Source organism: Meleagris gallopavo, chromosome 3 (genome assembly GCF_905368555.1).
Source record: "Meleagris gallopavo chromosome 3, MGAL_WU_HG_1.1, whole genome shotgun sequence".
Taxonomy (NCBI): domain Eukaryota; kingdom Metazoa; phylum Chordata; class Aves; order Galliformes; family Phasianidae; genus Meleagris; species Meleagris gallopavo.
The window spans coordinates 82306190-82378278 of record NC_139406.1 but is presented as its reverse complement, the minus strand read 5'-3'; the positions used below and the strand labels follow the sequence as shown (position 1 = coordinate 82378278).

The 72089-nt window shown below is 40.4% G+C and overlaps 1 protein-coding gene across 1 annotated transcript; it reads right to left on the bottom strand.

Annotated features, from left to right (window-relative positions):
* Window positions 1-22924: 22924 nt before the first annotated feature.
* Window positions 22925-61470, bottom strand: LOC146544794 (uncharacterized). The gene is given in 4 exon segments (XM_085219981.1): window positions 22925-23249; window positions 23251-23708; window positions 23855-24349; window positions 61297-61470. Coding segments are annotated over 4 exon segments (1452 nt in total).
* Between the last annotated feature and the right edge of the window lie 10619 nt (window positions 61471-72089).

The window sequence follows — 72089 nt, the reverse complement described above, 5'->3', positions numbered from 1 at the left end:
CAGAGAGGTTGTGGAGGCCCCATCCCTGGAGGTGTTCAAGGCCAGACTGGATGGGGCCCTGGGCAGCCTTATCTAGTATTAAACGTGCAGTTTGGCAGCCCTGCTTGTGGTGGGAGGGTTGGAGCTTGATGATCCTTGAGGTCCCTTCCAACCCAAGTAATTCTATGATTCTATGATATGATTCTGTGAAGAGCCCCAGCTCTCTCGACTAGTCTCTGTAGGGGAGGTGCTCCAGCCCTCTGATTGTCTTTGTGGCCCTCCTCTGGACCTTCTCCGACAGCTCCATGTCCTTCTTATGTTGAGGGCCCCAGAACTGAACAAAATACTCCAGGTGAGTTCTCACGAGAGCAGAGGAGCGGAATCACCTCCCTTGACCTGCTAGGTGCACTTCTCTTGATGCAACTCAGTTGGCACTCTGGGCTGCAAATGCACATTGCCAGCTCATGCTGAATCCTTCATCAACCGACACTCCCAAATCCTTCTCCTCAGGGCTGCTCTCAAGCCAGTCTCTGTCCAGCCTGTCTTTGTGCTTGAGATTGCCCCGACTTTGGTGCAGGACCTTGTTGAACTTCATGAGGTTGGCATGGGCCCACCTTTCAAGCCCATCCAGGTATCTTTGGATGGCATCCCTTCCCTCTAGCATGTCAACTGCACCACTCAGCTTGGTGTCATCTGCAAACTTGCTGAGGGTGCATTTGTTCCCACTGTCCATGTCAGCTACAAAGATGTCAAATAGCACTTGTCCCAGCACTGACCCCTGAGGAATGCCACTTACTACTGGTCTCCTCTTGGACATTGAGCCATTGACCAGAACTCTCTGTGTGTGACAATCCAGCCAATTCCTTTTTCAGTGAGTGGTCCACCCCCAAATATGTTTTTCTCCAATTTTGTGATCAAGATGTTATGTGGGACAGTGTTAAATGCTTTGCACAAGTCCAGGTAGATGATGTCAGTTACTCTTACTGATGCTGTAACTCCATCATAAAAAAGTCCACCAAGTTTGTCAGGCATGACTTGCCTTGGTGAAGGTGTGTTGGTTACCATCAATCACCTCAACTTTATTTTCCACGTGCATAAGTAGGCCTTCAAGAGGATCTGTTCCATGAATGGGGATGAGGTGATGGTGGTGAGGTGATGGAATAGATTGCCCAGAAAGGTTGTGGATGCCCCATCCCTGGAAGCAATCAAGTCCAGGCTCAGTGGGGTCCTGAGCAGCCTGATTTGTTAGGTGATAGCCCTGCCCGTGGCAGAGGATTGGAACTAGATGATCTTTAAGGTTCACTCCAACCTAATCATTCTTTGATTCTATGATTCTGAATCTGAAATAACCTAGACCATGAAGAGCATACAGCCAAACACTACCTGAAGGTGCTTCAGTGCAGCTGGGTAGCTCCTGATGTTACCAAACAACAAATTATCAGTGAAATGACAAGCTGAAGAGATGATTAATTCACCTACCTTGAAACATAAGAAGCAAAAAAACTCGATGATCTTTGAAGTCCTTTCTAATCCAGGCCATTCTATGATTCTATGATTCTAAGTCACCTGTACTACTTGCTTAGATGTGCTTTAGAGTCGGTGGTAGAAATATGTACTTAGGGGTTCACTTCATCCAAGGTACTTCATATTTTCATGCTGAGCTAAGGCTTACTGAGATGCTGATGTCCATTTCAGAGGTACTTGTGATGTGGCCAGGAAAATACCAATGTCAATGACTAAAACCACCAGTGTGGGCTGGATATGGCAAAAGAAGGTAGAAGGAAGAGGAAAATGTACATTGAAAATGGCAATACATTTTCTTTCCATGTTTTGAAAATACAGTTTTCAAACTTGCCATTTTCAGGTAGCATTCCCATTTCAAAATAAACATTTATAAAAATGTGTTAATAAAATGAGTGAAATAACCTTATAGTGAAACAGTACTTTGTTTTGGACTGGATAATACTTTTCATTTCGATCCAAATCACACTTCTAATTTCATTTCTGCTAATAATTATAAAAAAGTATTTGGGCTGATCAACACACATAGTTGTGTGGGCTTAATCGCTCAACTAAAGAGAGAAAAAAAGACCTACTCAAACTATTAATTGCCTATTATTTGAAATAGTTGTGGTCACAATGCTAATATTATATTTTGCTTTAGCTTCTTGTGTTATAGGTTGCTGTGTTTGGTACCAGAGATTACCTCCAAGACTCATCTATGGTTGATGAGCTTGATTTCTCCATTTCACCTCACTTTGCATGTGAATGCTGTATGTGTCACACAGGAATCTGTATCAATGGATGCTGTCAGAGACAAGGTGAAGTTCTGAAAGGATTGAGATCAGCTGGTGATAGTAAGTTTTCCTTGGGTTTTCTGATTCTGTCTGCGACTTGGAAACAGAGCTGTACTTTAGCAGAAGTCCCTGGTAGGTTTGAATTCTGCTGACTTTCAACACAGAAAGTAACATTTTGCTAATGTAACTTATATATATCCAGTTGCCAAAAACTAGTTTTGCTGATGTCTTAAAAAATTGCACAGAAGAATCCTTCCTCTAGAATTTTTAGAGTAAATACTTTTTACTCTGAAGGGAATATGAGGTTTATGGTGAATTTTTGGCAGCTAAACATCTTCAGGTTCAACTCAGAAAACATTTTCTGGACAACATCTTTGGGATGGGAATATTTTTTAACACATTTTTAAAAACCTGCGTTCTCTGAAAAGCAACACTTCTTTCTTTTTCATAAATTCCAATTCCTGAAAAAACCCCGTCATAAAATAGTGTATTTTGTATTTTTGCCAAAACCAGAAATATTTTGATTTGGAAACACTGCTTTCATGCCTTGTCAGATTTGTATTGAATCCATCATTTTTTCTTTCTTTGTAACTGGGCTCCCCTAGTAGATTCTCTTCTTCCTCATCTCTTAATGCAGCATTGCAGTCCGATAAGGTATTGTCTCCCTGCACTGGAAGAGAAGGAGAGGAAGGGAATCACTATGATGAGGCCTTCTACGCATGCAGGAAAATGTGGTATTAAAAGAAATTCTGGCCAGATTGCAGCTCAACATGGAAAAGCCCAAAGAGCATTTCAGTTCCTGATCTTGATTCCTCTGAAACATCAGATGATGTGTAATTGACATAGAATACATATTATGATGTGGCTCAGAGAGCCCACTTTTTAAAATCTAAGTTTCTTTGTGAATTAGGTGAAAACATTAATTTACCATTCGTGAATTCAGGCCTCACTGCAAACTTTTTGTTGATTTTGGAAGTCTTTGGGAGGGAGAGATACTTTCCTTAACATTAATCCAACTTCTTATTCTAGATGGAGACAGTGAAGGATCAGCTCCTTAACATTCCAGTTGTTCTGAAGTTAATAAATGGCCGTAGGAGCCAGTACCATTCCTTCACTGGAAAACCAGTGGTATTTGTGGATAACCGAGAGAGGTCTGCCAAGTACTTCTACTTTTTACACTTTGTCAATTAAGAAAATTAAGGTATGCTGTTTCTACATGACTAAAGTCAAGAAACTATTTAATATTTTTTGTACAATCTTGCCTGGTTCTTACTATTGTTGATTCTTGTGGATGCTTTTGACTGTATTATATGCTATCTACAAGTTGTCTTTTCAGCATTTTTATTACAGTTTGACAGAATAAGCAGCTGTTTAAGTACAAGTATATATTTTCCTTGGTCTTTGTTCAGAGTTGCTTTAGCTCTTGTGAAACACTGATTTCCAGCTGGGAGCCAAAGCAGTTTGAAATGTCTGCAGTAGACAGCTAAAGATACAGTTTAATTAGCCTACTTTGATCTTTTGTATGGTGGCTGATGATTTACTACAGCTTGCAGCATGGTGAGGCAATTATATTCATGGTCATTATGACAGCAACCTTTGAGCCAGAGTTATCGTAGAAGTAAGATTAATTATAATGGGATTTTGTGGGGCCCAGAAGACAACATAAGGTAATGTTATATCCAGAAGAGTGCAATAAAAGAGAGCTTCCTAATCAAAATATTGGGTGAGACCTTGGTCCGGCTGAGGTTAATAGCAAAACTTGGTAATTTTAGAGAGAGGCATTCACTTGTGAGATATCTCAGACTTACTGTAACTTGGATGATTTTCTGGAAGATTTAAGCTATGTCCTCTTGTTTGGATTGACTTCCTTGTCAGCTGAGGCTATGGAAACATTTCTAAGCATCATTCCCTTCAGCATTTTATTTTCTTTCTTCATTAAGAAACACGGAAAGTTAGAGAATGCAGTTAAACACAGCGATAGCTTTGGGCTTTTCTTTCTTTACTCCCTGCTTTTTTACTGGAAACTTGTCTCATTGCGTTCAGATCCCATGCATCTGTTCTGTCATGATATGCAGATGTTTTTGGGCCAATCTCTGCAGCATAATGTAATACAGCAGTGTTGCACTTGTATTTGGTCAAAGGAGACTATTTCTATAAATATTATGGCTTTGGTAGCAGTTGTACGTCAGCAGAGCTAGTAGAACTAGCCAGCAGACAGCCCCTTCCAGCTACTACCTTTATCCCTCTTTTCTTGTATCTGCTCTGACACAGCACTGTGTAGAGATATCTTCACTACTTCTAAACCTACTAACTGGTTTGTGTACCAGGAGAACTGGGCACGTGGAGGCAAGCACCATCCAGCAGGCAGCTCTGCTCCTTATAGGAAGGCAAGACTTCTCCTTTGCCTCCCTATGGAGTCAAATACATAACTTAGCATAACTCCTTCTTTGGCTTTTGTTTCACCTGGCTTTCTACAGTTTTCTCCACTAAAGCAGGTTTTTCTCCTCTCTCCTTGCCTGCTGTGCATCAGCTGTCAGCTCCCAAAGGTGAGCCACCACCTCTTGAATCAAGCCTCAAAAAACTTGCTGTTTTCCCAGGAGCTGCTGAGTTTTGTGTGGTTTCTCATCAGCTTCATACTCTGGTAGTTGGTCCTCTTTCGGTCACTGATAATTAATGGTGCTGGGAGATGGAAGGCCAAAGATTAATGGCCATAAGGAGTGAAATGCTCTGACACCCTTGTGCTTTTTCCTGCCAGGTGGGAGTCCCACCGCTTGGCCAGCAGCGTGAGCAAGTCCTGCTCTGCCACTGCTGGTGGTGAAACGACAATATTGAAACTTTTTGGCTCCACTCATTTGCAGAGCTTCATTCATAAGAAGCAAAAATCTCAAAGCCTCTGCCTTCAACTGCTTTCAATTAAATGTCTGAGAGGAATCCTTTGTCTCCAGCATTTCAGCCCACGTGAGCAGTCATGGGTTAAATCCTCCCTAGGTAGTCGGGAGCTGTTGGAGCCGCCGAGCCAGTGACCCTTGGATAATGAGGTCAGGGGGAGATTTCAGAGCCATATGCTTGTCCCTGTCCAGGTGCTGGAGGATGTGTAGACATGTGTCAAGGATATGTCAAAGCTCACGGACACTTCCACAAAGCTCAGACCTTCCCCAACAGCCCTCTTACTTCCTTCAGCACGCCTCAGCTGGGTTCAGCCTGGCAGCTCTGATCAGCTTTAATTAAATGAAAATCTTATCTGATCTGTTCTAAACGCAAATTCTCACACACTCCTGCTGTGTCTCTTAAAAGATATTATTTTTATTATTGCTATCATCATCATCATCATCATTAACATTTAATGATTACTATTGTTGCACTTTTAATGTGGCTTTTGGAATCTTTAGATGTTTTTAGCTAACATTATCTTTTTCCTGTCAGCTATTGACACAGATGAGGGCTTTCTCATTGGGGTTGCTTTGTCTCTTTGTGCAGTTATACTGCATTGCATTGTATGGTTAGCCTCTTTTTTCTTTGGATATCATTTTTTGTCGGAGACATCAGGAGCCCTCTGCACAAAGGCAACTATTCCTATTCCAAATTAAATCAGCACTGTGATAGGGGCAGGAGAGCTCTGTGTGCTCTGTAGGTGCACTGGGTGCAAGTGTTGGACTCACCAATATGTCTCAGTCACTTGGGGCTGCATTTGTAAAAACAAAAACTCAGACAAGATATCTATATTTATCCCACCATTGACTTCTGCTCCTTATAACACAGCTTTGAAATCAGGCCTCGGGGTCTCTGAAAGTACTCCAGTCCCAAACTGCTCCTGCACTGGAGTGGGAAGGAGAGAGAGTGGGAAGGAGATTCAGCCATTGCCCTTAACCTGATATTGCTATCAGCTAACTTCAGGCAGCTCTCCACACTGCTAAGTGTTCAACCTTTTCAAGTTACCATCTGACATGTTTAAATATCCTCAAGAACTGCAGGAGCTACTTGGGATGGGTTTATACCTTCAGTCTAGGTACTGTCATCAAATCATGTGGCTTTGCCTAGGATGGATGGCGGTGTCTTGTAAGATCTTGCTTGTTCAGGGTCCAGGATCCCTCACAACAGTGGTGTGTAGCAGGTTTTGAAGATAGAGAAGCAGAGGCACATTTGGCAGGAGGAGGCTACAGGTTTTGGAATTTTGCTGTGATCTCACCTGAAGGCAGGATATGGTCTCCATAACCTCACTCTGAACTGTGTCTCATATCCTGCCCCTCTTCAGTGACAGCTCTCATTTTCAGGCTGAGAACTCCTTGGAGACAGGGTGGTCTCAGCACCCTCTGAATACTATTTGAAGCCCCAACCCCACCACTCTGTATCTTTTGCTACAGATAACATTTGCAAGATCCCTGTCTTCTGAGCCTGACTGCCAAATGTCAGTTGGAGACTGGAACTTCTTATGTAGGTCCCAGTGAGGGAATGTGGTCTTGCAATATAATGATAATAATTATTCTTTAAATTAGACTTTGCACTCTGCAGTTTTGCTCTTTGCTTCGCCTCCCTGTTGGCTGAATGCCTGAGAAAACAAAGCCAGAGATTGTCTGCAAAGCAGTACTACATCTTATTTTAATAACCATAACTCATTGCTTTGTATTTATTTTTTTTTCAGAGAAAATATCTGAAGAACCCCCTGGCTTTGACCATATTTTATAGATCTATTGGTTTGCAGAAGGGCAAATAAAAAACATTTGTAGGAAGGTGTCATGAGAATGGGTAACTATTACATGCCTACAAGGTGACAAATTTTGGCTACTGTGCACATAGGAAAGAAGCAGTGAAAGAGAGCCTGGAGACCTGTCCAAGAGAGGGAATTGGAAAGGGGCCAGGTGGCTTTGCTTGCTGCTTGGGTAACTCTGCAAAGGGAAGAAAATTGTTACTGCTGGTTCTTTGTTGATGATTTTGAGTTATTGTGGACGTTTCACGTGGCAAACTCTGCTGGAGGGGGCATAGCTGCAAATGTGGGAGGGATGGAGAGAAAGATTCACTCACTCATCATACCTGATGTTATAGGGAGAAGGCACCATCCATTAGAACAGTGCTGCCAGTAGCTTCCCATGTTGTCATAATGGTATGGAATATTGCCTTGGCCAGCTTAGGTCAGCTGTCATGTTTCTGGCCCTTTCTGGCTCATTGTGCTCTATGAGTCCCCTCGCTGGCAGGATGGTATAAGTAGCTGAGAAACTGAAATGTGCTGTACCACGCTCCTCAGCAACAACTAGAAACATTGATGTGTTATGAACACTGTTTTTCTCCTCTAACCAAAACAGCATTATGTCAGAAACTATGAAGTGTAAAAAAATCTGTCCCAGCTGAAACCAGGACATCTTCACAAGGGTTACTATGATGGCTGGAACAAAAGCAGCCTTTTGTGTACAGCATCCCCTAAATCCTTCACCCCTCACCTTCCCCCCTTCCCCCCCTCCCCCCATATTGGTAGGTCCAGTATGCAGTCATCCTTCTGTCAGACCCTTGCATCTTCTTTAATGCTCTGCTTGGAAGCAAGCTACAAGCCGTCTGATTATCCCAGAAGCTTTTTAGAAATCCTACATGGTTATTATTATTATTACTATTAAATCTTCCATGCAAGTTGTAAACTTGTTTTTCAAAGGGGAAAAGACTTTGTAATTGCCCCTCTTTACTCTGTACTCTTGAGGTTCCATCTGGATTATTGAGTCCAGGTCTGGGGTCTCCATTACAAGAAAGACAGGGAGCTGTTGGAGAGAGTCCATACAAGGACTGCAAAGATGATCGGGGGCTGGATCACCTCCCCCACAAAGACAGGCTGAGGGAGCTGGGCTTGTTCAGCCTGGAGGAGAGAAGGCTGTGGGGTGACCTCATTGCAGCCTTTCAGTACCTAAAGGGAGCCTACAAACAGCAGGGGAGTAAACTTTACAAGGGTAGATAAATAGCAGGACAAGGGGAAATGGTTTTAAGTTGAAAGAGGGAAGATTTAGGTTGGATGTCAGAGGGAAGTTCTTTACTATGAGAGTAGTGAGGTGCTGGAACAGGCTGCCCAGAGGGGTTGTGGATACCCCATCCCTGGAGATGTTGAAGGCCAGATTGGATGGGCCCTTGGCAGCCTGGACTAGTATTAGATATGAAGGTTGGTGGCCCTTCCTGCGGCAGGGGGTTGGAGCTTGATGATCCTTGAGGTCCCTTTGAACCTAAGCTATGATTGTATGATTCCATGAATTGCACAGTCTGTCTCTGTCATTCCTGATCCCGTGAGCCATTTAAGCTAGATTTTATCTTCTTGTCCTGCAATGGGAAAGGAAAGGAGAGCTCAGTCATGGTCCTCTCTGCTTGGCAGCACCTTGTTACTGAAGAAGCAGATGTGGACCAGAGGGCTCCAGAGCAGCAGCAGTAATTGCTACTTCTGCTTGAAGAGGGCTTGGAGGAGAAAACGGTGTCAAGCTGAGGTTTAGGATGAGAATGCAGATAGCAAGCACCTTAATGCATCAATGTCTATGGTAGGTTAAATCACTAAAAAAAAAGGTGCAGAAATTCCACAAAGGATATGAATGTGCGAAGATAAAATAAGGGGAATAACTCTCTTTTTATTTTCTCCTTATGTTACATTCTCCTTTCTCTTCTATAATAGCACAAATATCTTCCTGTGTCTGGTACAAAGCTTTTGATTTTTCCAAGAAGATATTAAAAAACCATCATCATCTAATGGCTTCTGCAGTCTGGGTCATTCCAGACAATAACTTCTTGGCAGCTCAGTTCATTTGCACTGGAGATGTGGGACCATCATGATCAGTGAATGAATTCCAGCAATGTTCTGGATGGATTTCTGCTTCCAGTGGGCGTTTGGTCTCCGATCTGCTTCTCTGCTTGAGCTCTGCTGTGTATGAGCAAGGCATCAAGCTGTTACTGATTTTTAAAACTGGTTCCTTTTGGCACCAGTTGTACTTCAGCTGACTCCTGCAAACAAACAAAACATTCTTCAAGCTTTTGTGGAAGTTTGGAAGAAGTCTCACGTTTCTCACTGCCTGCTCTTTGAAAGTAGCAAATGTGCTGTATTTCTCCTACCTAAACACAAACAGAATTCACCTCTTCTGGAGCTGACAGGAGCTTCCTACATCTGATCCCATGTGTGGGTTGCCTTTCAAACCATTTTTCCTTGTAACTGGATAGTCTCCCAGTTCTGAAATATTCACAAAGAGTTGAATGATTGGACAGATTTATTTCTTTGTTGGGACAAAAATGAAACAAAACAGGCTCAAGCCAAGAGTTTCAAAAAGCAGGAGATTAATATTAGGCTTTGACATTTTTATTTGGGCTAATAAATACATAAGTATGAAAAAAATACTGGATCCCAGCAGCTGTGTTTGGTGTTGATGGCTTTGAGTGCTCCGTTCTTAAAAAAAGCTGTTTTACCTACATGCATGGATCTGAATGCAGAGGTCTGAGCTGAGTTTCTACTTTTAAAACTCCTGGCCATGCTGCTATTTTGTTTCATGCGGTCTAGTATGTAGGCATACTTCAGGTGGAGGGTTTGACACCGGTGTCCCAAGTCTGATGCTGAGCTTCTGCTAAAGTCTTGGCCAGGAATTGTTTCATTTTAGTTTTGGTCCAACAAGGAAGTTGGGAAATTTCTGATGCTCCCAGACCTTTTAGCTTTTGCTCAATTTTCCATATATCTTTCTTTTAGCTGCCCGAGGGCTGTACAATTTTCTGTGATTATTATCATAACAGCTTTTTACTGGGGTGGAAATAACTCAGTGGTGTGGGCTGTGGTGCAAACTAGAAGTTTGTTTCACACAGCTCAGCTGGCAACCCTAATCTACCTAAAGCTACAGGAGCTGCTGCTTTTTCTTCAGGAGCTAGTGATGTGCTGGCATAGCTAGAAAAAATTCTGCTGCACCTTGAGTTTTCCATGGAAGGTTTCCAGAATCTGTGGTCCAACCAGGCAGGAGGAAGGCAGTAACACGTGACTGCCTACTGCTTGGGGGTAGAAATTATTGATTCTTGGTCCAGCTTTTCTTCCTCCTTTCCAATAACTCAGACAGTAGTGCAGGCCAAACATTCAAGGGCTTGTGGAGATATTTTAACCAGGATTACAAGCGTGAAAATGAGCCAACACAGGGATTCTTGAAAGTCATATGTCAGATGGGAATGCACACATTCTGAAGAATAGTGACTATAAATATGCGGTGGCCTTGGGAGAGATAGGCTGCCTAAAGATATTGTGGGTTTTTTTATCTTTTGGAGATATGCAGAACTTGATTGGAGAGAACTGAATCCAAATTTGAAGCTAGCCCCACTTTCAGCAGGTGATTGATCTGGATGATCAGATGTTCTTCTGATCATTTCTGACCTAACTTACTCCACCAAACTCTTTGTTTTTGTGTTTTGAATGTCTTAATTTGCCTAAGATAAAGTCCTTTGGTCAGCAGTTAAATGGCAGCACAGAGTCACTCATATAAACTATTAACAAAATATTGCTCTATAGTAGATCCTTGATAAAAAGGATATGTTGAAATGGGAAATTGTAGAAGTTCTTGTGGGCAGACAGTATGGAAGCAGAGAAAAGGCAGTATAAGGAGATTGCTTTTGGAGCAATCTCAGCAATTTAATTCCCTCATCTTTTCCCTGCCACATCTTTAATGGAGTCACCTTGATTCAGTGCAGCCAAGATGTAAGCTAACCGGTGCCTTGAGTGAATATATGAGCTCAGTGTCTTTCCTATTACATTTTGTCTGGCATTGGGAAGAGAGGAACATTCCTACAGCTGAAATCTCTACTGCAACAAAATGGAACAACTTAATGCTTTAGGTCACTGGAGCTAATCACTACACAAACAAATAACAGCTTTATGAGCTTGTCCAGGACAGAATAGAACGGAACAACTGGCTCTGTTTGTTTGAAAACATTGATAATTATGCTCATCAGAAAGTCAGAATGATTGTTAGGGGTTATTTTTTTCTTTGAGATTCATAAATAATCAACCATGTTAGTTTAGATCTTTTTGCTGTCTCCTTTACTTTGTAGCTTTCAGTAAACAAAAGACACACTTAAGAAATCACAGCTGGCCTGTGAAATCAGCATCCTGAAGAACTGAAGAGAAGTGGAAGAAGGCGGGGTTTATCCAGGGAATATCGTTAAGATTATTGTTGTCTTGTCTTGGGCTATGCTTGCAGCCCAGTAGGCCAACTGTATTCTGAGTTGCATCAAGAGAATCATGACCAGCAGGTTAAGGGAGGTGATTCTGCCCCTCTACTCTGCCCTTGTGAGACCCCACCTGGAGCACTGCATCCAGTTCTGGGGCCTCCAACACAAGAAGGACATGGAGCTGTTGGAGAGGGTTTAGAGGAGGGTCACGAAGATGATCAGAGGGGTGGAGCACCCCTACGGGGACAGCCTGGGAGAGCTGGGACTCTCCAGCTTAGAGAAGAGAAGGCTCCAGGGGACTTCATAGCCGCCTTCCAGTACCTGAAGGAGGGACTACAGGAAGGCTGGGGAGGGACTTTTTATAAGGGCAGGTAGCAACAGAACAAGGGGAAATGTTTTTAAACTGGAAGAGGGTAGATCTAGATTAGATATTAGGAATAAATTCTTGACTGTGAGGGTGGTGAGACACTGGAACCGGTTGCCCAGCAAGGCGTCGATGCTCCCTCCCTGGAAGCATTCAAAGCCAGGCTGGATGGGGCTGTGAGCAACCTGGTCTAGAGGGAGGTATCCCTGCCAATAGCAGGGGATTGGAACTAGATGATCTTAAAGGTCCCTTCCAACCCAAACCATTCAGATTCTATGATTGTTAAAAGTATAATGTAATTCTAAAAGCTTTCCTATTTTATTTATTTATTTATTTATTTATTTATTTATTTATTTATTTATTTATTTATATTCTTCATTTGGCTTGTGGCAGCTGTGGGAAAATTGAAAGGCTAAACTATTCTGCTAAAGTGCCATGATAGCCATCAGGTTTCCATGAATCAGCAATGTGCCCTTGAGACAAAGAAGGCTGATAGTATCCTGGGGTGCCTTAGGAAGAGCATAGCCAGCAGGCTGAGGGAGGTGATCCTCCTCTCTTCTCTGCCTTAATGAATCTGCACTTGAAGTGCTGTGCCCAGCGCCGAAATCTCCAGTACAAGAGAAACATGGAATTCCTTGAGAGAGGCCAGTGGAGGGCTATAAAGTTGATTAGGGGCTTAGAGTATCTCCCTTATGAGGAAAGACAGGGTGCTGGGACTGTACAATCTGGAGAAGAAAAGAATGAGACAGAATTTTATCTATGTATACAAATATCTTAAGGGGAAGTGTCAAGCAAATGGGACCAGACTGTCTTTTTAGTGCTGCCCAGTGACAGGATAAGAGGCAATGGGCATGAACTGAAACATGTGAGGTTCCGTCTGAAAATGAAGAAACACTTCTTTACTATGTGGGTGATGGAGCACTGGAGCAGGTAGTGCAGGGAGCTTGTGGAATCTCCTTCATTGAAGACATCCAAAATTAACCCAGCTGCAGAAAAGTTAAATGTTATTAAGTTTCAAGAATAGAGTAGCACATAAAATGCTACGATGGAGACAAAGTTTGTACTGCTTTAAATGCTCCATGGACTTAGATGAAGATAAATATGAAACGGATTTTGAATAGTTTGATAGAATTCTGTAGGTACTTAATTCTTCAAGTCACTCTTGAGATTATTTAAAACCTCAGATTCTGAAAGATTCTTAAGCACTACTCATCTGTTGTGTACAGCTCTATATTCACAGCTGTGCATTGCAGAAGTGGAAGGTGATATGATGCAATTAAATAACCTACAACCTTCAACTTCATGCAGTCTAGAGTGACGGCTATTACCAGAAATGCAGCTTTGGTATGTGATATAGTGATGAAAGTGACAGTACATGTCCAGGAAGTACACACCTACATATTAGATAGTTTCACAGGTGTAGATACTAGAAGAAGGTATAAGCTGGAGTGAATATGAGATATCTATTTCTCATTAGTTAAGCCAACACAGATATCTTGTGAAACAAAAGAAATGACCAAAGTGGTAAGGTTAATCCATAGCAAAAATAAAAAACCTGGATTTGTTTCATGAGGTGCCTGCAAACAGTGCTAGAAAGTCAAGAACTTAGAAGGTCTGTTCATGTCTCTTTCCTGCAAGTATGTATGGGAGAAATGTCAAGGGGTGTGAGATGCTCCTGGAAAGTGTATAGGAACAGATAGCAAGGCAAAATGGAAGAGGGAAAGGAAGCCAAACAGCAAAGAAAGCAAAATAGAAAGTATGGACAACACAGAAATACAGACAACATAGGAAAAAGACGCATCAGATAAGGAATATACTGGAACAAGTGTGATCAAGCTGGAGTAAACACAATTGAAGAACAAACCCTGCCTTTGAAAGGAACTTTCATAAATGCCAGTTATGATTAACAGGTCTTTCTTAACCTGACCCCAAATAAGTATTTGGAAATCTATCTTATATATGAAATGTACATTGCAATCAAGTCTAGTTTCCTGAATATTAAATGATCAGTGCCCAAGACCCTTTCCTAACTTATAGAATGGTTCATAGAAACGCATTACCTTTGGCTGTTTATAAACACAAAGCAGATTTTTTCTTACCAAACCTCCGTTTAACTTGGAACAAAAGGAGTGCATGATCTCAGAGGAGACACAAGGAAGAAGGAAGATTAAGAAAATGAGAATTCCTCACTGCAAAAAAATTTATGACCTTGTCAGCAGAGGTGTATATGTACACAGAAGCTATGATATGGTTGCAAGTTTAAAAGGGATCCTATGGGGAACAGGAAAAAAAAAAAACAACCCACAAATCTATGAAACTACCTGAGTATCAAAGCCATGATGCTCCTCTACAAATGAGTCAGGCACCACTGCAAAATACTATTTACACGGGGGTACACTTGTGTAATTTTCCAGACTCTGAGAAGAATAGAAGAATATGGGAGGAAGGTAGTGAGATGAAACAAGGTTATGAAGTTGATAAAGGAATTGGTTGCAAAGGGATGACATTAATATTGAAGATGCTTGAGTAGTTGATGCAGTTTTTTCTTGCAAGACATATAAGTGGAATAGCATTCTTGGTTGGGTATTGAGGAAAACATTGTTCAACAGTGTTCAAGATAACCAGAAATAAAGGTAAGGACAGAATAAACCATAATTACTCCTGAACATAGTCATTTGGTAACAAAAGTTCTTCAGACAGTGATGTTGTGTTGGATCTCAAGGGTGAGAGAAGAGTATCAGGGAAAGCAACAGGTATGAGTAGATACCATAACAGTGTTAAGGAGATGCAGACTACTGGGGATTATGTTGATATGTGTTAAGCATTGAGAGAGTCTTAATTTGACTGGTGTAGACTAGAGAACAAGTGGTACTGATGACAGCTAGGGCCAGCTATTCCAGGGGGTGAGTGGTCACAAATTTCTTTGTTGAAGTGACAGAATTTTATATTCTGACCATGAGGAAAATCTTGCAGAGAAGCTCTCCAGGTTCAGTAAGATAAATAGCTGCCTTAAGAAGGAGATTAGAAGGGGAAGAGTTTTATAGAAGTGGAAAAAAGGCCCTGAGCAGTCAGAGATGTCAAACGTGGAGGAATGAACTGCAAACTGCCAAATGTCAAGCTGAGATAGACCTAGGAAAATATGATAAAATAAATAACAGAAAATTCTTGAGTCATATAGGAAAAGAAGTGCTATACAGTGATAAATTTGTAATGGTTAAGGATAATAAAATGTGTCAGTAAGATTAAATTAATGCTTGGATTCAGTTTTCAGTAGAAGTTATGGTACTGACTATGAAGTAGAGGCATAACACCAGTGGGAATGAGAATAAGAGAGGTTTTAAGATGAAATTTTGAAGGAAAGCATCATTGGAACAATTAATGTGCTACCGCTCTAATTAATTAATAAATGTGAAAATATGCTGCATGAGTTTGGCAAAGGCATGTGTTAACTGTGTGAACTGATAGACTCAAAAATCTGTAGAATAATTGAGGTTGGCAGGGACCTCAGGGTCCACCTGGCTCAACCCCTGCTCAAGCAGGGACACCCACAGCAGGAGACACAGGGCCATGTTCAGGTGGCATTTGAAGAGCACTAAGGAGGAGACTTCATAGCCTCTAGATAAGCTGTGCCACCTGCACAGGTGTTCTTCCTTACGTTCAGACAGAAACTCTTATCTTCCAGTTTGTGTATACTGCCTTTTGTCCAGGCACTGGGCGCTACCATAAAGATCCTGGCTCCATCCTCTTGACACCTTCCCATAAGGTATTGATAGATATTGATAAGGTCTCTCCGGAGCCATCTCTTCTCCAGGATGAACAGGACCAGCTCTCTCAGCCTTTACTCACAGGAGATTGTCTTTGTTGCAAAGGTTAGATTAAATTGTCCTGCTTGGTACATAAATTGAGGGCTTTAAAGAGGACACTCCATAAGCATATAAAAATGCTTAACTATTCAGCTAAGTTTTAGACCTCTGAAGCTGGGTGAGATGTTGAAAGTGCAATTAATTCTGTCAGTCATATCATCTTTGCAGCCAGTAACATGTACCCTGAAAGACTTTTTTCACGTAGTGAAACTGCAGAGGAGAAAATGGAGAACATCTCATGGGGAGTTAGGAAGAAAAAGAAAAAAAGTAGATGATAAAAAAAGGGGGGGGGGGGAAGAGGGGGAGGGAAGTGTTTCAAGGATAGAAAGAACAGCAGCCTCTGGCTCCTGAATGCTTGGGAGGCAGCTTGTTTGAGGAGGACGCAGAAGCAGGCCATTAGGAAGACAGATTTCCCAGAAATCATTCTGGCCAACAGCAGATGATGAAAAAACACAAATAGTCAGAAGAAGAGCCAGGTACAGTGTGATTTTGCTCAAGGGAAAGGAGGCGCTGATTTGAAGAAAGAGACTGAGTGACCATACAAAGGGAACAGGAGAGATCAAGGGCAACAGGGAAGAAAGGATACACAGTTCCCTTGAGTATGGGAGAAAAGGTACAGCAGAAAGCGTGTGACAAGGAGAAATGAATGGTAGACACAAGAGCATAATATAGTCCCAAAGGGGATAACAAGGGGTAACAATGAAATATTAAGAATTTATATTTTCACATACTGTTTGAAAACAGATTTTGTGTGTGTTTGTTGGAAACGAACGAAAAAGTAAAAGCTGACGTTCTAAAGTTGGAATAAAAAAGACGTCCAGGTATAACCCACATTTTTAAATGGACATTTCTCTGCATTGCTTTTTAAAGTTCATCTCCTAACTGGCATGCATTGATGTTTGCAGCTTAGCAATACAACCAGCTGTGTCTTCTCAGCTCAGAAGGCAGGAGTCCGTGTTAAACTGTGGGCAAATCATGTCACAGGAGGCAAAGAAGGGCTAAAAGCCCTCTCTTTTTCTCTAGCTTTAAAGGGCCCTGGACATTCTGAGCACTAAATTTTCAGGAAGCAGAATAAGACAGGGAAGAACAAATATACACAGAAAATGTTCCTCCTGGTAAGCCTATAGAAAGTAGATACAAGATGTGATGTGTCAAATTTTTTTGGCACTGAGGGAAGCCTTGCGATACTGCTCCTTCATTTAAGAAAATAACCAGATGTTTGCTGCTTGTCATTCAAGTGTATTTGATTTATCTTTGTGGTATAACCATTTTTCCTGATCTTTTCCTCCTAATAATCGATCCGCTACTCTTTGAAAACTCCTATTGGAACAGTGAACAACAGGAGATTATTTTAAGTTCACATAGAGAGCTATTTTAAATTCAGACACTTCGTATTCTACTTTTACTGTGAGTTTGGTTTCGCTGAGTCTCTCAGGTACACTGTCACTCTGAATTTGCAGTAATTATTTTTTTTATGTCAGGAAAGATTATTTATTTCTGCCCCTATTTTCTTGCAGGTAATACCATTCAATTAATACAACATCTAAGATTGGTGTGAATGGAGAATGAATGGGAACGCTTGTTTTTGCAGCAGGTCGTGGAGTGCAACACAAGGAGAGGGGCTCTCAGAGTGGCTGTGTTAATGGCATCCGCATTTGGAGTTCATCAGGACCCCATCAGTTCCACCTGCAGTTTCATGACATGCTTGGAAAATGCAGCTTGTTGAAAGGAGATCAGCGCTCCATGGCCCTGGGTTGATACATTTCACAATTGTTTCTTTTTTACTTTCTCCATCTGATGAGATAGTTTCGGGAGCTGTTCCAAAAACAAGGCTTTGCTGGGGTTCAGTAAGAACTGCTCTGTGTTTCACAGTGTGGTTTTGTTCCCTTGTAAAAACTGAAAAAACCCACACAATAAGAGCCCAAAATCATGCGGCACGCAGTGTGATTTTCTGCACTCCCTCTGGGGAGATGTTCGCATGGATTTGCTGTGGTAACCAGCTAATAGAGAGCAGCCCATGCTGCGACTGCTTCTGCAAACTGTTGATGCTGCTCACAACAATAGATCCATTTGCTCACTTGCAAAAGGAACAGCACTCTGCAGCTTAAAACCAGGAAAAGCTTCAAGCAGTACAGGGTGATGAGTCTTCCCAAGGAAAGGAAAGTATCAACAGTGAAAAGTATCACAGTAGAAAAGATTGCTTTTTGAAAACGCATAGTTTTAAAAAGTCTTGTTTCAACACTGACCTTTAAGGATAATTTATGACCCTCACAAATACCTGGAAGGAAAATTTAGGTGAGATTTAGACAGGTGTTAGACGAGATCTGGCTTTCTGCTCAGCCATCCAGAAATATGAGCAGTCCTCCTGGGTCCCCTCCACTGGGATTGGGTGAACTCACATACAGCTGACAAGAGCCAGGTGTCCATCTGAGGCAAATGTATGCAGAGTTTGGTCAACAATGTCAGAGGAAAAACATGAACAATTGGCCCTGGATCATCTTTTACATTTACTGTAGTAGATTTAATCCACACAATTGATCACATCATTTCCACCCAACAGCATGAGCCTAAAAATCGGTCTAACCTTTAGTCAGTATCACCACGGATAGTGATCTCGAGTGCCTCTTGTGTGAGATAATGAAAGGTTGTGGAAAGGCAGTTGGAGGGTGGTCACACATTAAAACACAGGTAATACAGATTGAAAGCTGGCTGCAAATAGCCCCGAGGCAGCAGCAATTGGATGTAGTATTCTCCATCTAATGCATTTGTAATTGCCACTTAAAGAGGAATGGTGCTGATTTTCTTTCTAGTGAATCTCATCGTGTTTTCTGAGTCAGTACTGATAAAAACAAAAAGAAGAAATGATTGCCGTTGGAGTTCTTCTGGAGGCCTAGTTCAGCTGTGATGAAGTGATACACAAACTTTTTTTTCGAACTAGCAAAATTTCTCGCACCTTCCTAATGACAATTGCCCTGACTGATGAGTTCCCAAGAGAAACAACAGGGAGCAACTGGGCCACTTCTTTTGCAGAGCTGTGTCATGCTGGCAGCAGGTGGGAAGGAGGTTGTTTCCTGCACAATGTGATCAGATTTGGTGCTGGATGACTGATGCCTAATTGTTTTCATTAAAAAAAAGAAAAAAATAATTTATCAGAGCAGTATCAGTCATCAGGAGGGCAGACTCTGCTCTTCATTTTGTGCTCCGAGTGCCAATTAAAACATCATCAGCTTTACGTTGTCCTCGTGGTGCTCTCCTCTTCAGTGCATTGTCCAAGCACAAGTCAATGGTGTGAGGAGAAAGGAAAGCTGATTTAAGTGATTATTTTTCTGGAGGGTTCCAAATCTTTGGAAAAATTAAATGATAATTGTGTCTCTGCTACAATTGCAGAAAGGCTTAAGGGCATTACAAGATTTAAGAAGACTGCAATATTTCAATTATTTTATTCTTATCACATTGTGAAATACTTTTTTCCATTAGGGTGGAAATAAGATCTTCTTGTTTCCATTTTAGTCCTAACTCTTGGCCGGGCTGTCAGTTCAAACAGCAAACAATAGCTCAGTCTCTGGGAGGTCCCTCATCTGAGAGAGATCTGAGGGATTACGAACCGTAACAGCCGATTTACAGAACAAGCCAAATTATTTACCTGAAAATTTCTGTCATAAATATTAAGGTCCCTTTGACACTGTGGAAGACCAGGCAGGACTGTAAGAATTGTATGTTCTGTCAGATTCAGCATCTCTTTTTAACACTAATTTCGATGTATGTTAAAAGAACTTTTCTTTGTGTGACTGATCTCAAAGTCAACAAAATCTGTGCTGCAAGCAGCTCCATGCTGCCATAAATCAACTGGTTATTGCACCTTAGGGATCTTAGGAGCTCAGTGCCCATGAAGACACATTTATATATGAAAAAACCACCATTTCAGCATGCAGTCTGACAGATAGATGCTGTCTCCCTAGATCTCATGTAACCACTCCATCACTTAATTGTTTATTATAACAATAATCACCATGAATATTTCCCAAAGGGAAGCTTTAATTTTTTACCTCTGAAGCCACAGCAAAAGAATTGAGTCTAATTTTAGTATTCATATCTTCTCCTGAACAGTACTTTGCATCTTTTTGCTCATAGATGGGAATGAATGAAAATGAAATGAATGACTGCTTACAGAAACACAGGCTGTAGTAACATACCAGAGGAAGAGGGGGAATTAAAAACTGTGCTTTTATGCTCTGTTTTGATGAAAACTTTCTGTCACTGTGGTAGCCTGAGAAGGCAGTGTAGGATCAGGCCCCTGCTGCATATCAGTTGAACCTGGATTATTTATTCCAAGACAAATCACGGAGAGAATGTTTCCTTAGTTTTGATACTTCAGTGATCTCCTACTGGTGGATACAGACATGAGCGCTGCAGTGCTGACTGATAGAAACAGCTTGGACTCAGTTTTAGTCTATAGATCACAGGATAGTGTTAGTGCCACTTACTGCTTTAGGTGTTGTTTTACAATGGGGTGAAGTATGTGGGTCTGGTGGATATCCAGCACTGTGTGAAAAGTGCATGGGAAGCTATGGGACTGCCTTCTAAGATGTCTCCAGGTATTCTATCATGGTTCTGAGTATCTCCACAGCCACTGCCCATAGCAGACCCATGTCAGCTCAGGGAAGGTTTAATCACTGATGGAAAGAGATGAAGGGTCCTCCCTTCCTGTAATCCTAGGTTGATGAAATCACTTACAGAATCCTCAGGTTCTGTAGGAAGTGGTGCTACCCCTGGGAAATTTCTCTTTTTCATATCAAAGATTAGCAGCCACACCCTTAAAAGAGTTTTTGTTTTTTCTGCTCATTTTTTTCTTTTAAAAATCTATGATCTCTCAAGGCCATCTTTGTTCTTCAGAGCACTGTTTCCAGCCACAGTATAGGGCCAATGTACCCTGTCATTATACTGGAGTTGCAGAGAAATTAAAATGTTCTGAATTCAATCAATTTGCTTTGAGAACCAATGTCTTCAGGGACTAACTGCTGTTTTGGGAATTTCTTTTTTGGAAGCTTGCTTATGTGAGCAGGTACAAATGCATGTACTAATGAAGTTGTGGATGCTCCATTCCTGGAGGTGTTCAAGGCCAGGGTGGGGCCCCGGGAGTCCAATCTGCTGAGTGACAAGTTTGCCAATGGCATAGGGGTTAGATGGTCTTTAAAGCCCCCTCCAGCCTGAGCCATTCTACGATGTGATTCTGTGATGATTCATTTGCCTTCACCTGGATGGTGGCTCTGGGACACACACTGTGCTGGTTCCTTGGTACTGTTCTCCATCTTACATCTCACAGGGGTTCACATGCCATCAGTTCACAATTGAACCAGGTTTGTACCTAGTCATTTCAATGTTAAAATAATTGCTTTCAGCAGGAGCACATTTTGACAATCTGTTTGTGAACAAATTAGGAAGATAATTTTCTCTTTCCCTTTGTTTCCTTTGTGTGTTGTCTGATTCATAAGTTGTCATCAAAACCCCGCACTCTACCTGCTCACGGAGTTCTCATTTCCTAACAATTTAAAAGCCACTAAAGAACAGTCACGCACTGTTATTTCATTTTTATGCTTAGTGCAGTAGAGACTGAAATACATGGCTTTCCCCCCAGAAATTTATTATCTCATTGTAAAAGTGAAGTTGAGTGAATGGAGCTATTGGTTAAAAATGAGGGGGAAGGATTTCAACAGCAAAATCAGAAAATTACTTAATTGAAGTGAGATGCTGCCAGGTCCCCCTGGAAGCCAGCTGGAAGCCAGCTCTGCTCTGTAAGAGTGGTGGGTCTCCAACAGGGTCCTGGTGCCTCCTCCTATGACCTCTTTCCAGAGGTCTGACTTCTGCGGAGCTGCGTATGGTGGTTTGTGCCTGATGGCTCCCAGCCACGCTAGGCTGCTGCTGCGTAGCTTGTGGGGCCAAGAGAATTGGCTCTTCTTAGTCTCTGAGTTGCCAGCTCCCTTGTTTATGTAAAATGTAAAAGATGTTTCACAGCTTTACTCAAAGCTTCCAAGACAACCTCAGTGGATGCAACTTAATGCGGTGACAAAAGTATCAATTTTCACCATGCCCTTATCTTTAAAATTCTTCAATTCTGGGATTCTGGAAACTAGTGAACTTGATTAAAATACAGAGCATCATATTTCTGTAAACCCTCTTTTACTCTGGCTGGAAGAAAAGCTTCAGAGAGAACGAGGCAAAGGTAAAGCACACTCTACCTTCTTCCACCTGGAAAAATAAACTATTAGGTGAGTTGAAAATTGTATAGAGCTCTAAGATCAAAGGGCCTGAAGTCCACTTAGCGAGTAAGAAGTGAAGCACCAATCCCAGAGGGGTGACAGTAATAGCTCAGGGATTCATATTGACATCAACATTGGTCTATTTTCAGCAATGCATGAGGAGGGAGAGCACATTCTTAGTGAATATGGAGGCATGAGGAGGGAAGCACATTCTTAGTGGATATGGAGAGAGAACTAAATTAAAAGGAGGAATCAATGCGCTAAATGGAAATATTCGATTCTGAAGGACTTTGAAGAATTTTGAAAATTGGCTTAACAGAAAACTTACAAAGTTCAACAAAGAAGGGAGTAAGTTCTGGGCTCCAGTAGAGATAACTTGACCAAGATGAAGAGCCTGTCTGTCTCTCTTTGTTTATCACCAGATACTCAGCTGTAAGGTCTTCTGTTCAAGAGGCTCTACTGCAGTGTAGAACACCCAGGGTAGTTTTGAGTGGCAGCTGCAACCCATGAGAATCCATGCTCTTGTGAAGAGGTGGCTTCAGGTGATCAGCCAAAAGCTGCTCAATGAGAATTACACAGATCATAGAATTACAGAATCATAGAATGTTCCCAGTTGGAAGGGACCCATAAGGATCATTGGTTCCAAATCTTGGCTCCATACAAGACTACTCAAAAGTCAGACCTTAAGGCTGTGAGAGCTGTTGCATCGGATACCGATGATGTGGCTCTTCTCAGCGAACCTGGCTTATCATGGCTCAGGTGCCAATAACAGCACAACCAAACTCAATGTGGCATGCTGGAAAATGGCGATTTTATTGCATCCTACACTTCTACTTATAGTGTCTCTACTTCGTTACCGCCTCTCTTGGGTGTCACCTACTCTTATCTACTACTGACGTGCCAGGAGAGGTTCTGTCCTGTAACATTCAGAAGTTTCTCGAATGCCTACATCTCCCCCTCCCCAGGGCAGGAAAGCCTTGCCCCGTTACATCCCGTATAGCTCACAACGCCTACAAGTTATAGTTTATCTGCAAACATCTCTGGTCTCTGGATACAATTTATAAAGCAGGGTACAGAAGCTACGATTATAAGTACAGCGACTAAGGCTAAACCAAGTCCTTTAACTATGGGAATCAGCCAGGAGCCCCAGTTCCTAAACAACCCCTGCAGCCATTCTGTGAATGGGTCTTCTTGTATTGATATCTTCTCGGCATGTGACTTCAACCATTGTAGTTTCTTGTTCACGGACTCCGAATGATCGCACAAGTTGAAACAGCACATTCCTTCGAATTCCTGGCATCCATGTCCCTGGGCTAGTAACAAAGGCCTATAGCAGCTCTGTATACAGCACTGCGTGTCGTATTCCATCCACACCCATCAGCAGTTCTGTCAGTAGCTGTGAAGTCACATTGGCTTGCTTTACCGACCAGCACGCTAATCGTTCGATCTCCTTTAATGCCTGTGCTGTTCCGATAGGGGCTATTATGGAGGCAAAAATACGCGCCATAGCGCCCCATAACCGGACCTTGTCCCCACAGTCCTCGGTCAGGTGCTGTATTGATATTTTGTGCCTACCCCCCACATTCGAATTCGATATTTTTAACCACTCTGAGAGATTCGGGGACAAGATGGTAAGTCTCCCCAGATAACACGGTCCCCCAACCGCTCTGCGGGGAATTCCTTGCCAAGCCCGATCTCCACATATCAGGAACACCCCTGGGGGTAATGCCTTATTGTCATTCATCCATAGTGTCTCCCCCCACCTACGAGACTCTCCCAATCGGTAGGGGTACCCCTGTCCCTATTGTTCCCATTGTCGGGTAATGTTACAACAGCATTCCCAGTTTGTCACTTTGCATACTCTACGGCGGGGGCCGCAGGCGGTGCACTTATACTAGATGTTGTTTATATAATTTGGGTGCAGTTGTTAGGGTTGGGGAAACCTACTTTTGTTTGATTCCAAGTGTACCCACAATATAGCCCTTGCCAAGAAAATGTTTTTGAATCCCTTGGGTTGACGAGGGTAAAACTTAACGACTGATAGGGGCTATCCTCCCCAAGGAAGTGCCACTTAATCATGGGGTCCGATAGTTGTCTGTCCACCCCAAACCCTGCGAATCCAACACATGTTTCCTGAGAATTGAACTGGGTACCATTGCTCACCCCTTCAGACCCCAACAGTTGCAACCCCGGAGGGGTCCAAGGGAGCGTCATGTTAAGGGACTGAATAAGGCACTGGGACATGTTAGCCTCTGAATAGTAAAATTTCTCGCAGTATGTAAGATTGGTAACATATTTCTCAAATATCTCGGAGTCCCGAGAATAATTGAGTGGGATTCCGATTAGGCAGGTTCTGAAGGGCGAGGCTGCAGACTGTAAGGCTAAACAGAAATCCTGCCTTCCTGTTTGGTTAGCCCAAGTTATACAAACATTCGTGGGTTGCTGAATCAGGTGGACCGCCTCTCTTTCCTACTCTTGTCTACTACTGACGTGCCAGGGGAGGTTCTGTCCCATAACATTCCAAAGTTTCCCGAACGCCTACAGAGAGCATTGTCCAAATGCTCCTTGAACTCCAGCAAGCTTGGTGCCATGACATTGCCCCAGGAATCCTCTTCCAGTGCCTGACCACCCTCCCAGTCATGATGGAGCCAAACCGCTCTCCAATATGGCAGAAGGAATAACAGCAGGCAATGCCAGTAATTGCTTTTGGGGAAGTTCAGATTGAGCATGAGCAAAAAGAAATGAGGTCAGTGCAACATTGGAATGAGTATATGGGGAGTCACTGTCTTTGGATGATTTGAAGCACTGATTAGACAAAGCCATAACACACCTGACCTGACATTGGTGACAACAGTGCTTTGAAAGGAGTGCTGGATTAAGGACCACCATAGGTTCCCTCAGGTCAGAATTTCTGTAATTCTAAGACAACAAGCTTTACAAGAATAATTTGTTCTTTTACACTGGAGAAATTACACATCACTTAAACTTGCTTCTTCTGCAGTATCCCAATATTTAGCTTTCTGAGGTCTTTGAATACTGGAAAAGAATCAGACAGAGAGAAAAATTCTCTGTGTGAAGGATCAATATCACAACTAAATTAAAAGAAAATCTAATTTCTCTTCACTTATGTTATTCCTGTGTCAAAAATTGTGAAAACCAACATGAACGATTACGTGAATATATATATAATATATATCCATATATATATATTATACATATGCACACATCTACAAATTTTTTATTTAGGCATATAAACAACTAGGTCAAGTCAAATGGTGTGAAACTGATCAAGAAGGTTTTAAGTTTGACTCTGGCTGAGCTCTCAACAGTCTATGTTCTCAGTAGGACTTGTTCGCTGTTCAGAAGGTTGGAATCTCAGGCTACCTGATTTACCTACTTAGTACCTGAGATTTGATCTTGCACTTAATGAAGCCAGTGGTACCCTACCAAACAGTAATGAAGCCAGTGAACCCTATCAAGCAAAGGGTTTGATGCGGCTTCTCCACTTTACCTTTTAGCCTAACTGGACTTTTTCTTGTTGCTTTAGCTTGTGTGTAAAATGAATCTATAATGATTATATAATTATGATATCTAATTAATAACAATCAATAATATTATTAATAATAATTAACAAGGTAATTATGATTTTATAATAAATGAATATATAATTATGATTATTCTGGCTTTGCAGAGTTGTATAACTGTTTTAAATTCTACAATAGCAAAAAAATTCATAGCCACGGTGTCTCAGATTGTGGGACAGAGGTGTATTGAAGAGTTAATGATTTCTGAAATAGGAAGTAGAGAGAGGTAATGGGGAGAAAGGGAGTGAAACCTGGTCAAGGTATGGGGCATAGATACATAGGGATGGGATGTACATAGAGCACAAACAGGTAAGTATTGCTTTGAAACAACTCTGATGAAAATTGAGGGGTTCAAGGTGTGTTAAAGGATTTGCAACCTCAAACAAGTATTTATGGACAATCTGGAGGAAGGAATTCTTTTCTTTTGCATATCAACTCCTAGTAATTATAGGTGCTTCTCTACATTTGCTGGAACTAATTTATATGTAATAGTACATTGCAGATTTTCACAGGGATCTTGTGAAATACCCTGCAGTATCAGATTATGCCTATTACAGTTTGGTGTTTAGTGCTGACTGTAGGAGCTTAATCTAGACATTTGCTGGTGGTTACTGAACACAAGCCCCTGTGGCAGTTCTGGATGTGCTGTGGATCTCCTCTGGAAGAGCAGATGTACTCTGCAAATTTTGCAAGTTAGATGGGAAGACACAAAAGGACTGAGAGTGTCCAGGACAAGCTGTGGTCCAGCACTGCGCCTGTCAATGGGCCTGCACTGCTTTGCATGGGCTGAGAACTTGGCACAGGCTCCGGTGTGGCCATTGTTTGCAATGAATGGCTACTTCATGCTCACCCATCTGCAGCGGCTATTTTTAATCCCAGATCCTAACATGCGGGTTTTAGAATAGTGCTTGTCTCAAATGTGAAAGAAACCACAGAGCAAGAGACTAAAGGGCTGTTTTGAAAAAGGTCTGGAAGGGAAGCCACACAGACTGGAAAGCTGCCCCACTAAACCCAGCTTTAAAGAATAAACTGAGACATCTCCTAAAGAAAAGGGAATGCTCCTTTTGAAGGCTGCCAGCCAGAGTCATGGACTCAAGACTGGGTCAGATGCTGGGGCTGATCCCAATTATTTACACCAGTGTTAGATTTAATCATAAACTTGTTAACACTAGATTTTCTTGACCTAGAGGAATGCAATACAAATAATAGTGAATAAGTAAAGAAAAGCTAACTAACACTAACAGCTTCTCTGGAACAGGTTGCCCAAAGAACTTGAGGATATCCCATCCCCAGAGATGTTTAAGAGCAGGTTGGAGGGAGTCCTGGGCAGCCTGATCTGATGGGTGGCAGCCCTGCCCATGGCAGGGGATTGGAATTAGGTGATCCGTAATGTCAATTTAAGCCATTTTAGGATTCTATGATTATGTTCTGTCAGAGTCATAAGGAGAAAGCTGTAATCTGTGCACAACTTGTGCATAAGAGAAATTCTGCAGTATATGTAGTAATAGGAAAAAACAATGGTCCTGACAAAGACACATTTTGGAACTGCATGCCTTATTGTGTCCTCTTGGCCAGGAAGCCCTTCTGAAAGAGTCTGTAGGCACCTTTCCTTCATTACTTTTTATTAAAAACTGATTACTGCTTCACTTCTTTGCAAAAGCCTGTGAAATTCCAGCTCTGCTTGAAAATATCTGGGCTGCAGCAAGGTGAGACTGTCTGAATAGAGAAACACATTGGTAATATCCAGTTCTGCTCAATTATTAATTTAGCAGCTCCACCCAATTGAAGAGTGTAATCCTCAAAGGTACAGTTTTTCTCATGTGTCTTATTTCTTTTAGAAATCAATAGCTAAACATGCAGTGATGTTTGCAAAAAAGGATTTTTCTTACTTTGAAAGGATAGTCTGACTGAAAGGTATCTGAAAGAAGCTTTTCTATGTACAGTAAAGGAGGCTTTGGTTCAAAGTACTTACAAACAGTCTTAACAAAGAGTGTCAGTAGCAGTCAGTTGGGTAACTCAGTCTGACATGAACATATCCATGAGCCGTTTTGTTTCTCTTTACTTAAGTCTGCAGAGATTTTTGTGTGTGACATTAAAAAAGAAGATAGAATAACCTACACAATATCATGCAAACATTCCTGCTTACAAGTGGCTTTTGTCATTAAAGAATTTTCTCCTTCCCTTACAGCTTTTCTTCCCATGGGGTTCAATCTGATTTTTCACCCCAAAAGTGCCATAGTAATGTTAGTTCAGTATTTTGATGCTCTGACTTAAGATACTGCTACATTTTATATTAAGAAGGAATTATTTTTTTATACCTTGTTCTAAAGAGCACTATGGCAAACACTTCATGGAGAGGCACAGAATGTTGTCTTAAAAAAAGAAGGGTTTTTCCTCCTTGATAGCCGGAAAGGTCTTTTGAAAAAACACCGTAAAGAAGGCATGATTGAAAGTCTGTGGAAACTACAAAACCCCTTACACTGTCTTCGGTGGATTTTGATTTAGGCTCTCAGAGCGTCCATTACATTTTTATTACCCTTTCTGGACACATAAAACTTTACTTTTATTGTTTAAGACAAAAAAATCATGAATGACTTTAACATTGACTAGGAGGAGTCATTGACCTGAGCCAAGTGTACTGTGGCTCAGGGGCTCAAAGCAAATCCCCACAGCCCCATCTTCCACTCCACTTTATGAAGCTTTCCTGAGAAGTCACTGTGCCAGCCCTGGCTCACATGTGGGGAACTGCAGCATGAGCAGAACTTCTCAGAGGCCATGAATGTGGATTATCTCTTGCATTGGGATTCCTGGAGTAAAACTATTGTACCTAGAAATCAAAGTCATAGGTCCCACCATGTACTATAAATCCTACTATCTGTGGGTTGTCTACCCACCCCAGAAAGATGCTAGCTGCACTCCGCCTTCCATTGGAGGCCTTGCCCAGAAGGCAGAGTCAGACCCCTACAATTTATACTGGGGCTATAAGGTTTAACACATTTCCCTCCTGTCCCTAATAAAGGAAAGCTGCGGTCAGAGTCTGAGGGAAAACCTACATGCATCTTCTAAAAAGCTCTATTCTGCTCTGTTCCTGAAACACCATAAAACAACTTCTGGTGATAGTAAGAGCAGGGATGGGCTCAAAATAAATCCCCTATCAAACGTACTTCAGGTCACTGCAGGTGGTCGTGTCTTTGAGTGACAATCATCAAAATAAAAGCGCCAAAGATGTTGCCAAAAATCTCAAAATAAAGCTTAAATTAGTGGACAAATCTCAATATAGATACGCATTTCTATTTGGTAAAAACCTGCACAAGGGCTTGTGGGGTAAATTAGTTGCTGTGTTAATCAGATTCTGAGTCTCTTTATGTTGTAGAGGGCTTTCTCACAAAGTCCTGAATCTTTTCACATCTTTATTTTGGGGATAAAGATATTTTGTTTCCTACAGGTGCACAGTCATCTTTTTTACTTGGGGCATAGTCTAGGTCATTATTTTTTGTTCAAGATGATGAAGTCCTGAGGTTATTTGTCAGAAATCAGCAACTTCCTGAAAAGTATTTGCTTCTTTAAAAGTGATATAGAGGTGAAGGAAAGCCCTAGTGCTGTGCGCATAGTTAATTCTGGGCATGGTTTGTTATTGTTGCAATGTACTATCCCATCATTTTTGCCTGGATTTGTCACAGCCTATATTGTCTCATGCTTGGCTATAAGCTAATGATCATCCTTCTCTGTGCGTTCACCTTTGTGCCTCGTCTAACAAAGTACCTTCATTGATTAATGTCTCATAATCCCAGTCTTACATAAAGAAATAAAATCGAGACAAAATGGAGTTTTTCTTGATATGATTATGGCCAATGCACCAAACTATGTTATAAAAAATACACTTAATTTTTGTGATAATAGACATACATCAGAAGATGATGTATACCAGGGGAAGCATTGCTGTGGGGGCTGTTGTTCTCACTTCTGATCTGCAGCCCCTAGTCATTTCTATGCCATATGATGACATCCTGGTTCCAACCCCTGTACTGGTACTACGGTACTTTTAGAGCTTGTCTGAAGAGTTATCTAAGACATGATTTTTAAAAATAGTAACCTACTCATTTTGGAGTTTTAGACACCTATGATTTTTCTTATGAGTGTCCCAGCGAGTATGGTGCGCATGTTGTCTTTTAGCAGGAGCTACGAACGGAGCTGTGCTAACATACTAAGTACATTTTTAAATGTACAGGTCCTTGTGCTACCTTTCCAAGCCTCCAGGCTTTTCATCTTGTCTGTTCATCATCTGGGGCTGATATGATGGAGGAAACAGAGCTTGGCGGAAGGTAGTACAGCCTTTCAAGTGGATAGAGTCAGGAAGCAGTGAGCACCCGGACTATGCAATCACACAAAGACCCTTTAATGGTCCTATCAAACTCCATTTGGGCAGGCTGAGCTAGAGATCACCCTGATCCTGTCTCTGAATGAACAGATGAGAGGCTAGGAGGTATCTTTGCCTTGCATTCTGGGAAAGGGGCACCTTGCAATTGCATGGCCCTAAGAGCTGGGTTTTGCATGGTGTGATCAAAGCTATCTCCTAATTATGCCCTTCCCAACACTTTGACTGTAAATAACAAATCTATTCAACCTGAGAAAGAGATTTTCACCTGCTTAAGGAGTTTGGGAAAAAGTACTTGATTGTATGTGTTATGGTTCAAAGCTGGCTCAAAGTTCTGTTCTTTGTTCAGGGGTGGAGGTGCCACATCCTGCCCTTTGATGGCTTCTGCATCCAGCTCTTCCCATTATTTCACAAAGACACATGAGCTCGGTTACCCCGCTTTTATCTGTGCTAAATATAAATGGAAAAACAAACTGAACGCAGAAAGGTAAATAAAGAACAGGAAGTGTAAGACAGACCTCTTGAGACTCTCAGTATTCCCACATGTTTTGTGTTACAAACCAGCAGGCGAGCACTGGCCTGCCACACAGGTGGAAATGGTGTGGAGGCCACTGAGCGCTGGATATTTACCCTGTATCGAATGACAGAAAGGGCTGAGTGAAACAGCATTGTGCTGAAGCACCGTGAAAGGCTGCAAGGTTTCCAGCATTCCCTAAGTTTCTCTAGGGTGGGCTGGTGTTTGTATAGTTGCCTGCAGTAGGAAAACATAAGGGTACTGGCTCAAAATACTAAGATAAATCTATCTTTATGTTGCTGGTAAGAAGAGGTGCTACTGAACTCTGTTGAGCTTTTATTACTAGGTAAGAAATTTTGTGTAATGCTGTGAAGTTATGGGCTAATTATTAAAATGGATGCCATTGTGATGAATAGCTCTCTACTCCATCTAAAAAGACAGGAAATGTCTGACCTTAGACCCACTGATGCAGCTGGACAAAGCAAACGAGATGTGCTTCATTTTGCTACAGGACCATCCAATGCTTGATTGTTAAAGTTCAAGGCAAACACAGCAAACACAGCCTGCAGAAATTCAGTTGGAGGAGAGATAGACAAATGAGTTTGTTATTGTGGAAAGTGGAAGATTTTCAAAGTTTGCAGAAAGTTATGGATGTTGAAAAGACACGAGGGAAAAGGCAGTGGGAGTAATTCACTGTGTCGCTGGAAGCTTTAGTTATTTCCCAGAATCTAATCAGCTTCCAGAGAGATGGCAAAAGCCTTCAGTGTTCTGCAGATCTGGGCCTCTGGTGAAGGTTTCTGTGTTTTCACACAGACAAGATGTGATATGGATCTGAGGTTAGCATATTTTTATAAGCAGTCAGCATGCCTTTTCTGGAGGAGTTCTGGAAGTCGGACCATTTGCTGGGGTGGTGGTAGCAATTCTACTGTTTTCCCTCAACAGACAAACAAGATGTACAAAATTTTATAGGTTTTATGAGATGGCCTTGGCTCTTTTTTTTTTTTTTTGGGTGATTTCCTGTAAATTAATGGAAGATATTAGTTTCCAAAAGTTAATGAAGCTCAGGCTTTGTCAAACTCAGAATGTTATGCAGCACTTACAAGTTTTATTCAAGCAAGTTCAGCAAAGGGTTTAAAGAAAAGCATTTAAGTGAAGAGCATACCCTTGGTTATTTGCCTTCTGTTGGTGAAGTGTCTCTTGGTGTCTGTCTCTGTTTATATGAGCATGCTTACAGATACTCCTGCTCCTGCAGCTAGCTGGAAAAGACAAAGGAAAGAATGAGGACCGAGGTGTTGGACTCGATGACCCACTTCAATTCATGATATTCTATTATTCTATGATTTTTCTCCCAAGATAGAAGGGGAAAGGATAAGTAAAGTGAGATTCACCTCAGCTGGTTGCAGATACCCACAGGTGAGTTGCCTTACAGTCTGGTGCTGTATATCCTCCCAGAGGTCATGGTGAGAAGGAGTAGAGCCACCCTGTGCGTCTGTGTGTATCACCCTTTCAGAATCAAAACTAGCTGGAAGGTATGTGATTCTCTTACATGTGAGGAGACAAATGCTACCTTCAGTGACTTGACCAGCATGTGACAGAGTGGGAGAGTCAAGAGATGAGCCGAGTGCTCTTAGGAGCAAAACCAGAGCTTTTAGCATCCATCTACTCTGTGTTCATGGTCCTCTCTGTAAATCAGCTGCAACAGGAAGCTCCAGTAACAGGTTCCTGGTTCCTGTGATCCCTAGCAAATTGTGCCACATATCTGAACTCCCAGAATGTAATAGGAAGCAAAGTTCTGGGTGTCAGGGTTCAGTCTGCATGGACAGCTTGGGGTGGGGCAGGATGGAGAAGAGTGAATCACCACACAGATAATAAACAGTTGCATCAGAAGTAGGTGAAAATATATTTAGAGATCCTTGTGTTGGCATAAAATTGATCCAGATCAGGAACTGAAATTGTATGTGCCAATTTGCATTTGGCTTGTTCCTCAGAACAGTGGTTGGAAGACAGAGTGTTCGAGGAAATGTCCATGTGGATTTGCCTTTTTGTCATTGCTCATCTTTCTCTGTGGTGAATTTTTTTTCCCATTCTTTCAGAAGCTGTGTGTGGTACATACCGTTCACATTACATGAACTATGGATTGCTAGGATCATTGCTGGATGTAGTATTGTTAGGGAGATGATTACATGCAGTCAGCGCTCCTAGTAGTACACTGCTGAAGAGTTTACACACAACACAGAACTGTACGAGTTCATTTTCATAAATGAACTGTGCACAGAGCATGGATGGAATTCTACAACTTTTGTACGAAATCTAGAGAAATGTTTATATTATATATTTCAAATAGTGTTCTCCTCTGAATATATTTGATACTTGGTTTCTTCTTGGCTTTCACTGATGGGGAAATTTCTTTACTTTACTGCACAGTTATTTCTTTGACACCTCTGCCAATGGTGTGAGCCTGAGCAGACAAGGCAAGTACTTTCTTTCAGTTCTAGAGTGTCTGAGACTTGTTCTCTGTTGTGTCAGCATACAGGCACCACGAAGGCTCAAGGGGATGAGATTTCCGGGGAGCCATTTTGTGCCCAGGCAGGACCAGCAAAGCGGCAGGAGCCCAATGGGGACACTCTCCACATTTGCTGCATCTTGCACTCGCGCTGGGTATGTGACAGGGTGCTGTACCAGAAGGTGGCACTCCAGACCCTGTAATACATGTCCTGAGACACGTTGAGGCTCCATGAGTACCCCGAAGAGTTTCAACATTGCGTGTTGAGTTAGTGTAGCTCAGCCTCTGCCTCTCCTAAACTGCGGTTTGAGATCTGTATGCCACTATCCCTTTTACCTGCTCCCGTTGTGATCAGAAGAGCTTTGTTCTGCTCTTGGTAAGAGTGGAGGCAGTGCCTTGGCCAAGGACTCTTCCTGACCACTTTTAGGGATGAGGCTGACTTGTTTTAGGAAGGGAGAGAGTATCCTCTTTGCAGAGGCAAGTCATACTGTGCTGCTTGTCCTCAGAGCCACTGAACCAGCTTTGCTCTTTTTTTAATTTGGTGTTACAGAAAGAACTGATAAAACTGCTGAACCTGCTTGTGCACTGGGAAGAATGGCTCTGGCAGGTCGGTCTTGCTCTGATAGGCAGGGGAACATAGAGATTTTAAAAGCAATTACAAAGCAGGCAGCAGTCTCAAAAGAATTAGTGGGCTATTAAAGATTTGAACTTAATAACAAGCCCAACTACTTCCCTATCAAAGTAGCGTCTCTCCTTTGCTTTTCCCATCCTCGTGCCCAATTAGTGCTCCTCTTTTACACTCAAGGGCAGTGGCCCCTCTGTTTTCCTCTTTTCCTAGCAATGTATTCTCAGCTAATACGGAAACTCAGGATTTAATCATTCAGCAACCTGCCAGCACATGGAAGAGCAGGCCAGTCAGCAAAACTGGCTGAGATAACTGCAGTCAGTGCAAGGATCTCCTCCACTGCACAGAGTTTTGTCACTTGAAGTTACACAAGGTCCCTGGATTTCCTACTCTGTGTGGTTATTTGCTGGATCATTGGTCTGTAGAAGAAAATAAGATTCCTGCAGCTGAAGTTCAGTAGTTCCCTGATATGCGTGTTCCGTAGGTACCAGAAATAGTTGTACCTCTTTAGCACTGAATTTTCAATTCTTCTTACAAGGTGCACATAGAATCGAAATTAACGTTTTCCTAATTTCCTGTTTTGTGTACAATACAGATACTTCATTTCCAAAAAACCTTTAACAACAACTTCATAATGGATTAACTTATAATTTAAAACCTTCATGCCTCTTAAATATGAGAGACTGACCCTATCTCACTGGAATGTTACTAAATGAGATATCTCTGATAAATCTCTACATGTTTCTCTGAAAAGCAATTTCCACTTTGTTATATTACAGTAGTCGGTGCCATATGAAGCAAAGGAAAACATTTGTCCAGCAGGACGTCATAAATTTCATGACAGATTTTAAATTTTCCTGGATGAAATGTTTAAAGTGAAGCAGATGGATGTTCTAAAACAGGCTGGCCTTTCCTGAGTTCACGAGAAGCTGCTTCATCTCCTCTGTTCGAAACAGTATGAAGTCCCCTCTGCAGAGGAAGCCTGGTAGTGGATGGAAGCAATATAGGTGTTGGCTGCTTGTCAAACTGGGGGAAAACCAACACCATCTGAAAACCTGTATTATAAATAATTAGTCGGGATCATTTTTGATAAGTTGATTGTGCCCCATAAAAGAGAGATTGTGGAACACACCATACCCCTAGCAACTTGGACATATTCCAATTTTTACAGTGCAGCAAGATCAAGTTAAATCACTTTTCCAAATAACCATTATTTGTTTGATTTGTTTTCCTAAGAGCTTTTGGTTATGTCAGTAGTTGTCAGATGCAGATTGACGCTTGTGATGTCTCGTGCCTTTCAACTTGAGAAATTTGTATAAACTTTGCTGCCCTTCAGTTAGAAGGAGCAAGAATCTTTTGAGAATGAATGAAATTCTTCAGCCCTTGGCCCTGAAATGTGATTCTTGGGTCAGTCTTCATCATTGCAGGAAGTCTGCATGGTGGTGTTTTATGCTGTAAGCCTACCTTCTTCATAAAGACGTATTGAGAGTGACACCTAAATAAAGAATGATTGAGACCCTATATGTGCTGCTTCTTTCTGAATTGGTGAAGGAAACCTTTATAAAAGGCATTTAGGTTTCTATCTTACATTTCCAAAGAGTACTTGATGCATAATACTTGAACTTCAGTATATATTTATTTATATATATAGTACTATATATATAAAAAAACAGGATTTGGTTTTGACATCTACATGGCAAAAATACTCATGAAATTCTAATCTTGACATACGTTTCAGTGGATGAGCATTTTCTCTACATATATTGCTATAGTCCAAATATTTGTTCTTATTTAGGCTGAATACTATGATTATCAGAAGATATATGCTGTCAGGAAGAATGGGACTACAATAAAAATAGAAAAGAAAGAACAATAAAAACTCTTTTGAAAAGGTGATATCAGTGACAAGAGAATAAACTAGATTCTGGAATAAGATATATTCTTCCAAGTAAGGAGAACTTTCCCTGAGGGAAATATGTTTATGTAGTAAATTGATGAAAATTGTGGGATTTAGTGGAAAAGAATAATTATTAGCAAAGGAGCATTTTCTAAACGAAGAACAGTTTGATTATTTTTCTTCCAACAGCTGGTCCAGACCTCTGATCCCACCTGGATTTTCTTGGCATTGCCAAGAAATCCAGTGAATCTCCAATGATACTAGGTACGTAAAGGCCATAAACTTTAAAACTCCTTATTAGACAAGGAATCCATAAGGTGGACAATCTTGCTCAAACTATGAGAAATGTTTGTGCAGAGAAATACTGGAGATTTCTAAAAGCTACTAGCAAGTTTGTATTCTGAGGCCCTGGAGAAGTGGAAGTCCCAAATAAGATTTAACTCCAAGTGCTGAGGACTAGATGGAGAACTGCAACATAGTCATTTTGCCTTTATTATTCTTGCACTGTAACCTGACTTTGGTTCAGGAAGAGGAAATCTATGGCCTTAATTGAAGCCAATCAGTGAAAGGTCATGGGCTAATACTTAACAGACAGCAACAGAGGAAAGAAAAAACAAGGAAAAGGTAAGGTCTCCACTTGGTTCAAAGACTCAGTTGGATTCCGGAGACAGAATGCACCTGGAAGGGGAATGCACTTGGACCCCGAATATACACATCACTTGGGAATTATAAAATTAAATTGAGTTTGTTTATAGTATTTACTTGCCATTTTCCCAGTGGCCTGTGCAGCAGCAACTTCTGTATGCGGAGGTGTGGGTGACTACTGAAAATGCTGAGGTGTTTATTACACTGGCGTGACTGTTTATTAAGGACCAGAAATGGGATTCTGTGTTTAAGGTATCCTAAAGTTGGAATTAAATTAAATATTGCAAGAGATTATTCCAGAGTGTGATCAGTGTCTTCTACAGTTTGATTTCTTCCTTTGTTTTGTTTTGTTTTGTTTTGTTTTGTTTTGTTTTGCTGAGATCCAGTAACATCGTGACTTTCCCTGGATTGTGTGGTCAGCTGTTTAAATTATCCCAGGGCTCCAGATACAGAAATATTTTGTGACTTCTAACCTATATTTTCTTTCAGTATTTAAAATGTGGTACTCCTTCCCATAGCTACAGTGGACACAGAAAAGAGGCTTTTTAAAATTATTTCTTCCTTTTAAAGCAGATATGAATCTAAGATGGTCATGGTCATGGTCTGGTCTGAGCTAATCAAAGTCTGCTTGCTCACCGAGTAGTCTAGCATCAACTTCATCAAGCCCAAGATTTATTTGAAAATGTCTAATTCAATTAGGTTCTTGCTTAGGTTAGCAAGTACACATTCATATGCTGGAGTATTTAAACCAGATTCATCTTAATCTTCTGGTCTCAATCTACTGAAATGTTTTTTGTCTGTTTGGCAGTACTCATACTATCCTTTAAGGACCTGAAGTGATCTTCCAAAGCATTTGCTATGTGTGCATTTGTCCCAGTGGCTCAAGAGAGTAAAGTTAAGAGGGTAAATGAAGGCCTTGGTCAGTTTCATATCAGAAAGAACAGATTAATATTTTGCTTCAGACTCTGTAAGAAGTTGCCTCAATCTTTCACAGGTACAGTAGATGGCACAGATATGTATCTACTTCTTTTGGAATCTGGGCTGGAACTTGTGCTGGACACCATGTGGAACTTGTGCTGGACACCATCTGAGGAACTTGGATGTCTTTACGAAGGACATAACAGAGCAATATAGTAGATGTGTTTCATGATGGACAAACAATAAAAGCCATGTTTCTGGGAATATGTTTCTTGTTAAAAATATTTGGGATTCAAGTCCTCAGAGCTAAGTAAATGATTGTGTTCATGGCATGAGAGAAGAGCTCGTAGAGCTGATCCAGAAAATAGGTCTTTGTCCTAGTTTAGCAATGAACACCCCGTTATAAACAGCACTGGAGCAGAATTACTGCCTTTGTGAAGATGGGTGCATTTACAAAGAAACCCAGGACAATGATGTGTCATCAAGAAGTAGCTCTTAAGCCTGTGTAAAGGAAGAATCTGTTTTTAAATAGCACGTATTGAGAGATTCTATGAGACTTAGAAAGCTATTTTAAAATGGTTGGGAGGGATAAACAAAAGGAAATGTGCCATACCAAGAATAACTAAATTTATTCTAAGTACAAGTCCACAACACCAATAAGGCAAAGTTCTTTTCATTTCCCCACAACTGGAAAAGAATTTCAGATTCAGCATTTCACCCTGTATTATGAAGACTTTGTGGCCTCTTAGTTCACTGCACAGCAAGACTAAGAGTACAATGCGTGGGCAGAACCAGAAGATCATCCAAAAGAAAAAAAAAACAAAAAACTTTGAGGAACGTTTTTTTGTATGTCAGACACCTCTGGACAGTAACACTGCTTTTCTAATATTTGGAATTCATGATACCAGAGTGACACTGCTAAGGGTCCCCTTGTTTTCCCTAAATTTGAATATTATTGCAAAGTTGCAGTTAATTTCCAGGCATGGAAAAGTATATCTATAATTGTTATTGTTTCTGATACTCTTTCTTGGTATTATTGCTATGCTCTATTTCCTCAATGACAGCATCATGTTTTATCTAATTATACAGCAGTATAATTAGATGGGAGATAATTAGATGAATAGGAGAGCTCACAAGATTTGTTATTCATGGGTTCTAATCTGTGTCTGGAATTCTTTATCAGATATTTTAAACAGGAATATATATTTGAGAAGTAATATCTCTAGACTTTGGCTCCCAATTTGTGAGATGAAGGTAATAGCTATGCTTCTTTTCCTAGAAGACCATGAGAAAAAAAATTGACAACTATGCATTGATCTGTAGATCTGAAATTTATACCATTAAATGTATAGCTTTGGTGGTTGAACACCAGTAGACTGCTCAGCACTGCCATGGCACTCTCTCACTCCACCTTCTCAGCAAAATGGGGACAAAAGCATGATGAAAAAAGGCTTGTGGGTTGAGATAAGGGCAGGTGATCACTCACCAATTAGCATTCTGGGCAAAAGAGACACAGTTTCTCATTCCTCTCTCCTGGTTGCTGTTGTGCAGCAGTTTTTTCTCTTTTTAAAATCTATTCTTCCAGAGACAGAACCGGTGTTGCTCATAGCTCAGCTCTGCCTGGAAGCAGGTCCCTGTTAGAGCAGCTGGAGGTGGATCTGATCTGATGTTGGGCAGTGCTGGACTCTGCTCATAGAGGACAACCCCGCAGCCCTTTGCTACCAAGACCTTGCAACAAAAGTCCAGTACAGTGGCTTAAGTTCTTCATCCTTTTGGTTATGAGGACAGTTTTGGAAACAGCAGTAAATTGCTATTTCCATCACTACCACTACCACTAAGGTACAGGAAGGAACCTGATTGACTGGTACAGCAAACTATATGGCAAGGAAGGGTAGGTTGGACACATGTCTATCAGAGTACCTATAAAATCTAAGCACTTCAAATCATTAATAATTTCATCGTTTCAACATCTGTCTGACAGGAGGGAACAGCTGTTATTTTCATTCTACACTGATAGAAGCAAAGGACCAAAGCTTGGTTCTCCTAAAAATTCAGACTAGCCCCTGAAAACCACTACTGTTCTTGCTGCTACTGTATTGCTTTACATTTGATTACAGATGAGATGAATTTATTGTGTTTAGGCATCATATTTGCAGATATCCTTTCAGTTTCCCAAATTTCAAACTAATGCTTAAACTTCTAGACTATTATTCTGTGTTCAATTAATGTGAATGAATGTGCCTCTGAAAAGAAACTTTAGATTGCTAGTATTATACAACTGAGTACCCTTTCCATTCTCTGCGTGACTTTATTATGTGCTGCTGCTATTCCCAAGTTTAGGGAGCAGTTTAAAAGGTATCCCTATGATTAGAATAAGCTACTTGTTTAGAGTAGACTCTGCTCATGCAATGCAGAACGTGAGCTGGAAATCAGCGCAATTGTTTAGCAAAACTGCCCACACAAAAGTAAACAGGGCTCAGTGTGAGCTGTAAATGGGAAAAAGGAGGAAGTAATAATTGTTACACTTTGGAGAGAAGATGTGAAAAAAACAGATTGGACTCTACTGCTCTGAAGACCTCTAAAACCTCTGGTTTTCATCAGCAAATATATCATCTCCATGGGCTCAAATCGAAGCCCAAAGAGCTTGCATGTCCTGTAGCTGCAGTTCCTACATTGTGTCCCTCATAGGTAATTATTTCCGGGGAGTCCGGGGATGGCAGGTTCTGAAAGTAGTTGTCATGACTATTTCTTTCCTTTGATAAAGTGATATCCAGGACCTGATGTTGGTGTGAGGGTAGTTCTTTCACTTTAACACATTTGCTTAGATGCCTAAACACCCAGACCTGCTTTTGACCACCTAACTTCAATATTCTGTTGTAACGCCCCAACTAGCTACCTAATTCAAGCTTAAAGTCAAAGGATAGGGAACAGTAATAGATTTCAATGATCCATGTTGCGTGATTTTCCACCTGAAGGCATCTCTTTCTTTTAACTGTGGAAGGACAGCAGGCAAAAGAACAGCATTTATGTACCTAATATTCATTACATGATTACACAAACGAGCATACATTTGGCCTCAAAAGACCCCCCTTGGGTTACTTGTGTTGTGTCTTACGTGGTCATCTCTATCTGTGCGTCACACAAACTACTACCCACACTACTGATTGGTACTAATGATTTTTCCTTTTCTCACAAACTTGCCTTTTGTGTTTGAAGTTTGTCATCTGCTTTGTATTTTGAAACTGTTTTTCCTCCAGAAAAAAAAAAAAACAAACAAACAACCCACCAACAAAAAGACAAATGCAAAAAATTTCTCCATATTTTTGCACTTCCAGAAAAGATCAGTAAGGACATTGTTGAGAATTTTTTGGTGGAATCTTTTGGTGGAAAAACGCCTTTTTTTTTTTTTTTTTTTTTTTTTGTTAGACAAGACTAACTAGGAAACAGCATGTGCTTAGATGCTGAAGTTTACTTGAGGTGTACTGGCAGGACTGGAAAGAGTTGTGAAGCTTTATTGTCCTAACATGTCATCTAAGATAACGAGCTATCAAAATTATGTAAGTAAGAGCTTCTCAGAGCTCACTATACTGCATGGTACCAAAGGCACAGCAGCTTGACTGAGCAGTGAAGTATCATCTTTGGGCTGTAAATCAGTGTGCAAACAGGCACAGGTTCTTAGGTCTTCAGAGTTGCTGCAAGTCCTTAGAGCGAGTTTGCATTTCTTTCAAGGTACCATGTAGAAATTGGGCTGTCTATATCCACCTCATTGAAGTTTGATGTAAAAAGCCTCTTCAGGCTATGTGCTCCATTGAAGAGAATCACCCTGCAGTGTGTTGGTTGTATTGGCAAGTTTCTGTCCAATCTCATGCTAAATGCTTAGGGAAAAATTTCTTACTGGTCTAAAAAGGCTATTTAACAGTTTAATACACATCACTATATGATGATTTTTTTTTTCCTGAGATTCAGCCTAAATTTTTATTGATTCAAGGATTTCTCTGTTGTGCCTTGTTATAACAATTGAATGACTTTAAGCAACTTTTTTTCTCTCACTTGAGATTCAGCCTTGGTAATGTTTCACATCATTATTAATAAGAAAACTATGCATATATAGTTTATGGGGCACATACACAGTAGATTACACTACACAAAGACCTACTGGTTTCTGAGTGGAACTACAGGCCTTTGTTTCCAGATTATGACTTAAATTGCTTTGGATCAGGCCAATAGAGAGATACAGTTAAAATAATGATTTAAATAACTAGAATTAATGTTTAATTCTTTTGAATCCCAACAGTTTTTAGAAGCTAACTCACTACTGTCTTGGCTGTCTTATTCCTTGCTCATTGCTTTCTCTCCACTTGGAGATGATCTAATTTTCTGAGGATCTCTTTTAAAAATGGCTAAGTGTAATTAATCAATGTTGTTGGGCTAGTTTTCTGGAGAACATGTTGCATTTCAGTTCTGCTGAGGTCTTTTCTGCACTGCTGGTTAAGTGCATTCCAGATCTAGCTTTATGTCTCTTTTGTAGGATCTGTTACACTTCACAGACTAGGTCAGTAAATTCATGTAGCTCAATTGGGGTGCCATCATGAAGGTTTTCACCAGATGAGGCATCTATTTTCTTCCTACTGGACAGATAATGTGCATGGACTGTTTAGAAATGAATTCTCCTTTCTTGTTGTTCTGTTAGCATTAAAGAAAATATCTCTACCTCTTAATAATACTGTAGTCATTTAAGACAGAGGAAATGGACTCTCCTCCCCACCATGTACAAGGTGCTGTATAAAAAGGGAAGTAAATGGGGAATATATCAAATAACTTAAATTTAAATTTAAAGCAGTGAACAGATTCAGATAAACAAAGGGATGGAACAGAGTTAAAACCAGAGGCAGAGCTGATCATCCTGACTTGCAGTGCCCTCACCATATCTTCCAATCTGTCTGCTGTCAAGATTTTTTTTTGTGGAAAGTCACCATTGTTCCCTTTGTGTAGAAAAACTTACACTTCTTGACTTAACATTTTTAGCCCTTCTGGGTGATTGAAAGACTCAGACTCCTGATCCAAGGTATGGGGGATAACCACGTAGTCATCACTGTTTGAACAAGAAAGTCAATCATGACAGAGTTTCATGACAGTTTTTTCAAAGGATTGGAGCCATGGCTAGTAAAACATCTAGCAGCACTAGCATAATACATCTAATGTTTAATTCATATCGTGTGTTGCCAGCCAGAGACACGCAGAGAAGCAGCACTATAAAACATAATTATTCTAAACTCTCTGAACAAAATTTTACTCTAATATTTTTGGGAAAGTGACTTTTCTTGCTGTGCACATACAATATGTCACCTGGCTTGTACTGAGTGTCAGTGTCACAGGATTTGGATGATCATCATATAATATTCCCCAATTAGCATCTGAACTGAGGCTTGAAACCATCGTTTATGCAGCGAGATAAATTTAAGGTTGCTATAAGCCTGTTAACTTGTAGAAAGGACTACTGCTAAACAAGCATGTCAGTGAATGGGATGCATTTTCTGAAAGGTGTTAAACTCAATGTTTATGGAGGATGTCCCTGCTTACTCCATCTAGCTCATGTGAAACAGTCATGGGACGCAGAAGCCTTTCATGAGTTATAGCCCTTCTTCCCCTGGCCTGCTGATCTGCATGCTTACAATTCTGTGCATTTGATCTTGGGACACATTTAGGGAATGGGGAAAAACTGCTGCCTTGGTGAAGGACTGACATAACATATCACATTCTTTTTTCCTAAGGTTTTGTGTTGCCTTTATTCTGAAGACCTTTGTTGTTAATTACTTATTTATTTGTTTTAATGTTATGTAGACTTAAAGAAGATTCAAAAGCCACAGTCTCACGACTGGTATGGTAGTATTTACAGGAGGCTCAACAAAACATATTGGATGAGGGCAATATGATGCCCATGAAGTAATGGCCTGTGAACAGATAAATGTACAGAGCGGCTATATTCTAGGCATCTAATCAATCCTGTTCCCGACATTGAACATTGGTTATCTTTAGGGAGAATTATTTCATCTTTAATGAAGTTTAGCTTACCAATGCCCAACATTTTTAAGGATACATTACACTGTCTCTTTGAAGTAGAGTCCCTAGAATCCTGTGTCAGTACTTCAATCTCCTTGGAGCTCGGTTTGGAGTCAGGAATCTTATTTAGTCTGATTTTGAAGAGAAGGTTAGATAATGGGTAACTAGACTGAGGAGGTCCAAATTGCTGGGTTTTTTTTCTTGAAAATCTCTAATGCTTAGTGTAAGAAAAGACTGCAGGGACTGGGTGGTTTCAGCCACAGAAAGAGAAACATTTGCATACAGATCTGCTTTTCAAATCCTGATGTGGCAAACCTTTCAATAACACATAGCCTTGCAATTGTCACTTCTAAAGAGAACAGATAGAGTACATCAGAAGAGGTGAAGGGATGTATTACCTCACCTGGAGATCAAAGCACATTTCCACTGGAAACAAATGCAGTTAACAGTGTATTTACTTTTAATAACCTCCACAAAAAAGTAAACTAACCATTTCAGTCTCACTATCATTTATGAAAGCCATCAAGGAGGAAATTATAGATTCGTAAATTCAGCTGCAAGAATGCATCAAGTACAAATTCATACAATGGCTTGCTGATTATTGGAGCTTTCATTTCTGAAACAGCAAGAATATCTGCTCTTTGTAAGCCAGATGGTGGGACATGAGATGTAGAAGAACACTTACAGAAATAGACTCTTTAAGTGGGAAAAATCTACTTCTTCTTCCTTGTCAGCATCTCAGTACACCTCTGACTGCAATCACTAACAGCACCAACCATTGCTGATGGTGAAATTCTGTGTATTGTATGTATGGTTTGTGATGTACATGCAATGTGGTGGGGAAAGTAGGAGCTCTTAAGAGCACAAGTTTCACCAATGCAGCAACTGAACTTGATTATCTGGTGCTCCTACAAACAGGTTGTTCATCCCCAGTAAACATCTAGGATGGATTTGCAGACAATTGGTGTGTAAACTCAGTATGTTTCTATGGTGTGCTCTGTAAAGAGTTACAAAGTGATCTAGTCATTCAATTCCAATTTATGCTTAGATCACGAATGGAATGTAGATGGGAAATGCAGTGTTTTCACCACTTGGCTACATGTATGCTAATAAAAACAGTGGATCAGTTACATTCTGTAACTCTGGTACCCATTGGCATAGCATAGTTATACATATTGCCAAATTCTTTTCCCTCAAAGAGGAAAAGAAAAATCTCTCCTCTTTCTCCCACACACTGGGTTATCCACTTTCTTTCTCTTTTCATTCCTTCCAACATCTAGAAAATTTCTCACCTTTCCCCAGCAGCCTGATGCTCCTTCCTGTCCATTGTAATGGCTCTACAGCTGTTTCTATGGGCAGGAGCACTGCCCACGGTAAGAGGAGCTAGCAGAGAGTGATCATGCTTTATTCCCTTTGGAAGGGAGCTCCTTTTCCCAACTTTACTATTTTATTGCTGCCCGAACAACTTTTTTGTCATCAGTGGCAGAGTTGAAGTGGTGGCACTGAGCAGCTGGTGTCTGCTCTGAATGTGGGAAGGGAAATTTGTGATAGTTTGTGCTACAGAACATGTAGTTGGCAATGGGTTGAATGTGGACAGAAAAGTGGTCAGCAAAGTTAGGGTGCATTTACATACAGTCCCAGGAATGAAACTGGTGTGTATAGTGTTTTAAGTGTTTTGCATTCTTTATGTGGTTACCCTGGAACAGTGGTTTGTTTAAGTCACATTTGAGAAATCTGATTAGGGAAGAGCATAGGCAAGGGGTTCATCCACCACATCAGATTCTTCTGACATTGCCACTAATCACACTACTGCTTGTGGTGAGCAGAATCTTCTTGTTTCCCATGGATTAGTATCTCTCAGCTCTGTGGTGCTCTGTGCTGTGTGGCCAAATGGTTTTTGTGGGAGTGATGATGGCAAGCTTGCTGCTCATTAACTTCCCTCACTTTCTCTGATCATAAAGAATGATGCAATGTACTCAACTACTCTAACGGCGATTCAGCACCACTTCTACACAGAATCACAGAATCACAGAATTGTAGGGGTTGGAAGGGACCTCTAGAGATCATCGAGACCAACCCCCCTGCCAAAGCAGGTTCCCTACACCAGGTCGCACAGGTAGGCGTCCAGGCGAGACTTGAATATCTCCAGAGAAGGAGACTCCACAACCTCCCTGGGCAGCCTGTTCCAGTGCTCCGTCACCCTCACCGTGAAGAAGTTCTTACGCACATTCGTGCAAAACTTCCTATGCTGTAGCTTATGTCCGTTTCCCCTCGTCCTGTCTCCACGTACCACTGAAAAGAGACTGGCCTCACCACTATGGCCGCCACACCTCAGATATTTATAAACCTGGATCAGGTCCCCTCTCAGTCGTCTTTTCTCAAGGCTAAACAGACCCAGTTCACTCAGCCTTTCTTCATAGGGGAGATGCTCCAGGCCCTTCACCATCTTTGTGGCCCTCCGCTGGACTCTTTCCAAGAGATCCCTGTCTTTTTTGTACTGGGGAGCCCAGAACTGGACACAGTACTCCAGATGAGGCCTTACCAGGGCAGAGTAGAGGGGGAGGATCACCTCCCTCGACCTGCTGGACACGCTCTTCTTAATGCACCCCAGAATGCCATTGGCCTTTTTGGCCACGAGGGCACACTGCTGGCTCATGGCCAACCTGTCGTCCACCAGGAAGCCCAGGTCCCTCTCTGCAGAGCTCCTCTCCAGCAGCTCATCTCCCAGCCTGTATTGGTGCATGCAATTATTCCTCCCTAGGTGTAAGACCCTACACTTGCTTTTGTTGAACCTCATCTGGTTTCTTACTGCCCAGCTCTCCAGCCTGTCCAGGTCTCGCTGAATGGCAGCACAGCCTTCAGGCGTGTCAGCCAATCCTCCCAACTTCGTATCATCAGCAAACTGCTGAGGGTGGCCACTATCCCCTCATCAAGGTCATTGATGAAGATGTTGAACAAGACCGGACCCAGCACAGACCCCTGGGGGACACCACTGGTTACAGGTCTCCAGCCAGACTCTGCACCACCAACGACGACCCTCTGCGTTCTGCCAGTCAGCCAGTTCTCAACCCACCTCACTGTCCATTCGTCTATCCCACACTTCCTCAGCTTTGTTATAAGGATGTCGTGGGAGACAGTATCAAATGCTTTTCTAAAATGCCTTTCTAAAATCAAGGTAGATTACATCTACCGCTCTTCCCCCATCCACCCAGCATGTGACAGCATCATAGAAGGCCACCAAGTTGGTCGAGCACGACCTCCCCTTGGTGAACCCATGCTGACTACTCCTGATAACCTCCTTTTCTCCCAGTTGTCTGGAGATGGTATCCAGCACAAGCTGTTCCATCACCTTTCCAGGTACACTTCCTCAGTATGCTCACAGAAACTCAGAGCAGTTTTGTCTTGCTGGGACATAAATACCTCTCTTGTATTATGATCAAGCAGTTAAACCATTGAGGTGTATTGATCTGTTTAAGTTCCATTTTGATGTGCTTACACACAAACATAATTCTAAGACAAATTACTTAAATCTTACAGTTGGAGAATGGTGTATCTGAGTGACTTGTGTAGGCACTATGAACTCTTGCTGGAAAACCATGTTCAGTCATCTCACCTGTGGCCTGAAATTGATGTTAATAAATAGGAAAAAATTCAGAAAGCACTGCAACAAACACCCAAGATTAGGAAAATCAGCCTATAGTGAGCACTGAAGCAACATTCATTCACTGGTCTCTCGATTTTACACAGGAGGAGATGGCTTATGTTCTTAGTTAAAGAAACTGCAGTGAAAGTGATTGAAGAGGGTGACTGAGTTGAGGTTCACATGGCCGAACCTCAGCAGATGTTCTAGATAACAGTGCTTGTTAAGCCTGGGAACATACAGTGTGTGCATGGGACAACTGGAGGGTGATTGCACCAAAATGCTAACCCCCCAAAAGATGAATGTCTGCTGTTTTAAACAGTAGGTAGGCAATTACAAGGATACAATGTTTGAAAAGTGAAGTTACAGCATCAGACCTGAAATTAGCATGGTTACTTTGTCTCCTACTCTTCTAACATCTCAATCAAAATATTTATCCTCCCAGAATTTATACCCAAAAAGAAAGAACTTGTCATATTTTTCTGTTTATTTAGCTCTGAGGCACAGAGGATGTATTCCCTAATATCTCTAACATCAGAAGCTGTAAGATGAGCCATCCAGGTTATTCTAGGTCATTCTGTAGGTAAAACCTTCAAATAGATACTTCTAGGGATGTAAGGTGAGAGGAATGATTCCTTTACCAAGTGTGAAACGTTACATTAACATCAGGGTGGGATGAACAGCCCCCTGAAAGCATCAGTGCATCTCTGAGAAATCTCTGGGAGAGATCACTCTTTTTCTATTTGATGGCAAAGCCTCAGTCTTCCATAGGAAGTCTGATCTAGTCTCTGGGCAGCCTGGTCTACTATTAAACGTGAAAGTTGTTGGCCCTGTGGTGGCGGTTTGGAGATTCATGATGCTTGAGATCATGCCGGGCCATTCTGTGCTTCTGTGTGATTCAGTTTTCCCTCTCACCCCTCTTCCCAGTTTGCTTTCTTCTGCAAGTGTTTACCCAATACATTCATACAGCTACAGACACACCAGCTTTGCTCTCTGAAGGATTCTTGCGAACAACCTCTCCCCGGATGGTTTCTTCATAAATACACCTCCATGCTTTACAAATAAGCATGACTGTAGATGAAGACTTACAGCTAAAAGCTGCTTTTCTTTCTCTACTCCATTTGTAATATAGCACATGATATAGCTTGATTTATCTGAAACCATAAGGGGATGATATCTGTTTAGCAATTTTTAGTTTTACTATATTACACTTCTAAATGAGCCATGGAAAAATTGCTTAGTATCTATTTTTTCTCTGTGTTGAGCACAATGGTACTTACTAGTAGAAGCTAATTACACACATGAATTTAGGAGATAGAAAAATATATATGCTATATTTTTGTACATGTGCAGGGAAGTAAAATGGAAGAGTAAATACTAGCAACCTTAAATCATAGAGTACGTGATACCATATGGAACTGATTGATAGTATATTACATAGTAAAAACCAAAAAGGCCCACAAGTAATGTTTTTTGGACAAATTATTCAGCTATAAAATGATCGTTTCAAGTTTGTGTTTGAAGCGAAGTGGCTTGTAATAGGGATTTATTCAGACTTTTGCTCCTACCATTGATTTGTAACTAGGGGTTCTCCTTCAGAAAAGAATTCTTTTTCCAACTGGAAAACCACAGCCACATTACTGTTGTAAGTTCCCTAGCAAAGAAGAAAGTTCAAGCACATTAATGCGCTCATAACTGCTCCTCCAACTCTGGTGTATTTGTTCTATGGAGTGCTTTGATTTCTGAGCATTAATATAAACCATCTTAAACCTCAGTATGTGTTCTAAACACAGATGTACATGCATAATGTTTGTTTATATTTGTTGTTTTAAAAATCTATATTTGATATATTTAATTTAACTAGCAACAGGAAAACTTCAGCCTCTCTGGAATAATCCCTCCAATCAGAAATTTAGAGCCAGAAGTGTATAATTCACCCAGGGCTGGACACAATCTGGTGGTGAGGGGGAGGTGCAAGAAGCATGAATACATCTCCATTGAGGGGAAGTGAAAGATGAAGACCGGAGGCCATTCAGTTTCCTCTAATATTGCTTCATGGTAATGCTTGGGATCACCATTCAGTAGAGCTCTTGGAGATCATCACTTCTGCAAGGAAAAGAAGGAATTATGCAACAAAAAGCTGAAAAGCAGCATGAAGAAAGGGAAAGGAGGGGTGAACGAAGTGTTTACCTTCCTAATTAGATCCATGTCCTTATTCATTTCTCAGATACATCAAACATGCCAGAACTATGACTATCATGTAACCAACAGAGTGTTAGCTCTCTTAGTATACCACTTTTGCTGATATGCAAACATTCTAGATCCAGTTAATGTACACTGTCTGAGAGACAGAAGTGGTCAGAAATGCAGAGTACTTCTGCTGGCTAAGCACCTTTTTCTGAGAGAAATGTGCAGTATGAATTTGTAATGTAAGGCAGCCCAATTGTCTCTTCCTTTTGGCTTTTTCACCACGTTTAAGTGTGTCAAGGAATACCATCACCTGTGATCTCTGCTGTATACCAGGGCAAAGGAGTTATGTTGGTGACAGGTGGAAAACCGGTGAACCAATTCTGTGCCAAGTTGTGTTGGAGAAGCCACATGCTGTGCCACTCTGAACTGCTGTTTCATATAGATAAAAGAAAACTAGACATGTATCTATACAGACTGGTAGAAGAACACCTTGAAAGTAGCCCTGCTGAGAATGAATTAGGTGTTCTGGCAGATGAAGAACATAACATAAGTCAGCAGTGTGTGTTTGCAGCCTGGAAAGCGAACAATAGCCCGGGCTGCATCAGAAGAGGGGTGGCCAGCAGTGAGGGAAAGGATTGTGTCTGCCCGCTGCTTTGCCCTTGTGAGGCCCTGTCTGGAGTATTGCATTCAGGTCTGGGGCCTCCAACACAGGAAAGATGTGGAGCTTTTGGAGAGGCTCCAGAGGAGCTCCACATCCTCCAGACACAATGGACTGGAGCATCTCTCCTGTGAATATGGGTTGAAGAAGCTGGTCTCATCCAGTCTGGAGTAGAGGTGGCCTTCCAATATATAAAGGAAGTTTATAAACATGAGGGAATTCAACTTTTTACAAGGGTAGATAGTGACAGGACAAGGAGGAATGTTTTTAAACTAAAGGAAGGAAGATTTAGATAAGATGTAAAGAAGATGTTATTCACTGAGAGGGTGATGAAGTACTAGAACAAGTTGCCCAGAGAGGTTGTGGGTGCGCTGTCCCTGGAGATGTTTTAAGGCCAAGTTGGATGGAACCCTGGGCAATCTAGTACATGATCTACTGACTGGAAACCCTGAATGCAGCACAGGGGTTGGAACTTCACGATCCTTGAGATATCTTCCAACCCAAGCCATCTTATGATTCTATGATTCTATGATTCTAAGGTATGTGCCAGTTCTTGTTTTGACTCTGATGTTATTGTAAAAGCACTCTTATTATCAGTGAGTTTTATTGGATATAACTTTCGAAGCAGCATTTCTTACATTGTGATTATTGTAGTATCACTGACATGCAACATCTCTGTGGTTATGGATGTTTGTTACTTAGTTTAGCATAATTCTGCTGGAGTGACAACAGTCAAGATTTTACGATTTACAGTTTTGATGTGATGCATAGAAAGAAAATTAGATTGTCTGCACATATAATACACACATAATATATATTTGACTCTGTGACAAACATTACTCCAAGTACTCACACGGCAGCATAAACTTTAATTCAGTGTTTAAGTCAAGAGATGTTATCTTTGGGATTGAGATGGGCTTGAAAGATTGCCTCTACACAGGATTGTTCTTGATATTTTGGTACCTGTGACTTTTTAACACTAAGTCAAGAAACTTTGACACTTGGGTAAGAAATGTTAATCCTGATTTCAAAATGTTACCTAAGATCTTGTATTTGCAGCTGTGCAATTTTCTATTCTGAGAATTAAAAGGAATAAGTTAAGGAAAAATAAGTTGTTGAAACATATTGTTCAACAGCTACTGTTTTAATGCATCCTATTTTCTCCAAAGCTAGCTCACAACTGCTGCTCACGCAGGGCTCCAGACAAAAATTGCAAGGAAAAGTGAAATGCTGTTCCACAAAAACTTGGCCAGACGACAAACATAACATGCTTAGTGTCCTAGAATTCCTTGTCAGACTGAGCCTTTGCCACCACAGCCTACAGACATTTTTCTGTGCACGTTATTTGATAGGGAAATCACTGCAATACTTCCTGTAACGCATATCAATCTGCTGTCAAAAGAAACCCAAGACAATTAACAAAAAGAGCTCCTACAATGACTGGAGATGACTGAGTAGTGTTTGGGCATACCAACGTTACTTATTTTGGGCTGGGAAATAACTTACTTGGCTATATGCAAGCTTCCTCAGTGCCAGTATTATATGAGTATTTCTGCTTGCACATATTCACACTGCAGGGTGGGTTGTCAGCTATCTTGACAGCTCTTTCTGGGTCTGTCAGATTTTTTATTTCTGATCCACGAGTGGCTTGTCAAATAGTGATTTTTGTGCATCTAGGAGGAACTGGAGGAACTTTAGGGATTCATTAAAAATATTGTTTGTTTCAACATCTGGACTTTGCAAATCATGAGCAAGATTTGCTGTAGTTAGAATTAATAAATCAAAATGGTTAAAATTCTTAAGCCAGGAAATTGCCTTCTGCACAAAGGGAGGTGGAGCAGAAATCTCTCCAGTCATACTGGGAGTTTGAATGGGAAGAGGCTGTGTAACCTGTTCAAGATCTCTGTGTAACTAGAGAACTCATGGGTCCCTATGGATCATAAATGGGATAAAAGCAGAGCACAGCCTTGCAGCTCGCAGCATGTAGATGGAAAGGAATAGCTGATATTTCAGCATTAAAACCAACCCTAGATTCCACCAAAGGGAAACTGGTGCCTTTCATAAGTATCACTGAGCTTCCAGCACCTTGAGTCTAATGTGTCTTTTAAAAAAATGCTTCAGTCACCTTAAATAGTAGGTCAGCCTCCACACCGTAACCCCTCAGCTCCCAAGAGGCACCATTGAACTGACTTGCTCTTTTGAGCTAGTTTTCTTTTCTAGTTCTGATGGGAAAATTTATCTATTTTTCCTTTTAACTGCAGAAGATTTAAACTTCTCACATACCCAAAAGAGGAAAAATTCAAACTATAACCAAACTATAACTTTGCTGACGGAATGATACTTATTTTATTGTGGAATACCTGAAATTTGACATGGGAGATATTTATATTTAAAAAAAATGTTCATATAACTAATCTTTTTGTTAAAAAAAATTGTGACCTAGCTGTTGACCAACCATTATCCTCTTGTCTATCTACCCTGCTTCAACACAAGAACAGTGCTTCTCAGTGTATGTATTACTTTGTGCATCCACAGAGATTAGAGAATTTACAAAGCTAGAAATAAGCATTTTCAGTTATTTTTTAATAGATTAGCCATTTGATCCCTTAGGAGCTATATCCACACATTTAACCATGCTACTGTAAAATATGGCAGCAAAAAACCTGCATCTCAGAAATAGTTACAGCCCAGGACCGTTTTAGATATTGCTATCATCTGAGTATTTTCTGGAAGTGAAAACTTCTATCTAATTGCATATTAAACATAGCCCTTCTTTCAGTCTTCCATAAATGTTCTAGAAAGACCATTCTGAATTCAAAAGAGCACTTGTGTCATAATTCCATTAATCAAAGTCTCTGTGGAGCAGATAGTACCCAGCAATCATGTCGTGTTTAACACAGCACAAGGCTTCTGGGTGGTGTTCATGGTGACATTTGGGGACAGGCTAAAGGGGTCTCTTTTTATGAGAAGTAACAGCACCAAATGTCGTGGTGACATTTGGGGACAGGCTAAAGGGGTCTCTTTTTCTGAGAAGTAACAGCACCGTGGGAAGTGTTCTGACTCAGAATATCACTTATTGCTCTGCTCTGGGTTGATAAAACCAAACAAAATGAAACTAAGTCTTCTTTCTTCACCATTGTCAGTGGACTGTTTTGAAAATCAAAGGGCTCAATGACAGACCAGGGATTACAAACAACAGAATAAGTGGCATATTATAAGAAAATCTGTAAAGCAAATACTTAGCAGTTTTACAAGTAAGCAGCAGTTCTTGCTTTTGGATTGACCTGACTGAGGGGAGTCTTCCCATCTTCCCTCAGATCACTCCCTCACTCTCCTTCCAGGGCTTGCTACATCAGTGCAGCTCTGTTCTATATTGTGTCTCTGAAAACAGAGATAAGATTCAGCCAAATCCAAGACCAAATCCATCCAGGAGCTACAGTGGGCTTCATAGGGTAATTTCTGGGTACCCTGATAGTCTCAATTAGGAGGAAGAATTTCTTCTGCCAAAGTTCCTGTGGCACAAGAAAAGAGCCTATACGATCCAAAAATGGCAGTCAAACCAATCTGTTCTTTTCTTTTCCTGTGACACTGCAGAACTTTGTTTGTAATGATTCTCATTACGTGCTTAAAACCACAGAATTCTTTGCATACTGCTAGTTGACATGTTCATATTTAGCACACACAATGAGGTTAAGATTTGTTTCTTCAGTTGTGTATTTATTTGGCTCTACTACACCAACATGAGTACCCAAGTAAGAATCTCTTCAATGAAGGATGTGGCAATGTATAGTCCCAGTTGTTCTAGTTGGGATTCTCAGAAGCTGAGTCTCTGAATTTAAAAGCCTTATGTTACATGCTTGTTTTGAAAAGCTTGGCCTATGCAATTCTATAATGTCAAGTCATGCATTTGTATGACTGTTTTAAGGGATCTCCAGTTTTATTGTACTTTCTTTTTCCATCCTCAGTGTCCATTTAAAAACACAACAGCAAATGAGTAACTCAAGAGTGTTTCAAGTGATGTGATTCTCAGCACAAGGAATGAATAAAAGGCTGAATCAGCAGGCATTAAAGAGTCACTGGAATTAATTTGTTCAGCAATATTTATTCTGCTGCATATGAAAGAGTGTAGGAGTAACTGAAGTCCTCACTGGTTTCTGGTTGTGCCTCCACTGCTATGTCAGGTATTCATTACTTCACACACCAAAACTCAGCTAAGAACCGTATATTTTTGGATGTAAAGATTTGTTCTAGCTTTCCATGCACTCTCATCCAATTAGTAGTTTATTATTCCATGTGAAGTGGAAAAAGTTCAGGAACTGAGAATAACTGTAGTATGTGGAAACTGCCTTGTAAAGGCTCAAATTCCTTAAGCAGCACAAGTAACCTAACCCTGATTTTTCCCATTTTATGTTCCACCATTGATCCATACAAGTACTGGTGCCAGCTGGGTCCCTAGGCCCACATCTTTTTATGCTGGCCTTGGACATTTGATGTCCTAAACCTGCTGTGGTAAAACCTACTAAATTGAGTTCTGGATGCATGACTGGTTAAAAGAGTGACTAGTGTGTGTAGATGCAGAAGCATTTCAGGTGGGAGGCATGCCAAGATGCTCACTGGTATGAAGACAGAAATGTTTTTAGTGTTGGAAACCTTGGTGCCTAGAAACTGAGGACTTGTTAAGGAAGAATGGGATGGAGTGTGAAGTTTTTGGTTTGCCTGGGGCTAAATGTCTAAGCTTTTCTTAGGGACAGTGGAGAAAAACTGTCCCTAAAGAGATGTTTGTAGTCTAAACATAGGTGAAGTGACCTCCTATCCAGAAGTGTGGATTTTTTCCATTGTCTACGAAGGGAATCTGGATGATGGGTTGGATGTAACGTGCACTCTGTCAGTAACAGACTCTGATACTGGGATCTTTCTTACCTTCTTTGTTATTCAAGACTGAATAAAGCTTCTGGATTTTATCTTGAAGGACCCTTCCTGGTTTTGCCTGACTACAGTTGTCGATTAATTTCTTTTCTCCTTCAGTTTCTCATGCAAGGAATCGCAAACTGTTTCTTTGGTGGAAGGGAATCTCAGTGCACATGAACTTATAATGGTAATGGGATCTCTAGAAATAACAACAATTTTGAGTACCAAGCATTTTTTTCAGCTTTTCGGAAAAGTGCCAGCAAAAGTGATGGCCAAAAGCCATCTCAGTATTAATATTTGTAGGTCACTATTGTTGTGATTTCTTGAGGTTTCTATACCTTTCCACACCCATTTATAAAGAAATGTTAACTTGCAGCCTTAGAGGAACACAACCAGCTGACAGTCTAAAAAAGAATCATGCTGACTGCAGTAATGTATGGGAAGTTTAATGACAGATCCGTCTGCTTGGCGAAAACCAGCTGGCAGCAAAGTGTGTATTAAGGATCACCTCTCGAAATAACAAGAGCAGTGAAAGTGTAGGGGCATAAAAATACTTGAGGGTGAAGCTATGAAACTGCCAAAACTTAGTTAACCACTTTAGTCCAGTTTGCACAGTTGTAATACTCCCGCTACTCATTCAGGCTTTGCAAATGCTGTTTTGGAAGATAGTGCTGTTACTCCCAGCTATTCCAGTAGAAACACTGAATTCACACAGTTAGGGGATTGGATGTCTGACCCAATCTGAAGTTCCTCAAAGCTCCATGTCACTTGTGAATCACACTGTGACTGTTTCAGAAACCACAAAGTCTTTTAAAGTTTCCTTTAACTAAAGAATATTAATACCAACATCTGGTTATTTCCCCATTCTGTGCAGAAGCTTCTGGGAAATTATGAGGACTCAGGGTAAGTTTTAGTATTTACTTAATTGAAACAGGAGCCCATATCAGAAGCCCTCATGAAAATTTGAGGGCTATCTGTGCACATAATGTGCTTCTTGCTTGCTTGCTGTCTGGTTCATTTCTTACCTGGTGAGACTGAGTATGACTCCCTAAAGTGATGCTAATTTACGTCCAGAATGAATTTGGTTTGACACTTCTCACTTGCTCGGAGGAATAGGCAAGTGAGTGAGTGGCACTTTATAAGGATGTTGAAAGCTCGATTAAAGCCCTTGGTATGTACAGACATCAGGTCTCACCAGCTGAACCAGCTCTGCCTGGAGTGGTAATTGGAAGGGAGACACAGAGGAAGCACCACTTGCTGCAAGACATGATACAGATTTGAAGCAGTAATTGACCCAAGGTGGATGCAGCACAGCCTGCTAGGTGCTGCTCGGAGTAATTCAGAATTAGAAGGCACGATCGAAGTAGTCACAGCTCAAGTTAAATAAAAAAGAAATAAACATCAAAAACCTTTCTGACAACACAGCAGTTAAATGCTTACAGAGGAGCTGGATGGTGAAACTGCAAGTAAGACAGACTTGTGACAGAATTTGTCATTTAAAGCTATCTCCAGTGTCTCAGTGGGGATGATATAAAGTCAGCTCCATGTTATCTTGCTGAAACTTCAACTTCCTTTGAGTTTGGTAGAATAAGGTGACGAGGTTCTGCCCTTCTCCATACAGTTGGATTGCAGAATTGAGGGGTTATTTAGAAGGTCTGCATTAATATACTTGGTGACAGCAGGATTTATATGAAATAAAAATCTCAAAAGAAGTTACAGGAGTTCTAATGAATCAGAGTTGTACCTAGTGCTGGTGGTCCTTAGGCTGTTTTGATAATCTCAGAGTCAACGTTTCAAGGAGAGTGGAATGTAGGATTCTTTGCTTTGCTGCTCTGGCAGCACTTAAGAATCAGTGTAGAAACATTTGTTCCTAAGAGAAACTGAAATAGTGATGTTATAGGGCTAAGTATTATAATATGGAAAGAATGACAAGAAAAGCACAGAATGGCACAGCTTAATATTTTGAAGCATTAGCTTAACATTTGAAATGAAGAGGAAAAATTTTAAGAGCCAAGTACTTGAAAAAAGAAAAAAAAAGAAGAAAAAAGGCTTCCCTTATGAAGAAAATCTATTAAAGAAATGAGTCATTGAGGGACCAGGAAAGAGTTTGGGAAACAGATGTTCTTACATTTAGGACAGATGTTTTATGATAACAGTGCTTTGATAGCAGTTACAATAAGAACCTACTCTAATTGAAAAACGTTGTGGTACTTCTGAGACAAAAACATAAAAAAAGCCACAGAGTTTTAAATGATTGTATGAAGACAGATTTCTACATTATTTCTTTATATTGATTATATCTCTGGCATAGCACAGAATAGTGCAGTTCTTTTTCAATGGAAATATATAGTGAGCTCTTATAGAATCATAGAATCATTAAGATTGGAAAAGATCACTAAGATCATCTAGTCCAACCATCAACCCATTAAACTAGGATAGTTAGGCTTGCAGAAGAAGTTCTCAAAGAGTTAGGTAAGAAGTGAAGAAGTAGGCTATATGATAACAGCTATATTGCCAAAAGCTGAAATGGCAGGTACTTAGTAGTGGTAAAAATCAATGTCCTTGTTGCTGAATGATGAAATGATAGGTGCTTGGTATCTGTAAAATGACTTTAATGGATATGAGGAGAAGGAAATAGCTCTGCTTAGAGTGGGCAGACAGCATCATTTCTGTCCCAGCTATTTGCAGTCACTGGAAAGACTGTTGGTGTGAGTCTGGACACAGCCAGTTTAAAGTATAAGTCAATGTTTGTGAATGTAATGGAACACAGAAACGTATCACCTTCTGAGAATCATCATCACCTTTTATTAATCTTTATTTTTTCTTGCTACTTGCTTCTTCATTATAGTGAGTATGTGTGTGTATGGGGAGTGGTCCACACTGACCAAGACTAACAGACTCAAACTAACCAGAGGTTTTAAGGCGTATGTAGTAAATTAGAGCTAGAATATTCCAGCAGCAGATCACACCTCCCTTGGGGTTATCATGGGCTTTCTAATGAACTTTACAGAGTCTCTAAACATTTATCTTGTTTGACTTGACAATTGGGTCTGTTTTCCAGGAAATAGCCCTCCAGATTTATGTCTAACTAACTCAAGGCAGAATTCAGCATCTTAATTTTACAATATGCATTTCTTTGGATGACCTATAAAAATACCTAGAAAAAAGCAAACATATAATTTCACCTGAATAAATTTCCTATTAAACAAATAGGAAAAATCCCTTCTCAGTGAAGCATTAGATTGTATGTACACATGGGAAGAGGTTTATGTCCCTTTTCTGTTACAATGTGATGGCTCATCAAACAGAACAGCGGAAAAGAATGCTATTGTAGAACAGAAAAATTGGATTCTTATTAAAACCCGGAGTCTGAAGAAATAATCTTTTTCCCTAGAAGATCAATACCCTCTGTAAGCAGCTTAAAGAATGCTTTTCTATTTAATATAGTTAATAATTTCCAGCAGTTCTCTGGAAGATTTTTAGAAGATTTTTAGAAGTAACTGCTATTCTACAATTCCTATTAGTAACTAATATTTTATGGGCTTGAATGAAATGTAACCGAACTTGATGAAGAAAGCAATTCATCTGAATTTGTCAGCACATGTCTCTAAATGAATTACTCCCACTAACCCACCATCATTTTCTGTTAGTAGAACAGATGACTGTGAAAGAAGAACGCCCATTCAAGCTTTGCTATCACAAACATTCATCTCCTTGTTGGTTCGCATTTGATATAAAACGTACCAGTTAGCAAACAGTAATTGAAAACAAAAGAAAGTGTTGGAGCATTCTACATTTTGCAACATGTCCAAGATTTCAGAGCATGGATCAAATTAGACTAACAATCAAGAACATATTTTTGGTTCAGGAAACTGCTTTTGGATTTCACTGCTCATTAAAAAAGTAGGAAAAAAAAGTCTGTCCTATTGTCTGGCCTGAAAAACAGTTTGCTCAAGGAAAGAATCCTTCAAGCAATAGAGTAAAGATGTGGAGATGCAAGTGGATATCCAAAGCAGATGCTCTTTTTGTTTACATTGATAAGACTCCACAGTCATCTCTTGCATTATGCTGAAATAGGAGAAAAACTTGGTGTAAGCAAGAGAAGGTTACCATACCCTTGGGCCACTGACTCACATGGGCTCTGATCTGGGTCCATGTGAACATCAGGGGTGGCAAAATTCCCACTGAATAAATTGAGTCAGCATTCCTCCACAAGGGTCTGATACAGAGCCTGTTAAATAAGTGCAAAACTTCCCCAAAGGAAAAGTTGTACATTCCCGTATTTTTCTTTTTCTAACCTTCTTTCTTTGGCTTTCCCAACAGTAGGATTATTTCAGTGTTAACAAAAGGAATGTGTGCCTTTTGTAGGACAGAGACTTCAGGTAAGTTTGTTAACATGGGTGTCAGCTGCTGCTAAATATATTGATGACTTGTGAGAGCATATGAGATTGGAAACTGAAATGCCTGCAGGCAATTAATAAGCTACTATCCATGTACTGATGGATATCATTATTGTGCCTTCTTTGATCCACAGCTGGTTTTGAAAACTCATATGATTTATTGTACTCTGGTATATCTTATTATTGCTGTGTGCAGGTAATGGACCTGTATTTTAAACATAGTATTCCTATTTTTATGAATTTTGACTGAAAATATTTTCCTCAAAACAGGGAGTTGAAAAAGCAAGCCATTTTATGAATCAAAAACAACCTGGGGGAGCTTTGTGTGTTCAATTGAGGAAGAAGAGTATGTACGAAAAAATAAACTAAGTTTTCCTCTGTCTTTCAGGAAGAATGAGGAAGGTTTTTAAGTAATAAATTCAAGGTATGTATCCACCAAAGGGACTGCATAACAAACTGGTGTAATAAACAGTTTTTGACAGAGGTCAGAAAGGTTACCAGCAGTTTGTGTGACTGAAGAATTTGGATAACAGGATTTAATTTTTACAGAAAGAACTAGATATTAGCTGAGAGTAAGTAAGCGTATACACAGGTCTGTGAGAGAATGAAAAAACAATAAGGTAAGAAAAGGGAGTGCCTTAGAAAATAGGGATGCTATAGTGTAAAAATAAAAGTTGTGATAGTGCTATGTAGCAGACCATGAAGTAAAGACTGAGGTTATTCCAAACCAGTAGATTGTAGAGGAAATAAGTAAATGTCAGTGAATGAATTAAAAATAAATATTATATTAGTATTAAAATCCACTGACAGAAAGCTTGTATAATATTATTCTGGTTGGAGAAAAACTTGGAAGTTAACAGGTACAACAGCTGTCCTTAATTCAGGACAAATGTAAGAAAAAATTATACTTTTTAGGAAATTAGATAGTTGCAGCAGTGGAAAACATCATCCAAAACAAAGGTATGTGTGACATTAGTCAGGAATCCAAGCTGTCTGTAGGGTTTTCAGTCTGAATTAAATTTAAGCATAAAGATTAAGCTATTGTTTCCATGAATTAATGAGAATATGAGCAGACAGGAAAAAATACAAAAAGATACTAACAAAAAATTATGCGAAAGCCAAGAGCATAACAATGCTGAGCACTAGGACTATAACCATGAGAAGAAACCTTGCAAAAGTTTTCCGTGAGGTAGCTGAAAAATATTTGGGAACAGGAATAGCACAACATAATACCTTCACTACAGCTAGCAAGACTGCCTAAAAGATGCTGGGCTCCACAGCCCATCTCCTCTTATAAGAAACAACGTGAAAGGTCCTGCAAATCATCTAACGGTGTGCCAAGATATAATGGCAAACTGAATGAACTAAAGGCAGGCTGGTAAAATAACACCATGGTTCTGTCCAAAATGTACAAACACTGCTTGTGTTTGTAGGAGCTATGTGACATGAGAAAGGATTGTTGGCCTCTGATTCAAATGGTTTTAAGTTGAAGGAGAGAAGATTTAGGTTAGATATCAGGGGGAAGTTCTTTACTATGAGAGTGGTGAGGTGCTCGAACAGGCTGCCCAGAAAGGTTGTGGATGCCCTGTGCCTGTACGTGTTCAAGGCCAGGTTGGATGGGGCCCTGGGCAGCCTGGTCTAGTATTAAATGTGGAGGTTGTTGGCCCTGCATGTGGCAGAGGGGTTGGAGATTCATGATCCTTGAGGTCCCTTCCAACCCGGGCCATTCTGTGATTCTGTGATTGGACATGGTCTGTGCACACGGGATCATAATGACCACAGTTAGATCCTTGATGTCATGGAGATGAAGCAAAGCAATGTCCTCCCAACTCAAATATTGCCTCTGAATAATCCCTGAGCAAAAACAACTCAGAGCCAAAGGAGCTGTCTCCACATCAGTGTTGTTATCTTCAGGGAAACCACTGCTGGGCTGACCTATCTCATTTCCTTGTCAAAAACGGAGCTGTGTGAGGCTTAGGCTTGAGTCCAGGCAGTTACGTATTGATTTTATTTTTCTTCTGTGTGGCTTTCACGCAAGTTTAGCAAGAATTAAATAAAATTTGAAAAAAAAAAAAAAAAAAAAAAAAAAGCTTTCACTTATTCCAACACAGCAGGATATTCATTAGTCAACTTCTTATTTACATGTTTTAGCTCACATCTCTTTTGGAGTGAACCAACTGGTTTCCTCTGGGATAAAATCCAGGTTTGTTTCTTGGAGTAGCATTTTAAAAAGATATCACCATACAAGAAATATGGACAAGATGGTTCAGGTTTGCTCTAGCAGACCTGAAACCTCACATGATCTCCTAGTGTTATCCCAGAAGGTCCCACACTCATATGCTCTTGTCCTCTTTCAAATGTGTTTCCTGGTCGTTACACTGAAGTGTATCTCTCAAGAGGGCTCATAATTTCAGGCATTTGGAACAGCCTGTTGTGAAGGGATCAGTGTATAACAGTATGGGTGTCATCTACTCTATATGGCATGGTCTGGAGATCTGTGAGCTGTGGGCACTGCTGGGCTGGTTTATTCTCTCTCTGGTTTCCCTCCAGTTCCTTCTCCATCTGTTTCGAGCTCTCGACTCTCACATCATTTGCCTTTTCTTCATCCTCTGTCATCTCATCTTTAGCACTTTTAACCTTCATCATTTTTCTTCCAGGTTTACATCATCTCAAGATCGACGGTTTTCTTAGGTCTTGTCCTTATGGAAGGTGTTAGAAGACCTACATTGCCCAGCCTGGAGGGGAGCACTTCTTCCTTGGCAGATGTCTTAGGACACATAGATGTAACCTTATTAACCTTATTGCCTTTGGTTCATTGTTTTCTAAGACATGCTATCTGTATCTTTCTGATAAAGCCAGGACAATCACTGAAGCATCGCTGTGAAATTTTTGTGCTGCAAGATCTCAGTTTTTAACACTGTACATTTCTATGGTAGTTCTGTCCAGAATCTCTTCACTGTACAAGAAAATTTCAGAAGCAGTTGAATAAATCAGAGGTCTTTTAAAAGTTATTCCTGAAATACCTTGTGGCAGTGGTAGTAAAGAAATATGAGACTGAATCTCACATTACTTGTTAAGGCCTTCTTCACTGACTCCCCTGGAAATGCAGGGCTGTGACAGAATGGCCAGATCCCAGCACCTTTTGGGAAACTGCTGGTCTGTAAAATGAACAGGAAGAGTGTCTTCCCCTAAATTAGCAAAGAAATATGACCTAAAGAACACACTGTTTTCTTAGACCCTGAACAACCTTGCCCCTCTGGGTGATCAGGTCAGTGAACTTTTACAAATTGAGCTTATTCAAAACCCTGGGCTAGTTTGTGAAACTGGAGATTTACAAACACACCAACACACTCAGTGTTGTAGTAGCCACACAGTTGTTCCTAGTTTCCCTGCTCAGAGGATTATAGTTCTGTAGCACACAGATGAACAGTCTGGCTGCTTTAAGAATGGTATAGGTTGGTGTGCATTTAAAAATTAGGAGATCCCAGGTACAGAGAATAGCCTCAAAAATCCACACTACAATTTAAGTGCCTCTTCCTCATACATCTTCCTAGTTTTTGTAGTTTAAAATCATGCAAAATTACTGCTGAAATTATTAAGCCATGTCTGTGAATTGATTGGGAATCTTCTGTTTTAAATACACATACTCAAATATCCACCATCTCAATTTATTCACCAAATGTGAACTTTTCGCCTGGACTGTGGGTGTGGTGTCAGTTAATATCAAGTGGCATTGCTTTCCTGATCTTGTGAAGCTGTGCTGATATAAACTGGTTTAGAATTTGGCACATTAAGCACTAGAGCTTGTGGTTTTCTTATGCAGAATCTGAACTACCAAAAACATAGTGGGCAACAGTAACATGGGAAAGCTGGTGCCTGCATGGTCGAGATCATGATGAATGCTTCTACAAACAGTGTTAGAGAAGGGTCCAGGAAGCTAGCAATTAAATTAAGATGCTATTACATAAAATCCCATGAAGAATTGCATGTAGTCAAAAAGAAACCACAGTAAGACTGGGAGTATGTGTCTTCAATTGAATAAATAGGAAGAGAATCATGTTTAAAACTTTTCGTTTGTATTCTTGAAGTCTTTGTGTAATTTCGTCAAGACAAGAGTAAACGTTCACTGTCTGACCAACTCCACAGTGCTACTTCATGTAGTTATGTAGGATAAACATAAAACGGTAGTGTCAGTGAGCCAGCAAGCCCTTTTACATGTCGGAGATATGGAGTAGAAGACCACCCACAAAATTCATTGCAACAGAAGGCAACTAAGAAAAGCCCATCCAGAAGAGAATTCAGCACTTCCTCTGCGGCTTAGTCCTGAAATAATTCAAATTTGTAAGAGATGCAGATGATTGGTACCACTTAACACGTTAGTTAAGAGAGCAGCGTTGTGTGATGATTTAATTTCCTCGGCCTCACTGAGTTTTATTCTTCCATTGAAACATTTTTTTCCCCTAACATCTTGTCTCCATTCAGATGTGGAATCCTCAGTACAGGAGAGACACAGACCTGTTAGAGCACATCCTGCAGAGGGCCACAGAAATGATCCAAGGGATGGAACACCTCCCCTGAGAGGACAGGCTGAGAGAGCTGGGGCTGTTCAGCCTGGAGAAGGGAGGGTTCCAGGGAGACCTTATAGCAGCCGCTCAGTATCTAAAGGAGGGCTATAAGATAGCAGGGCTGTAAGACTCTTCAGCAGAGTCTGCAGTAATAGGACAAGGGGAAATGATTTCAAACTAAAAAAAAGAGATTTAGATCAGATATGAGGAGGAAGTTTTTTACTTACTGTAAGTGCTGAGGCACTGTAACAGGTTGCCCAGAGAGGTGGTAGATGTCCCATCCTTGGAGATACTCAGGGTCAGGTTTGATCAGGCTCTGAGTAACTATCTAGTGATATGCGTCCTTGTTCATTGCAGGGATAACCTCAAAGGGCCCCTTCCAACTCAAATGATTCTACAATTTTATGATTTCATATATAAATTCCTTTGAATTTAGCAAAACTGAACTCTATCACAACCGTTTTGTAACCAGCAGCAACACTGTTCTCTAACTGGTAAAAATGTGATGTCTTTTGCCTGAGGCTGAGAAAATGGCATCCTCTCACACTATGTCCTTTTTTCTTTCATCCTTGGTAGATCTATTTTCACCTTCCCAAGAGGATTTCTTCTTGGTTCTCAGTGCAGGAGGATGTGGTATTCCCTCTGCCATCCTTCACTGTTTATCATTACTGAGACATGCCATTTTAATTTCTGACGAGTACTGTATGTAATACTATTTAATACAACCTACTTCAAGATCCTAGCTATTTGAAGATTCTACAAACAGAGTTTTTCCAAAACTTTCACCTGGAATAAATTAACCACAGGAAGAAAAAGGGTTGGAATATAAAATAGCAACATGAATTTTGTCATCATGGCTAACAAACAGAAGTCTGTAAGGATAACCACTGGAATTTGAAATATGGTTGTTCCAGATTTCTTTCCCAGATAAATCTTATGAGAAGTTTTATATTTCAAATGTAATATCACCAGTGAACAATGCTGCTTAGAAACATTCACTTTAGTTTTTCATCAGGACTAGATCTGCCTGAGGAAATCTCTGTAGCCATTCATTAACAGGTTAGCTGTTAAAGCTGTATCTAAATAGAAGAGAACAAAACACTCTGGAAGAGCTCTAAATATAGGTGAACAGGAAATTCTTTTTCCAACTATTAAAAATACTTCTACCTCTTACTAACATTAGATTCTGCCAAAATAGTATCAATAAAAGTGCCTGAATTTGGGGCTGGCTGTAAAATGATGCTAATCTTAGGCTAATAGCTCTAAAGAACTGTAAGAGCCATACTGCTTGTGAATGTACTATGCATTTTGCTTCCTCTTTTATCACCAAGAAATTTTTTGAATGAAGTCATCATGGTGTATAACATTTCTGCATGTTTTCCTTCAATGTTCTTCCCCACATGATATTTAGAGATAGCGCATGAGCTGATGCAATTAGTGGCATTTATACATTCATTTTCACAGGCCATTGTTCTGCATGAAAGTTTGGATAAGAGTAACAATCTTGTAGAGGAAAAGGAAAGACATGCAGGATTCAAAATTGAAATACTATGAAATTTTTATTTTTCTTTTTTAGCAGAGCAAGATTTTTTTTCCACTGAATTCCTACTAAATTCAGCTTTACATACGGAAGGTTATTGCACAATCCTGGAAATTAATTTTGGAGCCATTCTGTGGTACCATCACAATTTCTAAGAAGAAGTTCCTCATTGATTGACATTCATTGATGCTTGCTGAACATTTGTGGAGATCAAAGAGTGGATGTGAGCACAGTGAGGCAGTGAGTGATGCGTTTCAGCACCTCTGCTGATGCAGATTTTTAGGAGTGGGGCATGCATGCTCCTGCTCATGGCTGGTGAAAATGCAGAGCTAATGGTGGTGACTATATTGAAAAATAGTGTTTTATAGCTGAGAATTTTCTATATCAAATGGTGCTATCTTGCACTTCGTACTGGTTCTAATTTCCATGGAAATAAATAGGAGACGTTACTTTTAGAGGAACCTACATACATGAAAATCAACATGATATTTATCTGCTTCTCCATGCTACTCAGAAAGCAGTGTATTTCCTCTGATCTTTTAATGACAGAAAGTACTTCAGCTGCTCTGCTAGTAAAGACAGCTGGCTCTTTACTGCTGTGCTGGTCCAAGGCCACAAAAAGACCTGACTTTTCATGGTTTAAAAGTTCTTCTACACAGTCTGAGACTTCACCTAATTATATGACATGTAATATTTCGTGTGGTTTCAAGTGAATGACATGGACAAAGTCAAATTTCTAGTCCTATGACCAATAATGGGCTCAATTACCCTTGACAGGATAGATTTGTACCGACAATCCCAAGCAAAGCAGAGATATTTGCAGCAGCTTTTCTGCCTGAACCAGGGAAAATCAAAGCCATGGTAGTTGGGAAAGGACAGTAATGGATACAAAGGTTGCAATGAGAGAAACTTTTTTTTTTTTTTTTTTTTTTTTTTTTCCCCCAACTAGGTTGTTTTTATGACATTTGCTTAAAAGTAGCAAATAGCAGGCAGTGTCTGTAAGTAGGTAGCTGGAGTTACTTTTGGCTCCCAGGGAACAAAGCCGACAGTCAGGCATGCTGGCAGCCTGTGCAGACAGCAGTGCCAGTCATCTCCCTCCTTCCTTTTCCCTGAGATGTTTGGCTTTGAGGTTGTCTTGCTGCAAGGGAGGCTTTTCACTGAGGGCATGGGCTATGAGTGCACTGGCCTTTCTTGTATCCCAAGGGAAAGCTAATTTTTATATATATATAAAACTGGAGACCCAGCTTTTATGTCAGGGTTCCTCTAGTCCCAGATGAGTAGAAAATCTACTGGAAGTCCCCACTAACTGACAACATGATTGTGGATCAGCCTGCTGCTTGGTGACAGAGAAATGAAGAAAATGTCTGACAACACCCCCAAAATTGCATGTGGTCTGAGATCTTAAATGATATATTCCTTAGTTAAGACCTTAGAAAAAACAATTCTGTGTCTTCTGTTCTTTTTTATTGAATAAGATTTTCCCACTATTCTGAGATGATTTATTTTGCTTGGCAGTAAGTGGATAGTATTTAATATGTTAATGTTATTAATAATACTTGGCACGTAACTAATTCCTTCCATCAGACTCTCATGGCCTTTAGTAAATGAAAGCCTAAGTATTTCCCTGGAATTAGTTCAGTGCTGCACAGAGATTCTGTGTGGGATCTGGGCACATATCCTTGACTCCCATAACTTGCAGTGAGATTGTAAATTGGATTACATGTTCATAAGAGAAGAAGTAAAAGTTTCCTTTGTATCCCTGTCTGCACAGTGGTCACTGAGTGTTAGTAATGATTTATTGCTATTATGGAACGACAGCGAATTAGTATCCTTCGTCTGGTATGTGGAGGAAGAAAGGGGATAGATGTGAGAAGTAGAGAAGTGCTCCTGCTTACAACACCTTGTAAAACAGCATACAACATGATTAGGTTGCCTGAAAATAGCACACTGACCCTGAGACCAAGATCCTCCAATTACAAAAAGTGCTATGACACAATTTGATAGAGCTACAAAGCAGTTTTCCAGTACAGTCACCACCATTAGCTCTGTATTTTCACCAGCAATAAACAAGTGCCTGCATGCCAAGCTTGTCAAAACCTACACCAGCAGGGGCAGACCATTGTCAGTGTCACCAGTCCTGAAGCACACCACCTACCACCTCACTGTGCACACATGCACTCTTTGGTCTCCATAAATGTTGAGCAAGCATTGATTTTTTTTTCTGCATGGAGGAATTCAGTGTCACACCTTTGCTTCATATTCACTTCTATGTCAGATGTCATTTTATCAGACTGTCCCTCCCCTCCTGCCATTTGTTTCATGGCAACAAGAAGTAATGAAATATTGGTGGGAAGGTTCAGCCTCTACTGACATACCACCAACATCCGCCTCTGATGTGGGCCAACATAACAAAATAAGGGGCATTACTTTCTGAGCAGCCCTCATAAAAAAGACAGAGCTAGAAGTCCATCTATGTCTATACTTCGTGCAGGCTTACAGCTATAACCATATGACATCTCTTCCATGGCTAGTTTTACACCAGCCAGTTGTCTCAATCTATTTCTAAATGTACAAGAATCTACGCTGAATATATAAATACCAATGTAATTAAAACTGACACATTCATTTTCCATTGCTGTTGTCACAGCATTTCCTTTCTAGGGTTTTGATGCAAGAATTACCAAGCCTTACATATATTTCATCACACCTTCTGCAAACAGGTCAATACGTGTACAGAATGGCTGCTTGGAGATGTGGTTAGAGAAGTAAATTTGGATAGGGTTTATTCACTGATTTGACAATAGCTTAATTTTTCCAGGAATCAATTCTGGTTAAGTCATGTATAATTTAGAAAAAAGACTAAAGACATTCATGCCACAAGTTGTGTCTACGATGGATGTTGTACGTACCTTGAGTCTAAATAAAATTGTGTGTTTTTTTAATAGTGACATAAAAAGACATAGCTATTTTAAATACCTGTTCTACAAACTGGGGGTTCTTCTAAACCCTTCCTTATAAGCACTTATATTTTCAATTGAACTTGAAAAACACCCAAGTGTATCAGCATCTGCAATCAGAACATCTTCATGTGAGGTCCTTGGATAGCTAGCCCTTTAACCAGACAAAGAGAAACAGCTGCAGTGAAGTGGCCTTTTGGATTATGTTTACACATAATTTTCCTTGTATCTTGCCAAATGAGAAGCAAAAAATTATATCACAAAAGTTTTGAATTAATATCAAGTCAGCAAGAAGCTACAGATATCTTTAGGTGTCTCCAGCATGAGTATTTCTACCCTGCCTGCCTATGTCAGAGTTCAGTCTGTGATCTTGGTCTCCAAATACTGACAATTAATTTATGATAAGGTGGATTGCACCATGACTCCACTGACTTCACTGCTTTGTTCTGCACTGACAGCAATGCGAAGACAGGTGCCTGGGCATAGTCAGAACAATCCAACCACTACGGTATGACTAATATGCTTGGACTTCAGGTTATTATTTCTTGAATATTTTTTTGTTGCTAGGCACCACTATTACTCCTCTTAATCATTCACTGTGAAAATATAGAAATGAAGTTCCTGAAGTTTTACAGATGTGAATGCATGCTTAATTCTATTTCGATCCATCAAAGATATGGCTTGACCATTCGTCACTGTTAGAAAAGAAAAAGCCGGCAGTTCTCCTGTTAATTTGTTTTGCGCTGTTAGGGTGCGATCCATGGCATTCAAAGGCACAGGAATGTCAACTGACACTACATTACAATGATCTCCAATGGAATATGATGGAGTGAGGTTCTCTATTTCAGAAATGTTTTTTGAGCTGAAGCAGGCATTGGAGAACCCAGTGTGGAGAGGTGTGATGCTGGACTTTATTATTACAAACAAGGAAGGACTGGTTGGAAATGTGAAGGTTGGGGACAGCCTTGGATGCAGTAACTGAGATAGAGGAGTTTGGGATCTGGCACAGAAGAAACAAAACAATAAATAGAATTGCAATGGTGAACTTCGTAAGAGACTAAGTATGTCAATAACCAAAGAAAGACTAGGAAAAATGTGGTATGGAGTTTCTCCTCTGTAGATGTTCAAAATCCACATGGATGCTTTCCTGGGCAACCTATTCTAGGGAACCTGCTTTACTAAGGTGACTGGACTAGATCAACTGCAGATGTCTCCTCCAACCCCTACAATTCTGTGATTGCATTATCTCTCAGAGAGCCCTCTGTACTTGTGTCACTGGAGTGTCTGGGGAATAGGACAGCTGGCTTGACTTAATGGAAACTACAAAATAGTGTTGGCCTTGACTTTTCTTTTTAATTATTATTTTAGAGATATGGATCTCTTCCATTCTTCACTCAGATGCAAAGTAATGTAACTGAAGAGACTTGAAGAAGAAGGAGAAAACAGAAGTTAGAGAAAAGTCACATCATTCATTTGATAAAAAAAAAAAAGATCTGGTTATGAATTTGTCTTTATTTCTGCAAGATGGTTATAAAATTCAGCTGATGCTTTATTATTTTATACATCTTCTTATTACTTTCCATTGACTCCAGTTAGAAATCCAGATAGAGTTTTCATAATCATTTTTCACAAATGCTTCTTATTAACATGTAATTTTTATATGAAGTTTTTTTCTTTTATATTTGAAATTAAATGTGCAATGTTTTGGCATAGATAATCTTGTTAACCACAGTCAAATTTGACATGTCAAATGACAGTCAAATTTCTATGATGGAATATACTGTTATTCGAAGAGAGACTTTTTATGGGTCAGTGTGGTATCACAGACAAAGAAAATCACACACATAAATCTTCTGCAATCAAGCACCTACAAAAAATTCCCCAGATGCACAGCGTTTTTATTAATAATGCCTGTGTCTGACATACAAAATGAGATATAGCATCATTACCCCCTTATGAGAGTAGAAAATAATGCCACCATTCACTGGAAATTATGCAAAATAATGGCTTTGCTTTGTTAATTCTTGTCTGTAAAATTGTTGCAGTGAGTACAGCCAGGTGGCCAGCTGTTGTTAATAAGGCTGCAATGTTTAATGTAAAGTTAGCAATGATGTGTTAATGCATATTGTCAGTCTCACTCACCTTATCTGATGATTTTGACATTGTCTGGAAAAACAGGCAAAAGTAATTTGCTTTCCAGTCCTGCCAATAATTATGTATACGCTGTACAGAGGCTGAATGTCACCATCATTTTCTCCATGGGTTTATCTTGAGTCTAACCTAATATGTATTGAGGCTTGTTGATTTTTTTTTTTAATAATAATTTTAATGGGATCTGAATGAGGTTTCTTAATTAAGGAAAAATCATGCAGCATATTGAAGTCTTATAGAAATACTTTTGAATCTCAGGTGGTATTAAAAAAAAAAAAAAAACAGAAATGGGTTTCTGGTGTCCACTTTCATGTCTTTGTAAAAGCAGCCATAAAATTATTTCATACGTTATGAAAAGGTGATGGTTGGATGGGGATTAGAAAAAAACTCTCATTTCATATAATAGCCCCATAACAACGTTATTTTGGAATGGAGATGAAAGATTTGGTTGACCAAAGCATTTAAGACATATGCTTACATTTAACTATATAAGTACTGACATCAATAAAATGCCTTCAATTTCAGTAGACAGGCAGAAAGATTCTCCACAGATGATGTACCAGGTTAGAATGCAAGTTTCACTAAGACACATGGATTTCTGTGCTAGTGACATACTTTCTCCATTGCAAGACTGATCTTGTCATTGTGTGCAGGCTGAGAGATAAAATTATGAAAAAGACGATATAGCAGGGCAAAATATAAACTGTGCTGTCTTCCACATTCAGATCACATAAAGTGCTGTGGAATGGTCAGAAAATACAAGTTGATGGCTGTATTTAATTGCCTCTGCATGATCAAAAAAAAAAAAAAAAAAAAAGACCAGAATAAAATGTCCATAAACTTGTTAGGCTGCAGTTTTTGTCACTAGGTGGCAGGAAAAGATGAGTTATCATGTATGATTAAAGTGTTTTATTCAAAAACACATAAACAGGATGAAGCTATTCTGTGTATTGTAGCTAACCTGAAACAATACAAAACCCACTTACCAAACTCTCTACTAAACTTGCCACATTCATCAGAAATAAAACAAAACAATAAAGATCCTCTAATGCAAAAAATGGCAGAGGATAGAAGAAACATATTTAATTACTATGTATGGGAAAACTCATGGCTTGTATTTATTTTGATGGTTAATAATGACAATAGGTAATAGTAACAGCAGCAATCCCATCCTTGCACATCCAGACATTCTGCTGAGTTCAGTGGAACATAAAGTGTGTAAGATTGGGGCTCTATCCAATGCACCCTCAAGTCAAGAGGAAGATTCTCATCAACTTCTCAGAGCTGAAATGAGTCTTGGTGAGGAATGCTCCTTTGAGCAATCAGCATTCAGTACTGAGTGGCTAGCGCAGTAGACTGTCTACTTATCCTTTCCATCTGAAGATCTCAGCTGAAAAGCTTGCTCATTTGTGAAATAGATGTGAGAATATGCTGGAGATAAGCCCTATTTCCTGCTTTCCACTAGACTTTTGGGTATTTGATGTTCAAATCACTCTTTCACGATCAGTTCCCATTACACTGCACAATATAGCATAGCTTGTTCTCACTAGCATGCACACATACCATCACAATACCATATGTCTGCTTAAGTGGTTCAGAGATGTATTTTCCATAAATTGTTTGGAGATCTAGGTAGCACCAAGGATTTATAGAATCATAGGAAGGTTTAGGTTAGAAGGAACATTAAAAACAGTAGAGTTACAAACCCCTCTGCCATGGGAAGGGATACCTTCCACTGGATTAGGTTGTTCAAAGCACCATCCAACCTGACCTTGAACACTTGAAAGGATGGGATATGCACAACTTCTCCTGGCAGCCTTTTTCTTTGCTACATGAGTCTCATTGCGAAGAATTTCTTCGTAATATCTAACCTAAACTTAGTCTTTAGCTTAAAACAATTACCCCCTTGTCCTATCAATATACTGTGTGATAAAGAGTCTCTCCTTATCTTTATTGTAGGCACTGGAATGCCAATACAAGTTCTCCTCAAAGCCTTCTCTTCTCGAGGCTAAATAACCCCAACTCTCTGTCTGTCTTCATAGGAGAGGTGCT